Below are 72,089 nucleotides of genomic sequence, written 5' to 3'. Positions count from 1 at the left end.
CGACTGTTCAGTTCAGCAGGAAATATTAACTGCTTAACTCTTATTTCTGAACTGCTTAACTCCTATTTCTGAACTGCTTAACTCCTATTTCTCCTAAGTCTTCTCTTGTGAGGGAAATAGTAATCAATGTGGAAAAAACGTAACACAACATGGGGGATGGGAATGGTGGCCTAGGATCACTGTTGAGGCAGTCCACAAACACCTAGTTTCTTTAAATGAAACAAAATCTTCTGGGCCAGATGAACTGCATCCAAGGGTACTAAAAGAACTTGCAGATGTCATCTCTGAACCTCTGTCCATTATTTTTGACACTTCTTGGAGAACAGGTGAGGTGCCAGACGATTGGAGGTGGGCAAATGTTGTCCCCATCTTCAAGAATGTATTGTTTCATGTATTGTTTATAAGTTTAATGTAAACCGCCCTGAGCCTCTGGGGAGGGCGGTATATAAATATAATAAACAAACAAACAAACAAACAAACAAATAAATAAATAAGAAAGGGAAAAAGGAGGATTCGGGTAATTATCGACCCGTCGGCTTGACATCTGTAGCTGGCAAAATTTTGGAACAAATAATCAAACACTCAGTCCTTGAGCAGCTGGAACTGAGAGCTGTGATTTCTAAGACTCAGCATGGCTTTCACAAGAACAAGTCATGTCAGACCAGCCTTATCTCTTTTTTTGAGAAAGTGACTACCTTGCTGGATCAGGGGAATGCCGTGGACATAGTTTATCTGGAACCTGACCACATTGTTCTTTCAATATGACATCTAATTTTTCATTAGTATCTTTTGCTTTCTGTACATGACTCTTCTAGATTCTAGAGATTATCATTTTCCTCTCCATGCTTCCCAAAGAACCTGGAAAATCTTGATTTTTCTATCAAGAAGAATTTAAGAGTAAGAAGGTCTATTGTGTTTACTAATCTGAGAATTTGCATTCTTCCTCCAGGCACTAAATAACATTGGCCTGTGATGAAGATGAATTGACCCATCTTGTGCCAAGACTAGTTGGCAGCAATATGCCCTCGCTTTGTGTCTTGCCAGATATTGTTCAGCCAGCTCAGTGTGCAAGCCAAATGGCAGGATGGGAGTTAATTAAATGTTAATTAAACATGTGGCTAGGGGTTGTTCTTAATTGGAGCTCAGGGTTAGAGCTTTTCTTCCCTGGACATGAGTGACTGAGATTTTGAATAGTTATTCCATCACATATTTGCCTTAAATATAATCTCTTAGTCCTTCTGTGCACTGTGATAGCAACAAAATATTAATTAGTTAATGAAAATGCAGAATAGGGGCTCCAGCTGGTATATTTCAGTCCATTGAAGCAATTAGCCACTTTCTACATTTTTGGCTATCTCCAGTAACAAAGACTGAAGCAGTCATATTGGGATTTTGTACTAGCTTAGGGCAGCTAATATCTTATTGCTTCCTTACAACCACCAATTAAAATTTACAGAATGTCACAAAATATGTCTTTTTCCAAGATTGAACTGATGCAGAGGTACTAAGCATCTGAAACACTGCACACTGAGTCAGCACATCAGTCTATCCAGCTCAGTATTGTCTGCTCTGACTGGCAACGACTCTCCAGACTCAGGAGGAGGTCTTTCAAATCACTACTACCTGATCATCTTAGCTGGAGATGCCAGGGGATTTCAGCATGCAGAGCAGGTACTCTGTTCCTCTCCTGCCATATTCTTATGGTAAGAAGCTAATTATTATTTACTGGTTGAATTCTTCCAGTGTGGTAAGGGAGGGTTTATTGCACTGACGGGATGTCCTCTGAGCAATATCTCAGGGAATTTCTACACATCAAAAAAAAAAAAGTGTTACGCCAGCATAATGGCATAGTGCTAATATTATCACACCTCTGGCCATTCTTCACCTTGCTGTCTTGCTTTCCTCTGCTGCCTTTTTGCATTTCTTACACTCCACATCTGCTGTTGGAAATGGTGGAAGAGAGCAATGCTGTGGCCATGTCCGCCCATGCAAAATGTAGCTGGACAGTCTCTGAATGTTGGTGGTATATTTAGCCCCCTTCACATGACATTGCCAACATCCTGAGGCTGTCCAGTAGGTGGTTCACAGTTTTCTCATTTTTGAATCGTAATGTGGTAAGTCTAGGAAATTGGGTTTACCACCGTAAAATGTGCAAGCCACTGGTGAGGAACCAGTGATCAAACAGCAAAAAAGATTGCATGGAGGGGTAAATGAGCTATAGTCTGGCCAGCTTTGTCCACTCTTGCACCCACCCTCACCTCTCCTCCACTTCCGCCTCCTCGCTGCCAAAGTGCCTCCTTCCCTCCCTTCTCTTATGTCACACCCCAGTCCTTTCTGCTCTTCTCCCACCACCCATCCTGTTGGTCCACCCATCTGCCACTCAGAAAATAGCAGAAAAGCCTCTCCGTGCCCACATGTAAGAAAATTTGCTTACCAAAGAGAAAGGTCCACCTGATCCCTGCTGCACAAGTTTCCCCATGCAGGGAGTTATGTATGTCAATATCAGTTTAGGGATTTTTTGGAAGCCTTGGTCTCCTGCCCTCTTTCTCCCTGAGCAATTCTGAAAGGGGGGGGCAGCACCACTTGAGCCACTGTCACCGCCTCCCCTGCATGCAAACACACAACGGCTTGCCCACTAGTGAGGAAGGGAGAATAGCATCATTTACTATCCCACAATTGTGGGCAATACACAAAGTGCAATTTGGCACTCTGTGTAAATTGCCAGAGTTATCCATCCAAAAATACCCATCCAGTGAAGTGAAAAAAATTAGTAAAGTCAAACTGGTAACCAGAAATAGCCTACTTAGGAATGCCAGCCTCCAGGTGGGACCGGGGGATTCCCCAGAAATACAGCTCAACTGAAGACTACAGAGATCCGTTCCCCTGGGGAAAATGGCTTTGTAGGGTACACTCGTGGCATTATACCCTGTTGAGATCCCTCCCTGCCCCATGTCCTCCCACTCCTGGCTCCACCTCCAAAGTCTCCAGGTATTTCCCCAGCCAGAGTTGGCAACCCTAAGCCTAGTGCTACAACACCCAAAGCAGGTAACAGAACATCATTTGTTGTCACCTCCAACAATCAGCTCAGTCATTCCAGTGATCTATAGTTCATCTTAGAGCAGGATAATTCTCTTTCCTAAGCCTTATGTGGCAGGCCTTTTCTTGCTTAAGGACAGCCACCTAGCCTCAAGCAGCTTCAACAACAATGGAGCACCTAGTTGAGACACAACATTCGGGGCCACATCCTGTAAGAGGCGATGATGTCAAGTTGTCCTCATATCCTATTACAGGATATTTACACAATATGATACTTATACCAATACTAATACAGGATCTAATAAATCAGCTGTTACCACCTTCAGTTAATCCACTTGCTTATCCATCCTCCATAGCAATATTTACCATCAGGTTTCAACAGTGCCCTTCTGCTTTCTACCAAGCACAAACAGGCCATTTCCTATGCAACAATGGACACAGACTGATATTATGAACTATAGGGCTGCCAGACCTCCTGCTATAGCTGGAGATCTCCTGCCAGTGGTCCTCTTTGTGGTTGTGAGAGAAAAATTAAAAAGAAAACCAGCACCATCTACACCACTACATCACTGCCATAGAAAACCTCAAAGTGAAGTTGCTCTAGGAATCACCAGAATCTGATTTAATCCTACTCCTGCATGAAGTATCAACATATCAAAATGCTTCATCTTTAAAGGGATGGCTTTTTTTTTTAGTTTTTGAAAAGCAGCCAAAACAAAGAAGGTTTACAAAAAGGAGTTGTTACCTGAGGGGCATTATGGGAAATTAGCAAGAGGATGGGTAACTGCAGGATCTTTTTACCAGTGTTTACGGGGTCCTGTTCCCAGGTAGAAGAAACCCTTTTCAATAAAGATGACAATTTAACCTACACCCAAGGGGATTTATTTGGGGAAATTACTGGGGTACATTCAAAACACACACACATATAACAGCAAAACCTTTCCAGAAGAGTTGAGGATTGGAGGGAGACCAGGAGCATGACAGCGGGGGATGGCATCTGGAGCCAATAAGCAGCCCAAAGTGGGCTGATTACGGAACACCCAAATGGGGATGAAAAGGCTATTTTTGTAGCCCTTAGCCATGAACTAGTGCTGGAAGCCTAAACAATAACTTGATGAAATTACTAAAGAAAGGTTAAAAAGTTTGGTGATCTGACCAAGGGCCTTTACGCACGGGGATCTTTGTTGCAAATTGTTTGCGGAATGAAAAATCGCCATTTAAAATAGTGGAATTCGTCGTTATGCATACCTGCCTTTGTAGTGGAATCAGTTGCGTTTTTTAGCGTTTCCCACAGGCTTCCGGTCTCGGCAGAAATCGCTAGAAAGGAAGCGCTATTGCCAAGCTCGTCCCGCCCCTGGCCGTCAAGCAGCCAATGGGCAGCCGTTAGCATGCTCCCAAACAGCCCCTTTCCCTTTAAGAAAGGTTTAAAAAAAAACAGACCCATAGCAACGAATCTAGGTAGATTCGTTGCAACGGAGAGACCCATCCAGCTGCCTAATGTGAGCTGTCGTTTGATCGTATGATCGTTGCCACGCTGCCTCGAGTGATAAAAAAAAAATCCCCCCCCCTCTCACGGGCCCGATTTTCGGCTGAATTAATGTGTAAAAAATAAAATCATCTATTCCTGCTTTCTACAGGAATAGATGATTAATGACAAATGAGTGCTTGACATTCCTGCATTAGGTGTGGATGGGAGTTTGGGCAGGGGGCGTTTGCTTTGGGTGTAGCAGGAAGGAAAAGGCCTTTCAAAGGACAGGCCTTTCAAAGATGGGGTATGAGGGAGGGCAGAGTCCTGTGTAAAGAATGCCTTCCTGCAGTGTTGGGAAAGGGAAGAATTAGCAAGTAGGGGCCCGTCCCCAGGTTGGCTTAAAAATTGCTTGCTGGACAATTGGAGTCTGGCTGGAGTGTACCTTTTTCTATGACTGCTTGTGGGCAGATACAGTGTGTGGTCTCTGGAGCTGAACCTGACACCTTTTAGTACATTTTCAATCCAGAGAGATGATAGTGGGGTACAGGCATGCTGGACAAAAGGTGTTTGTAGGCAAACTTCCTCTCAGAATGGGGGAGGAGTCTGACTACAACAGAGTGACCTTCTCACAGTTTCCTATGTGTGATACAGGAGAGGATCATTAGCAAGTCTTCTGTATCTTGCAGGGCTATTCTAAAGATTACTAAGAATTACTAGAAGTTAAGCACTTTACAAACACTGAGAATGCAGTAGGTAATTAGTAAGCATAGTAAGCATTCTAATACAGATGAAACTTAAACTTCCAGGCCCACTCTCTATGCATGTGTGAAGTGCCATCCAGTCACTTCCAACATGCAGTGACCTTATGAGTTAATGACCTTGGATCCATTTTCATCCAAAAATGACACAGCGATTGGCTGGAAAAGTCAATAATGCTGGGAAAAGTTAAAGGCAGCAGGGAAAGAGGAAGACCTCACATAAAATGGATGTACTCAGCCAAGGAAGCCATGGCCCTCAGTTTGCAAGACCAGAGGGGGGTGGGGAAACAAAAGTGACACCAGTCCTATCTAAGAATTGCTGGAAACTCTAGAGTAAGGAATCACTTGGATTTTCCCTAGAAGTGACACATTGTCAGTATTTTTTTCTCTTTCCTGCCAGCCACTGGAGTGCTAACGGGCAATGGCTGCTAGAATTGCGAGGTCTCCTTGCTCACTGTATTTTCTAACCACAGTAAGATTCATGCTATGTAGCTTAATTATTGAATTACTGAAGATGCGGTGTGCTTTGCCAAATATCCTGGGATAACTATTACTCATTTCATATTTGAATTGATCTGTTTATACATTCAAGGATTAATCACAGGCAGAATAAATTTTTCTGTCAGCTTTCTTAATTGCCCAACTTTCACACCCAGGCATACTATACTCCATTGCTGATGTTGCCCCACATGTCCCAATCTCCTGGAATCTCACTGGTTGCACAGCCTGACAACCCTATTTGTCCTGCTTGGTAAGTTGAAATTCGTAAACTAGAAAAACATTAAAATGAGGAAAAAATAAGTAGTCTCCCCTTATACCCACTATTTTGGAATTAAAGGTCTCAACAGCAATCGAAATAGATTTTGAAAGAAAAACATCTGTGTCAACAATTGTGCTTTGAAAGAGTCTACTCTAAAGCACAATTTAGAGTCTACTCTAAAGCACAATTTTCACACTCAGCTGATTAATGTGCCTGGTATGAGTCATTTGCAATAAGAAAGAAATTAGATACAAGACAGTTTAAAAAGATCATTTAAAAATTATGCCAGATGTTGAAATGAGATTAAAATCCTCCCTGTTGAAAGGCATCTGCAGATATCAACACAGAGAGGTAAACACTTTTACACATCAGGTAAAAGGTATACCACAGCAGATGTATATGTCAAAAAGGGTTTTTTAAAATTATTATGTTAAGGGTTTATTATTCATGGATATAAATATAATAAATGTTTTCCTTCATTTTTGCTGTGCATATCTATCAGGTTTTCTCTGCTATTCTGCATTGATTATCCTTCCTGCAGAGTTCATTTCTGGTTGCTGTTATCCTGGGTTTTCTGAGAGTGCTTTTAGGCTGATTTCATGTTGTTTCACTTCCAAGCCAAAGGTAATTCAAAAGTGTACAAATTCCATCAGATTTCCCCCACATCCTTTTGTTGCCCTTTGAAGTCCTGCCCATTGTATAGTTTCCACAATCCTTCCCCTTTCATTGGTGGAAAAGCTACATTTCCCCCTCATTTTAAAATTTTATTTTTTTTACAAGTTGCATGAGTCTATCAATATGAGACTATTCCTAGTCTTGGATTGATTATTTTAAAAAATTAAAACAAGGTGGGGAGGCATAAGGAGCTGTGCAGGGTTTAGTATTCTGCTGGTATTGACTTGAAAGTGGGAACAGAGAGGAGGCAAATGCCAGCATTTCCAGTGCATAAAGAAAAGATTTCAGTACTACATGCAAACAAAATGGAGGGGGGGGTATCATCAGTACAGAATGAAGTTGGCATGAGATGTAAAGAGAGAGAGAGACATTAGAATGGGAAGTGAACAAAATTTGGGGGGTGGGAACCATTTTAGCAGACTCTGGAAGCCGAATGTTAAAATGGCAACTGAGTCACATGGATCTTCTGCAAACTGCCGAATATAAGAATAATTTGAAATCGATCCATGTGGAGAAAGACTGCAATCCACATAGGACAAGCTTTAGCAACCAGTGTGCAGGGTCAAATTTGAGAATCACAAAGAGAAAACCATTCAGATTTGCAACAAAGGACATGAAATTAGACATACTACCACATATTGTTCTGGAATGTCCTGTCTTCTCTCCAGTCATATTTGATGGATTTAAATTCCAAAGTCAATTCTAAATGCCTCACCATCAAATTAATGCTTTCAGAAAAGGATCCCATTAAACTTGCCAGGGTAGCCGATGCCCTTGGAAACATGCTCCAAATAAATAACTTAGGTTTGTTAGAGTGGGAACATAGTCTTGTCTAACCCATTTTGTTTCCTTGGATTGTGATTGTGTATGTCAATAAAGGTTTTCTGAGTCTGAGTCTGAAATTAACTTTACTGCTCAGCTGCTAGTGCATCGGTTATAATACCCCATCCATTTTTTTTAACGTAGTGGCAAAAAAATAAGCTCACCAGAGGACTCCTTCCCCCATTCAAATTGCAGCCCTGTGCATACTGTTGTGAAGTTGCAGCTGACTTTGCACAGGCATATACTCACACATACATGTCGCCAGCAATCACAGCTTGCAGTGCCAATGTCCGTGGGTTCTACCATTGATTCTGTGTTCTCAGTGTGTTGTCCCATAGTATGAGATCATGTGGCTCTTTCTCATTTTTACAGCAAGAATCCTCTAGTGCTCTGCAGTATGGAAAATGGGGTTATGCAGTTGCTTGTCAGTTTCAAAAAGGCCAGTGAATTTCAACATTGTTTCCCCTTTTGCCTCTGTTCCTTTTAATTCAATGAACTAATGTTAAAATGCAAACACAAAACCTGAACCGCGAGGATTTAAATGGAAAACAGTTGGTGGATGTTACCGCGCAGCTGCATTGGGGCAAGTGATATTCCATCATGACTTAGAGAAGTGGGTTTTAAAAAACTACTTATTTATTCTGTAGATTTCTATTCCAGCCTGTCTTGGCCGATTCATTGTAGCTGCAGTATGAATACACCAGAGCTAAAAAAGCTGCCACGGAATCCAAAGGCAAGATTAAAGCTTTACTGCTCTGAAAATCTGCAGTAAGATGTCTGTGTATAATGGACCACAGAAAGAAAACAGAGCATATTGATAAAAGGAAACTGATCCATATTCAGTGAAGTCAATGTGTCTCTTTCCATTGGCTTCACAGTTTGGGGGATCGTGCCCTTGTATATAGGAAGCTAAGAGCTAATTTGTAAAATAAAACTGGCATAGTGAGAATCCAAAGTGAGTGCGGATGGGCTGAGTGCTACTTGTGGGTGATTGCTGCAACCTCATGATGGCTTCTGTGCCAGAACACGGCCTTGTCACATATCACCAGCAATCTTGGGAATCCTGCAGTGAGGTTGCCCCAAGCCACTTCCTGCAAGCTTTGAAGGAAACCAGTCAGGTGGATGGACCCAGCCATATGGCAATGTCCTGTTCCAGAAGTGCCAACCCTCCCACATTATTGACTTCCTTCTTCCCAGTGGTATCAAGTAGCACAGAAGGTTCTGTACTACTGCCTTTCCTATGCTGTTTGCATAAAGCATTATTGGCCTAGCTTGTAACCTACCTGTATCTAAGGGAGCAGACCTGACTTGCTCACAGTTGCGCAGCAGCTACAGAGAACTTTTTTTTTAAAAGACTACAGGGGTCTACAACATGGAGGGAACAGGGGCTCCTGCCTTCCCCCTGTGCTATTTCCCTTAGTCAAAATAGTATAGGCTGAGTTATTTCTATAGTCTTGGAGCCACCTGTACAGGCCTTAAAAACACCATTCCCCACAGGCTGCTGTGTGGCTGTGAGGGGAGTGAGTTGGGTCCCCTGGTGGAAAAAAACATATTGTGTAGTTTGGTCCTCTGTGTTCACTGCAGACCCACCAAAAGTTAACAGTTCTGGGGCAAGAATTATGGGTCGAACTACGCATTGTGGTGAAGTGGATACCCCATGACTAGTAGTTATAGACCTCATTACAAGCAGAATTTGCTTTTTCATTTACTCAGCCGATGTTCTTATTGTACTACCTTGACAATGGACAGAGCAGCAGACAGTAACCATGGAAATAACAGGGGAAAAACAGATTCAAATGAGTAGCTGTGTTGGTCTGAAGTAGCACAATAAATTCAGAGTGCAGTAGCACCTTTAAGACCAACAAAGATTTATTCAGGGCGTGAGCTTTCGAGTGCAAGTGAGCTTTCGAGTGCATAGTCTTCCTCAGACTATGAACTACCATCATGACAGGGACTCTGATTTTTATAGGGGAAAATCAGTGGGGGGGGGGCAGACCTTGGCCTGGTTGCTTTTTTCCAAATATATTTAATCTTGCAGTGTAGTTCCTTGCAAAGGCATATGAGTGCCTTTTATTTGTCATTCTGGAAGCCAGGTTGATCTTGCCGCAGGATTAATTCAATCTTGAATTTTCTAGCTAGGCTTTCCACTCCTGTAATCTCTTTCAGTATCAGAATTGGTTTTAGTGGATCAGACTTCTGGTCATCTGTTTCAGTTATGCTGTAAATTAAGTTAATGAGCTAGTCCAGGAACAATACACAGGTCACTCTATATCACTTAGCATTCTTTGCATTGCTTTACTTAATCTCTTGCTGATTTCTTATTTTGTTTCCACACCTTTCTACTGCTGAGCACTGTGAATGAAATGAGAACAGGATTTGCCTCACCTGGGCTGAATCTGCACTTACTTTGTTTTTTCCATTGTCGATCCTGCTGAATTCAGATTGATTTGAACCTGGGTCTTCCTCCTTCCTATCCCCTCTCCCCGAATTGAAACAGAAACTGTTCTGCACTTGATTGGGGAAGCTTAGAGCAGGGAGGGGAGCCAAATGCAGCGGGAGGCTCTTTCTTTTCCTGAATGGGATGGGTGAGAGAGGATTGGAGACAGCAGCCTCATAGAGAACAAGGAGGGGGAAATAAATCCGAAAGGCAAATCTCTACTGAGAGAAGTATGGGCTTCTGTAGATCCCAAAATGAGGGCAACAATAAGTCTTGGGAGGAAAGTCTTGCAACAGGGAACCAGGAAGTCTTTGAACTGATGCCCTGGCCAATCAGGGAAGACTGCTTTGCTATTTTAGCATTGCAGGCATTGACAGGAAATTAATCCACAAAACACAGAAGATATACACTTATACTAGGGACGTTAAAAGCTGGGTCTTTTATATCCGCTCCTGGATATTGCAGGGGAAATGTATGGTCACCATGGATCAATCATGTATGTTACAGAAGGAAAAATTCAAAGTGCCCAAAATCAAAATGGAAATCGAATACAGTGCAGAGGGAAGGGGTTTATTCAGGCTGGGAGAGGATAAAAAGCAAAGTGCAGATTCAACCCTGATTGCTGAACTTTTGTATTTTTCTAAAAACATGACTTCCATTTTACATGTGAATTAGACAACTAGGGTAGTTGGTTCCTTCCACAATTGCTTAAGTACAATTTAAGAAAGCAACAGAGGGACAAATTAGATGTGATTAATAATAATACACTTTATTTTTCTAACCCGCCTTTCCCGTGAGGCTCAGAGTAGGTAATATCAGTTTATAGACAATCATAAATAGCATTAAACATATTCTAAAACAGTTAAAACATTCTAGAGTTATCTGTTCATCCACCACTTGACTCAGTCAGATAAGGGATTTCTGTTCTTCAGATGACATTTTTTCTTCTGGTTTTTCCTCTCAATGTTTGAGCAGGAGTTCTATCAGGGAGGTCAGCCAGTCTGATGTTATGGGTGTATATTTCCAGCCTCAACGATATGACTGGCGGATGGTTCTGTCTTATAGGCCCTGTGGAACTGATTAAAGTCCCGCAGGGCCCTGATCTCAGTTAGCAGAGCATTTTGCCAGGCCAGATTGTTTTGCATGGATTATGTCTAGATTTCCTCATCTGACTTTCAGGTGGCCAGTTATATGAATTCCCTGCTGAGAACTGTAAAAGGACATTACAAAGCTGGAAATAGTACAGAAGAGAGCATCCAAGATGTTAAGCAGTTGGAGCATGTTTGCTATGAAGAAAGAAAGGGGGACATGTGGTTTATACATGAGATAAAAAGAGTGGGCAAAAATATTTTCCTCTCTCTTCCGAAATACTAGAATTTGGAGGCATCCAATGATGTTGATGGGTAGTAGATTCAGGCCAATGAAAATGAAATACTTTACACAATGAGTGTGGAATTTGCTGCCAAAGAATGAGGTAATGATCAGAAGCTTAGACAGCTTTAAAAGGGGATTGGATAGATAGTGGACAGCTTTATCAGTGGTCACTAGAAATGGTGATGAAATGGAATTTCCACGTTCAGAGACAATAAAATCTCTTAACAATGCCAAGAAGCAACATCAAGGGAAGGCCTTGGTCTCTATACCCTGTTGTTGGCCCTCCAGAGGAATTGGTTGGCCACTGTGGGAAACAGACTGCTTAACCAAATGGATGGAACCAAATGTTCTTACATTGCGATTCAAGTGCAACCAGTGAGTTTCCATGACAGGTCAGCGATTCAGTTAACGATGCAAATTCATACTCGATTTTTAAAAATTCAGTTCCAGACACATGTTCTTGTAAATCTGGAAACTTTGTATGTTGGCATGTAGTATGCAATGCCAACTTTTAGGGTAGATTCAAGGGGATAGACGTGTTGTTCTGAAGTAGCACAACAACATTTAAGTCCAATGGCACCTTTAAGACCAACAAAGATTTATTCATGGTGTGAACTTTCGTGTGCATGCACACTTCCTCAGACAATGGAATAGGGATCATAAGAGTACAGATACAAGGAGAAAGTAAATTAATAGCAAATAAGTAAACAGCATCATGAGTCCAAATATGCAGTATCATAATTATTTGCTAGAAAAGCAGTCCTTTGGGTTCAATTGTCATTCACAAAAACATTGGGGCAATAAAAATGTAAAGTTAGTGATTAATGGCAGATACTTCCCCAGTTGTGAAGTAATTAAAAGTGAAAATAAGTCTTTGTTGATTTAAAAGGTGCCATTGGACTCAAACTTTTAGGGTAGTTTATTTTCAATTGGCATTCCAGCCACAAATGGCCTCACTTAATAACTTCAGTGAAAATTGCTTTCAGGCCGGAAACAAACAAAGGCCTTAAAGAAACACTTTCTCCTGTTTTATTACTGCATCTTATTTGCATCAGTGACAGAAGCTTCTGTTGCGTCATCCGGCTGTTCTTTTGACAAACCTTCTTATGTAGTTAGGGTGTTTATTTATGAGTTTCCTTTTATTCACAAAATGGAGACTAAGCATGAAAACAGCTCTTTTAATGCCTGCCAATACCAAATTGCTTTCAGCTTTGATTCTGATCACTATTATCCTGTTTCAGTCACGGATCAGTGCAACATGACAATAGGTCCTGCGCAAGCATGCCATGAAAAGACACATCCCCTCTGGGAGTGTTTTCAATTGGTCAGTGGGTGAGCACAGGTGGACTAACTGGATACTTTGGCACTGCAGAGGCAGAAGACTGCAGGGAACAGTGTCAGGAAGGAGAAGCAATAAGTGATAAGCCACATGCCAAAGGGTCACAGCAATCAGGACTTGACAAGAGCTTTTTAAAAAGCAAACTTGTAGCTCCAGGAGGCTGCAAATATGACAAAATAAAATGACCTTTTTCCTGGAGGCCATTTTCCCATTCAGAATTGCCCTACCGGCAGGTTTATTGTTGACAGGAAAAGGTGCAGCACCTTGTCTCCTTTCTCATGTGGGTGGATTCTGCTGGTCAATGGACTGTAAATACATTAAACTAAAACATGTGGGTGGATAAAAAGCTAAGGAAGGATTTTTACAGAAATATGCTAGGACAGATGGTTACAGACTATACCCATATCAGGCTAGTGACAGGATGGTGGCAAAGGTGACTGTCATAGGGTTGCTAGCACTGGATTGTCAAATGTGAAGACATTTTGGGGGTAGTGCTTAGGAAGGGTGGAATTTGGAGAGGATGTAGCATCACTTCTGGAAGAATTCCACCTGGAGCATTGCTATGGAGGCTGTTTTTCTGCCACTCCACAGTATCTCGAGGACAAAGGATTGGGACCTGAGGACGGTTACCTATGATATCTGGACAAATAGCAAGTCTGTACAAGAGAGAGTAGAACAGTTCAGGATCCATTATAGCTTTTTGACATGGCACATGTAGCTCTTCTGAGGATAGTCCCCAAATATAGCACTTACTCTACTCTTCAGGAAAGTGGGGAGGCTATTGCCAAGTGGGGCTTATGGGTAGCAGAGTGAGGTCCTAACTATCCTGTCTGTTGCAACACTTGAGTTCCACGTGGTGGGCACTTTTGGAATAAGGAAACACTTATCTTTTAATATGCAGCCTAAAAAGGAATTCTGGGCAGTTTCAAAGTTGGCACATTGCTTTGTATTATAATGTCTGACTTGGAAGCTCTTCCCCTCACTCCAGATTCCCAGGGGCTGGCTAAGGTCCAGCAGCGGTAGGGAGAGACAAGCCTGCGTGCTCAGAGGTACCCTGGTAATTGAAAAGGTAAATGACCTTTGACATAGCCTTCTGCTGCCTGAGTGACAGACGTTCTGCTATGGGAGTAGGATTATTTTCCACCATTTTTTGTATTATTCTTTGTGGTTTTAATGGGTTTATTGTTGTGGGATTTTCATATTGCAACCCGCCATGAGCCAGTATGCCAAGAGTGGCAGGTAAGAAATATAAATAATAAATAATAATAATCTAGTTGTGCCTTTAGTCCAGATAACAGCTGAGTCACAGAGTTTTCATTCCCCCTACACACACCTTCCAAGATGGGAAACCACTTTATCCCAGGGCCTTGTTTTACAACGACAGACTTCTGCCATACTTCGTATACATTATGAGAGGAAGTCAAATGTTCTTCCTCTATAACTCGTACTTAACAGGCATAATGTTCCATCTCCATCTTTCTTCTGCAGTAACCCAAGCCAGGTAATGAAAATGCATTCACAAGTTCAACAGTGCATTAATTGATACCTCCCTGAGAGGCTGTGCAAATCACTGAAGCAGATTAAAAGAAATTGACTATGGCTCCCAACTGAACATTTCTGATTTTCATACTGCTAGCTCCACAGTTGGTTTGTATCGATCTCTCTTGCACTACTGTTCCTTCATTTTCCTGTCTGCTCATTCAGTATTTTAAACTCTTCTTTAAAGTAATGATTGAGGCATTGGTTTGCTTTGTTTTTAAATTTTCCATTACTTTAATGTATTCTGCTGCAAGCTTTTCCTTTACTTTGTTTAGGACTACCTTGTTTTTTTCCATTTTTTTTCTTCCCCTTCATTTTTATTTTAGCGGAATGCCTAGAACATGCAGCTAGGTTTATTAGGAATGCTTCAGACCCTGTGCCTGATTCTCAACCGTATGCACACCAGGGAAGCAAGGGTCATGATAACACAGGGTTTCCATTACGGAGTTGTTTAAGGCTGCCAGGCAACCGCTTTTCCACATGTTTACAGTGCCATATGGTACATTTCTAGACCACATGTTTAGCGGAAGGTTGTTTCTACCCTGAGGATGGTTTTGCAGTGCCAAAGAGAACAAAACTTGGTCTTGGCATTTCTCAAGGATCAACACAAACCTGTTCCTTAGTATCACTGGCTCCCTCTTTGCCTTCAAAATGCTGTTCCAAAAGCAATGCAAATGTATAAATGACCGTTTGCATTTAGAGCTGGATGTTAATGCCCCCGAATTATTTCTGATGTACTGACTTTGACCAAAAGGCCTAACCTCACCCATCATCTGTTTACAAGAAAAGTGACATAACTGAAATGGTCATTTGTTTGATATTTTTTGGCTTTGCAGTTCTTCGTGTGACATGGATTCTTAGTCATAAGATGAAGGCTGGCACAGTCAAGCCATTCTATATTTTGTTTTTTCTAGCCTACTCAGAATTCTGGAAAATGCTGAAAAGAAATCAAACAGGCTGTGGGGTCTGCTATGCATAGTTTGCTATGAGCAGCACAGAAATAACATATGGGCATAGGAAACTGTGATGGAGAACTGTGGACAGAAAAGCTGCCAGAAGGAGAACTTGTAATTACTTTAATTAAAAAACAACATAGCACAAAAATAGTGTGAACAATCCAATCTACCCTAAACTAAGCTGTGGGTATCTTGCCATTCCTTTAACGACTTCTTGCTAGTTCTGTTAAGAGAAGTTCTCTTAATTCCTCTTTACCCATTTTTTAAACTCTTTTTATGATGTATCTGAAGTCAGTTTCTGAACCATTTTATTTTGGTCAAACTGAAAATTGATGTGGCAAGAGGCAGGAAGGGGTGCTGAACAAATTTCTAAAATCTCACTATGTAAATGCTCAATGGCACACAATGTACTGCTGGAGGCAGAGGACAGGACCTGCAATAATGGGTATAAACTATGTATAGAACAGTACCGGCCAGATATCAGGAAAACGTTGTTTAGTAGTGGAATTGGCTGCCTAGGGAGGTGGTGAGCTCCCCCTTACTGCCAGTCTTTGAGCAGCAGCTGGACAGATACTTATCATGGTTGCTTTAGGCTGATCCTACACGGAGCAGAGGGTTGGACTAGATGACCTGTATGGCCCCTTCCAACTCTACGATTCCATGATTTCTACGATTCTTCCCAAACATGGATGTGCATGAACCAGGAAAATGCAGTTCATGTTTCGTGGTGGCATGGCCTATTTGTGAACCACAAACTTTTAGACGTTTCACAAACCAGTTTGGGTTGAGAGGTTTGTGAAGTCATAGAATGCCCTCCTGACATGCTAGAGACACCAGACTCACCAGGGATCTCTAGCTGAGTCTCCTCTACCAGACTGGATCTATGGGGTTAAAGGTAAAGGTAAAGGTATCCCCTCGGCAAACACCAAGTCATGTCTGACCCTTGGGGTGACGCCCTCCAGCATTTTCATGGCAGACTCAATATGACGTGGTTTGCCAGTGCCTTCCCCAGTCATTACCGTTTACCTCCCAGCAAGCAGGGTACTCATTTTACCGACCTCGGAAGGATGGAAGGCTGAGTCAACCTTGAGCCGGCTGCTGGGATTGAACTCCCAGCCTCATGGGCAGAGTTTTCAGACTGCATGTCTGCTGCTTTACCACTCTGCACCGCAAGAGGCTCTTTCTATGGGGTTACAGCCCATCACAAAAGGTACCCCCAGGAAAATGCTTTCTGTGGTCAATTTGACAGGAGTAGGTTCAGGAGTGTGTAGAATGGACCTTGTGCAAGCTAGATGTACCAAAGTCAAAGGAGACCTTCCCTGGATGCTTGTCTATATATCCTTGAAGTTTTGTATACATCTGCTCACAAACCAACATGAACTTCCACAAACGCATTGAAAATACACAGAAAGTTTGTGATGGTTGACCTGCCATGAATGTGACTTCGTGAACCACAAACCAGCAAAAATTCATCACAGACTTTATTTCATAATCCAGTTTGTGCCCATCCGTATTCCCAAACTTTCCTATACTCCTATTAGAGCACCACCCTGTGGTCTATAACGTAAAATATCTGAAAAACCTGAAATCACAAAAGGGTGCACTGATTTCTCTTTAAAGAGAAATCAAAGAAAAATGAAAGAAAAATCCCTCTTTTCAATGAGGAAAAAAAAAGAGCATAAGTGGAATCTGTGGCTATATCAAAAAAGTGAATTTTGGAAAAAGACAACCATCACTTCCTTTAATGGGACTACTTTTCACTTATCCTATTAAACACCAAGACTTGCCTCACCTTATTGAGACTTCTCCTTAAATATGCCCTCCTCGTGCTAGCAGCACCTTTGCTGACCCTCCCTCTGTGCTGGGTCCCCAGAGCCCAATAACAATTGCACTTCCTCTATTATACCTTGAGAATTTTTGATTAGAACAGCAAGCTATATATACATCTGCTAAATAAAGGAGCAAATACTCACACCTCACAGAGGACTCACAGTACCACAGCTAATAGCTACACAGACCCAGATGTGAGTAGTTATGTGCCCAACATGTTCAGGCCAATGTGTGAGATGGGGGCAGCATTAATTTACCAGTTGCACTCAGGAGGTCTGGTCCTGCCTACTAAATATATTTCTGGAACCCACAGGACTTCTGTAAGTCTGTGTACCTAGGGAGTGGCTTAGGCTTCAAGAAACCCGACCTTACCTATGAATGGACTTGTTTCTGTCCCCTTCTGATAGGCATTTGATAGACCAAAGTTTGCTTTTAGACGATTCATAATGTAGAACCAATAGAAAAGGTGCAAGGAGATACATTTTTGTGAATTCTTCCCAATGCAAACCTATTCCTCTAAGATACAAATTCAAAAAAGGTTGAGCTGACCAGGGTCCTCACCACCTTCTTTCCATTTCTTTTTGCCCCTTTCAACTGATGCTCAACTGTTTTCACCATTCCGTGCCTTCTAGAGCATGCTTAGTCCTCAAATTATGCTTTCCTTTGTTTTTACTAACCAAGTGACATTTCTCCTGCATAGATTGACAGTCCCCCAAATATACAGAAATCCTTACTACATCTGTAGACAGCACTGTTTTCTACCACTCTAATAGCCATTAGAGTGAATTATGATGGTTGGCATATTTCACATTTAGTAGCTACTATTATTTAGTTACCTAGTTCCACACTTATGTCAAGGGTTGATTGACCCCTGTTTTCGGTGCTAGGACCTAGCCCTGGACACCACATTAAATGACCCTGAACAGGTTCAAAGAAGAAGAACGGATCTGTGTCATATATAGTAAGCTGTTTAATGTCCTACAAGAATGAATTCCCAAATTACTTCTGATCAAAGAAAATAAACTGGTCCGAAGAGAATACACATATAATATTTGAATAAGCAGAGAAAGCCTCTGTTAAGGATTACTGGGGGAATCGCTTTCTGGTTGCAATATGCTGTTTTCAAGCCAATTTCAGTACCGGCTCAACCTTAATGATGCTTCAGGCCCGTATTGTCTTTGGCAGAAATGGAAAACTGATCCATGTCTTTAGGAGTGATAAAAAAAGAAGAAAAGTTTTCTGATCAAAGCAAGACAGTTCAGAGATCTAACAGAATACACATACAAAATGTAAACTACTTTTGGCAAAATTCTGTTTCCACACAGATGGCAGCAGAACTGTTACTACCAGTTTTTGTGCCCTAAGCATGTTCCTTCCTTCCTTCCTTCCTTCCTTCCTTCCTTCCTTCCTTCCTTTTCCTGTTTATTCCATCTTATATGTGCTATTTTGCTGAATGTTAATTTTGCCTTTGTGGACACCAGCATTTTAATCTTAGACATTGTCTTTGGTTACAAGGCAAATTTCTTACATGTGCGATCTGTAAGTCCTGCTCTGTTATTTTGTATCAAAATAGATTATCCTGTATATATAGTTCTGATCCTTTAATTTTATTGGGGGATTTGCTTGCTTAAACTACAAAGCCCAGCAAGGCTTTTTTTAAAGCTACCTAGCTGTTTTATTTAGCATCTTGTGGCCTGAATTTCAACAAACATGAAATAGTTGAACAGAAGAAGTTTAAGTGACAGCTTAAGTACGAGAAGATGGTTATCATGTCACCTCTTCGTTGTCTTCTCTCCAGGCTAAACAGGCCAAGATCTTTCAACCTTTCTTTATATGTGTTGGTCTCCAAACCCCTCACCATTTTTGTTGCCTTCCTCTGGACATGCTCCAGTTTGTCTCCATCCTTCTTCTATTGTAGTGCCCAAAACTGAACACAGTATTCTAAGTGAGGTCTAATCAGAGCTGAGTAAAGTGCTACCATCACCTCACACAATCTGGACACAGCCCCAAATCCCACCAAGCCACACTGCTAACTCATATTCAATGTATGATCTATTAGGACTCCTAGACCCTTTTTGCACATACTAATGCCAAGACAGGTCTCTCCCATCCTATAGTGATACATATGATTTTTCCTACCTAAATGCAGAACTTTACATTTTCCCTATTGAAATTAATTTTATTCATTTCAGCCCTGTTTTCCAGCCTGTCAAGATCATCCTGGATCCATATTCTGTTTTCCATGTCAACAAGAATATCATGTGGAACCTTATCAAAAGCTTTACTGAAATCAAGATAAATCATGTCCACATCATTCCCCTGATCCAGCAAGGTAGTAACTTTCTCAAAAAAAAGTGGTAAGGTTAGTCTGACCAGACTTGTGCTTGAGACAGCCGTGTTAAAGGGGAATCATATTTTTCCATATTCCTTGCAACCAAGTACCATAGCAAGGAGTGGGCTGCTGAGCTAGAGCCCCTTTTCAGGCTGTGACAGGTCTTTTTAAAAAACTGCTTGCTGGGCTTTTTTAACACAGGACATTCAGCTGGTCATCACCCACTTGTAGCCTGAAGCCACTCAACCACATCTACACTCCATCACTATATTCTTCTGTATGTGTTCATCAGGTCCTATAGAAAACCTCAGGGTCAGTCTTGCCATCCTGCCTTCTGAAATGCTCCTGCTATTCAGAGGCTAGCGGACTGCTGTGCCAAGTGAGATTGCTTCATTAAAAGACATCATTGGTCCAAAAAAGCAAAATGGATGTCTTTGCTATAACAAAATAGCCTAAAATCCATTTAAAATTTATTAGCAAGCTCCTGGATTTATGATTGATTTTATGAGGCTACATGACCATGAGTATTCTACTCATTGAGAGCAAGAACACGCACTCCTGGAGCTGGTGCAGGAGAGGTGCTATTTTTATTGCAATTGATTTTCATCCATTTCCCTTGCCTCCTCGTCTTCTCCTGTTTCACTGACACTGAAGCTATCTGGGAGGGAGAAAATAATACTCTGGAAAAGATTGTATCAAGCAATAAAATTGCAGATGACTTGCTTCACTACTGAAGAATAGCTTCTGATTGCTCATGGCTATGAGGATTTAAATAGGCCCTCGCATGTCTCATACTCTTCCTACTGGGTCAGTTGATCTTCTGTAGTCTTCCCCACCTCCTTTCAACTCTGATTTTACCCCACATGTCCTCCCTGACAATCTGGCTGCTGCTTTGCCATTTGGCCCCATTGGGCCATTGTCTTGCCCACGGTGTATGGTACCACCAGCAAGCCAGGCTGTGAGTACGATATGTTGTTGCACCGCAAGCGTATGTCTCCACCAGCCAGCTGAGCAGTGGGTGGAGGAGTCAGACTCATTTCACCTGATGGAGGTGTCCCTATCAGTGAGCTGGGATGCGGATAGGATTTCCAGGTCTCTGTAGCCACCAGAAGCGGATGAGGAGGAGAGGTTGCCAGATTCCAGTTGGGAAACTCCTGGCGACATGGAGATGGAGCCTGGGGAGGACAGGGATCTCAGTGGAGTACAATGCCATAGACTCCATTTTCTGAAGCATGTGTTTTCTCCAGATAAACTTATCTTCATGGTCTGGAGCTGTAATTGTGGGGGATTGCCCAGGTCCCACCGGGAGGATGGCATTCCTAGAGACAGAGCTGTAGGTCTTGGCCTGCATATTGGGTTCCCTGAGGATGCTTTATTGGGGCCTTTTCGGGGTGAATATGGGCAGCATTGGATTGGAAAGAGGTACCCTTCCTGATCCTGGATAGTCTGACAGACCCATTCAAAGCTGTATTTAAGACTTTCCTACACATACACATTCATTTTTTGATTATTCTAGCTTCAAATGGTGATAGAGATGCCAGTGTCCAGGTAGGACCTGGGGATGCCCTGCAACTACTTCCTGTCTCCAGACTACAGAGATTCCCCTGGAGAAAACTGATGCTTCAGAGGGTTGCAAGGGTTGCAAGGTCTACTGATCCAGGCAGGGGTACCCCACTTTCTGGACACACTTCACCCCCAAAGCTCCCCTCAGCTCAATCAAACACAGAAGAATGTTGCTTTGTAACCCAATGTGTGATGTCACCCAGAAGTGACATTAGCATGCTGGGGTTTTCAGTGTGTGGTGTTGGTGATGTGGTGTTTTATTGGGCAAGACTGTAATTTACAATTCTAGCAAATCCCCAGGTCCCTACTGGAGTTTGGCATCCTGCAACCTCTCTGGGACACAGTGCCACAGAGGTTCCCCCTCCCAAGCAAGCCCTTTCTGTTACTCAAATTGCTTTCTCACGTGTCCTGGAATACAGGTCTTTGAGCTTGTGGGGGAGTTAGCCAATGAATATGATAAGGGGGCAACTAGTGTTTAGGATCATTACCTATCTATACCAGGGTAATTGCACCCGTAGGAACTCCAGACAGACACCAATGTAAATGGTTAAACAGTAAATATAAGCTTTATTGAAAGAAAATAAAAACACAGAAATAGCTAACACATTTAGCAAACAGTCAGATAGAGAAGAATAGGGTGGGAAAAGAGGGTCCTTTCCTGTAGGGATTATAGGCAAGAGAAAGCAGGCTGCACGGTGAGCGTGCAGGGTGTTCAGATGAATCCCATATCTGAAATACACACAGGGGCTTGCTAAAGCCATTGTTTATATAGGGTTTGGGGGAGCTGGCCTACATGATACAAGCCAGATGGGAGGCTAGTTGGAAATTTCCACTGAGCCTAGTGTTGGGCAACTGCTGGCCCAAGCCAGAGATGGCTGTTAATGGTCTTAGACAAGGGTGTTAATGGACCTTAGAAAAGAAAGCCATCATGTCCCAATGGGTCTAGCTGTAGGGTTTGAGGAAGAGATTTCCCCTTGCAGAGGGGCCAAGTATGGATATGTTGAAAGACAAAGAGGTTTGCCTAGGAGCCCCTGGGCAAACAGGATGGAGCCAGTCCACTCGATAAGCAATACAGTGGGGTGGGGGTAAGCTGGAGAGTAAGATTTGAGCCAGGAGGCACCTGGATTAGGCAGAGGCTGTACTTCAGAACCTAAGGCAGAGAGCAAGATTTCTAAAATGGGGTCTGACCTAGCTTGACAGACTTTAGCAGTGTCATGGCTTTAGCTTAAGCCTAGACTATTGAGGGGTGCCACTGGTTGCAGAAGACAGTGTGCCTGTCTGTGAGGCAGGGGATCCTGCCATACTTAACATTTCATTTCCAGCAGCCTGGAGATGAGTTGTTATTGTAGAGTCCTCCCTCCAAAACAGCCATTTCCCCCTAGGGAGGTGATCTGTGTAGTCCAATTCATGGAGATTTCAGGTATGTTCCTTGAGGTTTGGAGACAGGGCCTCAAGACTCCAGGGGTGGGCAGGAGCTTTTCCCATGTAGCCAGCCCCCAGGAAGACCACAGTACAGGTATGAATCCTTGTGCCCCTTGTTTCCCTGGGTGCAAAAGGCTTTGCCTCTAGTAAATAAGATGAAATGAAAAACATGGGTGCAATGGAGGTTGTCTACAGAAGGGATTTAATTTTTTTAAATAGTGTTTCTAGTGGAACTTTTACACATGCTAAATAATGCAATTTCAATCCATTATAGTGGCTGTTTGCCATTTCACACAGTAAAATCCAGTTATTAGGTACGTTGGAAATGGTTTCAAACCATGTTATTTAGTGTGTGTGTGAAAATACCCCTAGGTCACATGATGGTGTTATCAATCTCAGACTTTTGGATTTCCTGGAAACTTGGAGTAAGTTCTTTTTTCTTCTTAGTTGGTATTTTTAAAATCTTATGCAGCCAGGTAGTTATGAAGGGAGATGGTAACAAAATACTCTGTAAGGGCTGTTACCTGTGCTGTTTTTCTGATTCCTGAAGCAGCCATCTTATCTTCCTGAGGCCCAAGAGTTGCCTGCCTATGGCTCAGCTGCTTCTTTTGCAGCACTTCCGTCTGAGGTTGGTATCCTCTACCTAACAAATGTCAATCTCAAGCCCCCCTGAACTAGTCATCTTGGAAGATCAAAGTGCCGAGTCGTGCCTTTTGAAGAATTTTGTGTATAAGGTCCAAAATGCTATGGCATCAGCTTCCTGCAGTTTACAAACCATGCACATCAATAGTTGATGAGCACACTCCTCTTCTTTGCACTCCAGGAATACGAACCTTATTAAAATTTTAGCGATTCAGTTCACTCAGTATACACTCGCTGTGATGGCTGAATAAGGATTAAAAACAGCCTTCCATGCACTTAATAACACGTGGGAAGGAGCTGGGGAGGTGAAAGTGGGATGTTTACACAGTAATATTGTATTAAACTACGGTTGTTGAGCAGATGGTGGATAAACACCATCTCTTGCCCGCATGCATAAACTCCAAGCTAGAGAAAGAAAGAAAGAAAGAAAGAAAGAAAGAAAGAAAGAAAGAAAGAAAGAAAGAAAGAAAGAAAGAAAGAAAGAAAGAAAGAAAGAAAGAAAGAAAGAAAGACAGACAGACAGACAGACAGACAGACAAATGGGGACCTGCAACACAATGTTAGCAATTTTTTTAGTTTAGCGGCAGAAGCAATGGGAAAAATCCCAACTTCACAGCCAAAGATAAGAGCAATGTCTTCCTCCCTCAGGAGAGCAGGGCTGCTGTGGCTGCTGTGTGGGCAAGCTGGTGTGGGGGGAGTTGATGTGTAGGGGGGACATCCTTTGCAGGAACCTCTCAGACTCTGCAAGGACACCACCGCCTGAGAAAGTGCTAGCAGGGGAGCTTTCAAAGCCCCAAAGGGGAAAGGAGAAGGGGACCTCACAGCCCTTTCCAGGTACTTTTGGAGCTCTGAAGGTGATGCTACCGGGCCAGTCCCCGGAAGCACCGTTTTCCAGCACTTCCTGTTGTCCTGACGTTTGCTCTCCCCCTCCAGGGCTGGTGCTGTGGCTTGCCCAGGATCTTCCCACCATTGTCCCTCTGTCAGGCAAGACCCTGTTGGGCCAACTGCTCCACTGGCTCGTCACTCCAGGAGATCACAATATATCTGGGTCTCTATACATGGTATGGCAAGGAGCTCCATTTCTGCAATATCTACACACATGCAGATATCATCTGTTTAATTTTTAGTGGATGCTACCCCTACATATTAAACTTTTAATTTTTCTGAAAACTTAGAGAATTCCCTGGGCTGCAGAAAATTCTATATCTAGTCCCTTTGAGCATTAAAAAAGAAATCTGTACTCTGGGCCAAGTTCAACTGGATGTAGACAAACTGGAGCATGTCCAGAGGAGGGCAACAAAGATGGTGAGGGGTTTGGAGACCAAGATGTATGAAGAAACGCTGGGGGAGCTTGGTCTGTTTAGCCTAGAGAGGAGACGACTGAGAGGGGATTTGATAACCATCTTCAAGTATTCAAAAGGCTGCCATATAGAGGATGGAGCAGAGTTGTTCTCTCTTGCCCCAGAGGGATGGACCAGAACCAATGGGATGAAATTAATTAAAAAGAAATTCCATCTCAGTGGAACAGGCTTCCACTGGAGGGGCTGGATTCTCCATCTTTGGAAATTTTTAAACAGAGACTGGATAGCCATCTGACAGAGAGGTTGATTCTGTGAAGGCTCAAGGGGGTGGCAGGTTACAGTAGATGAGCGATTGTGAGCGTCCTGCATAGTGCAGGGGATTGGACTAGATGACCCATGAGGTCCCTTCCAACTCTATTATTCTATGATTCTATAGTCAGACACCACACAGATGAGCAGCTGTATTTGTTGTTAATAAATTGTTCTAGACTAGCGCAAGACTTTCTAAAAGCAAAAAATCCATCATATTATTTTATATTGGGCTTTCACTCCTAAGTGTAAAAATACTAGCAAGAAGAGAACTGGGAATATGTCGACATTGAAATATGGCCATTCATCACCTGCATATATTATTGGAAAAAACAAAATGGAATCTTCCAACATCTTTAAGACTAATAGATTTTTTGGTTGCATAACAGATGTATTCTTTGTTTTCAAAATGCCACAAGACTCCTCTTCATCATTACTGAACTAGATCAGCATCTCTGTATCTCTAGACCATGGCATTATATGGATATTGACAGGGAATATAGGTGAAGGTTAGCTACCCAGCAATTATATGCTCATATACATTTGAGGCTGCATAGCCAAATTAATATATAGTGGTGGAAAGCCGAAACTTCTCAGCTTTCCTATGGTTGGGTTTATACAGATGCATGTATACAGAATAGGCTGTTACTACCTTCAGAATGTCAGCTAGACTGCATTCCTAGGGTTGCTTTCCTAGAAGTATGCTATTCTTGGAGGAGATCTGCTTAGTGTTGTTCCCTTGCTTGGCTGAAGATCCTTTGTCAGTAGTCAAATATAATTAAAGAGGGCATCTCTCCCCTTCCCAGACCACATAGAAGAGCAATTCTAACTAGGCTTGGCCATCAGGCACCATGGGCTATTATGGATGATGAAACATGTAAACTGAGCTGATCTGCCTGTTAATGATCCGCATAATATACAGTATGCCTAGAACTGAAGGGCATCTGCTTAGGCTTTGGGACTTACTGCCATAGAATTTAGGTTTGGGTGTTTAAACAGCCATGCCTTGATGAGACAAGTAGCAGTATAGTTTTGACTCAATGAGGCTTACTTCCAATTCAACACTTTGAGGTTTATTCTGAAAATCTATTAAAGAAACGAGCCAAGTCATCTGAAATAATAAATTAGTTTCCTTGCCAGCCTTCGGGATGTATCTTGCAATTGTAATGTGGAGCAGCCCGGGAATATGTTGACATTGAAATATGACCATTCATCTCCTGGGCTAGAATGGACATTAATCTTTGTTCAGTTTCATCAGACCAGAGTGGTCATCTATAACAAAAAGAAAAATGTTGGGTTTCCTTCTTATTACCTAAATCTTCAGCACAAATTATATAATAGGTTTCTCCGTACATTGCCTTGTTTCTTATCATGAGCACATATTCCAATATCCACAGACCAACAACATTGTCAGCTCAGCCTTATGAAAACAAAAACCTCTGCCTACATGCTCACTGTGCAGTCAATTTGAAGTGTTTAGAGTTACAACTGAGAAACCTGGGGGAGATGAGAAGTAGGAATCTGTAGATATTAGAATTGTACTTTCCTCGTGTGACTGGCAGTCTCAACATGGTCTGCAACACAAACTAGATAATAATGTGTCTTCCATTTTTAAAATATAATATGGTACCCTCTGAACATTTTCATTTCCACAAAAGAATCCTGCATTTCATGCCCATCTCTCAGTTGACCCCAATGGATTCTGATGGCAAATATACCCTAAAAAGCAGTCATAGGAAGCCCTGTTATGGATTGGGGTTATGGCATTTGGGGAGGGGAGATTTTAAGACGTCTCCTTGCACTGGTTTCCTAACTGAAAGGCCCCCAATGCTATTTTTAGGCCCAATGGAAAAAGAGGCAAGCCCAGTGTGGACACCCTTTTCTCTTCTTTGATTTAAAACAATGGGAGAGGAATTGACAAGAGAAATGCTTCGGAGGAAGAGCAAAGCTTCCTCCACACACATACCTCAGCACCATGTCCCCAAACCACATGACATCCTTTATAACATCACAGAACTCTAATGTCATCTGTAGTCTGGCCCTGATACGAAAGGATTCCACTCATCTGGAGAAACAAAGAGGGGAGATGAAAGTAAGTTCTACAAATATGCAAAATGCCCAAGAACTGGGCCTTGCAAGCTTGTAAATAATGAGAAGGGTTAGAGGCATCTTAATGATGCTGTCATTATACAGCAGAACATCTCTGAAAAAATGACTACAGGTGGCAGGCAAGAAGTCCAGACTGAAAATAACCCTCAGAGGGTAAAAAAAAAAAGCTTTGTCGCCAAACCAGATAGAGGAAAAAGAGAATGAACCTCACTGGTAAAGCTGAAGTCTCACAGCAACTCCAAGTATCCAAGTTGAACCATCTCATGAAAAATGCAGGTCAAATGTGAAGGCGTGTTATGGCAAAAATTATTTCTACCTCAAGGAGCAAAAACATATCCAGACAAGCAGCTTGCATGATGCCTACTGTATATTGGCTCCCAATCTAGTGGACAATACTGGAGGCGTGGACAACTGCTTATGATTAATGAATGTCAAGCATGGAGTAGCCAAAGAAAAGCAATGTTAAGAGCCAAGATGAAATACAAATACCTTGAATGAGATGACAACAAAATTACAAGAATATGAGGATTCCACCCTCATTGATTTTCAAATTAGAGCAGAAACAATATCATCATTATACCTCTTTACAAAAATATGGTTCTTGATAACGTCAGTTTGAACATTATTGTCCTCTTAGTCACGGCTTTCTCATTAGCAGAGTTCAGGGGGAAAAATTAAAATGTTATTTGTAGTTATGAAACACTGTTCCTTATTCTGCATAAAATCAATAAGTCTTATATAGCGAACAGTTTTAATTTAGCACTAAGCATAATACATTTAAATAAGAACTGGAAAACCTAGGTATGCTGGAGACCTAATAAAGTCAATATCTGCTAAATGGTCAAAACAATAGATGGTCTCTGCCTCGGTATTTATCTGTTCATCTGCCTCGCTGTTAAAGATCCTGAAATGTTTTTCACTGGGCATAGAGGTATGCAAAAGAAGGTACCTTGCAGTGGGATTGCTTATCATTCATAACAACATTCTGCTGCTTTAGATAAAAGGTAACTTGTTTTACTCTTTCATTCCTAAATCTAAACTTCACTGTAGACATACTAGTGGGGGGGGGAGCACCCCCAAGAAACCCTTCGCATCAGTGACAAATGATGGTTGAGGAGGTGAACTCAGGTGAACTCCATTTATTTCCTTAGCAGTGGAGAAGAGGCAGATCTTAAAGATCAATATACAGTGTTAAATTATGATTAGCTTTCAGCCAGGAAGTATTGACTTGATTGCTGGGAGTCAGTGGAACCAAATTAATGGAAACTAAGAATCTAATTACAAACTATGCAGAGGAGGTAATTGACAAATACCTGCAACTTCTGCAGAGAAGCTGCCAGTTGGCACTCTACTCCTCATCCTAAATCAATATCTTATGTTTGATATCAAAGGAGGCGGATAAATGCAATTGCAGAAACAAGTTATACATGTGTATATGCAAGTTTGGTGGTGATTTGGAATAAGTAATTTGGTGGCCCTTATTCCTTTGATTTGTTTTTAGAGACAGGTTTTGTTTATTTTATTTACATTTGTACTTGTTGAACACCACTCCCAGGTCTAGCCGGCTCGTGGCAGTTTACATAAAAATCTAAAAACCTCACATAAAAACAATATACAACAATCCAAGATGGTGGCAAAAATCCCGATCTGCAGGACATCCTCACTCCACCCCCACCTCCATTCCCATAGCCGACAGCCGTCCAGGGGGTGATTTCAAGCGATATCTGGCCAAACAGGCCTTAACATGCCTGTATGGGGAGAGAGCTGCTCTTCCTAGCCCAGCCTCAACCAGCCTGGCAGAAGAGCTCCATTGTGCAGGCCCTGCAGAATGTTGACAGCTCCATCAGGGCCCTCAGCTCTTCTGGGAGCTCATTCCACCAGGTTGGGACCAGGACTGAAAAGGCCCTGGCCCTAGACAAGGCCAGGCGTATCTCCCAGGGACTGGGGGCAACAAGCAGATTCCTACCCACAGAGCAAAGAGCCCTGCAAGGGGCATAAGGAGATGATCCTTCAGATAAGTGGGGCCCAGGCCGCGGATTATTAAAGGTAAGAACCAAAACCTTGAACCGGATCTGGAAGCTGATCAGCTTTGCAGCAGTTGCAGAACTGTGAGCCAGCATGGGGGCACACATCTTTTCACTTTGGGGTTACTAGCCAGGCACAGGCCACCATTGGAAGGCTCAGGGTTGAGTTAGGTGAGAAACTCAGACTGTAACACTGTGACATCAATTTCAGTGTGAACCTGGAAACCATGTAGTTGTGTCAGGAGTGATGCTTACCTCCAACATGATGATGTTACTTCTGGGTTCAACCCACTGGTGGTCACAAGGATGATGACCTGTTTAATTGGGCCTCAAGAACTCTGGGCTTGTAGTGGACAGCTCAATGAAAAGATCAGTGTGGGGCAGCAGTGAAAAAGGCACTGAAAAATAGGGAAAGGGATTAAAAATAACATAGATAATGTAGCAATGTCTTTGCAGAGGACCATGTTATAGCCTTATATGAAATACAGTTCCGGTCTCCACATCTCAAGCAACATAGTGACAAGATGGAAATAATAGAACAGTGGGAAGCCAAGATGGTTAAGGGGTTGGAGTGACTCTCCTATGAGGAAAAGCTAAAGAGCCGGGAGTAGGAGGGTTCATTTTTGCAAAGAAGACAACCAATAGAGGAAATGACAGAAGTTTATATATTTATGTCTGGGGTAGAGAAACCAGACAAAGAAAACTTTCCCCCCCTTTGCTATAATACTAGATCATGGGGCAACCATTCTGATAAGACAGGCAATAGATTTAGGACAGACAAAAGAAAGCAATTAAATTATAGAATTCACTGCCAGAAGACATAGTGATGGCCACAAGCCTAGGTGGCCTTAAAGGGGGATTAGACAGATTTGTTGGAGATAGTTCCATCAATGGCTATTAATCATGGTAACTAAAGTGGACCCTCACATTTGGATACAGTAAACTTCTGAATACCTGTGCAAGCAGACAACATCAGTAGAAGTCCTTAGCTTCTATGACCTGTTTATTGATCCTCCAGAGCAACTATTTGGCAGGATTGTGTGAAACTGGATGCTGAACTAGATGTGCGGATGGTAAGATCCAGTAGGGCTCTTCTTATGTTATTGTCTGTTACATATTTTGTTAATAAAAGTTTTAATTTATGTACAGGAGTGTTATGGTACTCTGTCCCTAATTTTGAGTCTAATGTAATAGAGGAGTCTAATGTAATATCTTTTAAGTCTAATGTAATATTTATTTATTTGTAGGACTGCATTACACCTTATCGTTAAATCAAGGAATTGTGCACGGTTGGTCAATCTTGTTGACAGAGACCAGTAATACCTACCAAAAGACAGCAAAGAGAGACATTTTCAGCAATAAGAGTAGAAATAGCTTCTACAATTGCTACTATACAGTCATAGAAACATGGTATTGTGTGAAGTAAATAAGCTCCAAAGAAGTATAAGGCAAAAGGGGAAATTTCCTTTTATTGTGGTAAATTCAGTTCACTGCCATATTGCAGTCAACGGGAGAGAGAAAAGCTAAACCTAAGGAATACTATTCCTTATCATTTGATCAGGTACTCTGGCAAGATGTGTGTGCAAGTAAATGGCATATCTTCCTCATGAGAGACATGTAGATGTGTCTTGCTCCTTGCAAAGAAAGGAGAGAGGACACAGAAAGACAAGGAGTCAGACCATTTCCGCACTAACAATATCATTTGGATTTGCATTTTTAAAGGGCTGAGTTTTTCTTCTGCTTCTGCATTAAAATCTGCCTTTCCAGGCATAGTCCTGAATTGCCCTCTGACTTACCATGAGCTTTGGAAACTCCCAGTTACAGTGATTTCATCTGTCAAGATGGAATCTTATTCAGGGCTGCCCAATGGGGAAATAGATACATTTGGGATTTTTCCCATGCCTGCCACTTTGAGTTATTTGTACCCACACCCTTCCTCAGTGCCATCCTCCCTATTCTCCCCTTTCCCCCCTCCCTCTCATTTAGAAAAATCTCCCTTTTCTTTAAAAAAAAGGGGTGATCATGTTAGAATGCTGTTTCTAGATATATAAAAAAAACAGTCTTGCATAGCAGTCATGTAATGCAATAGGCTAGGATTTTAAAAATTACATTCAGTACACTTTGGGGGGAAGGGGGAAAACGATTGAGACCGCAGAATGGTGGAATTAAGGGTTGCAATGAAAAGAAAGGTGCAGACACTATTTTATTTAAAAAATTGAAAAGGGGAAGAGAGCAAAGCATGATGGGAGGCTGCCTCCATCGGACATGTGTGAAAAAAGGTAAAAAAGGTAAAGGTATCCCCTGTGCAAGCACTGAGTCATATCTGACCCTTGGGGTGATGCTCTCCAGCGTTTTCATGACAGACTCAATATGGGGTGGTTTGCCAGTACCTTCTCCAGTCATTACTGTTTACCCCCCAGCAAGCTGGGTACTCATTTTACCAACCTCAGCTGGGTACTCATTTTACCAATCTCAGAAGGATGGAAGGCTGAGTCAACCTTGAGCCAGCTGCTGGGATTGAACTCCCAATCTCATGGACAGACAGCTTCAGACAGCATTTCTGCTGCTTACTACTCTGCGCCACAAGAGGCTCTCATGTGTGAAAAGCATATCGCAAATTTCAGCCTGGGAAAAGAGGGGAGGAAAGCCTAGAGTCGACTTGCAATATCCAAAAGAAATTCAAAGCAAAGCTAAAACAAGGTAAATCTCTTAATGTGGAAACAATCAGAGAGAAACTCCCAGGTTAAGAATGAGAGATGGGTCTCATTGACTGAGAATCAAACACACATATACATTTGGAGCAGTGTAGCGCCCCCAGTGTTCAGACATATTGAGTCACTTTATTCCAACAGAACGTTAGACTTCCTGTATTTTGACAAAATGGTCTCACATTCCCCAGACCAGCTTAAGAAGGAAACTGATTAAGTCAATGGAGCCTTCTGCCATGAAACATACTTAGGGTCGCATTGTTCTTACATCCCATTGTATGTATTTTGGACTAGAGAAGAAGGACGCTTTTTTTCTGACTTGTTTTCCATCCCTTTGGCCCATTATTCTTGGGTCCTACCAGATCCCCTTCACTCCAGTCCAGATGGTCCAGGACAGAAGAGAGGAGCCTTCAGTGGATTATATTAATCTTGCTATGTGGCTCTGTCTCACCAATCAAGTGCTAGGTTCAAGAGTCGCTAATAAGTAGCACCCTTAAAAATAAAATGTACTATTTATTTTGTTGTTTTTATTGAAATATAAATATCTCACCATTTCTCCTAGCTCAAGGTGGGTTAAAGCTATTTAATTCATCATATGTTTTACCAACAATAATCATAATTCTTAACACAATACCATGCTCATGTTGAGTTATCATTTAGCAAGTCATTCTCTCTCTCTCTCTCTCTCTCTCTGCTGTTCCAGAATTCCTGATGGCATGTGTCACCAAAGCCTGCCAGCTGATCAACCACTGATGCTTTGCTCACACCGAAGATGTAAGGACGTACAACATGAATATCTTACATTGTTACAGTTAAGAGGCTCTGAGGAAATTCAGCTGTAAAGGAGGGTTTGTTTTCCTTTCTGGCTCTTGACAAAAGACATCTGCAAACAAAACTGTGAGGAAGGAGCTGGGGATATTCAAGAAAAGGCTATCTGTCTCTCATATAAGGTAGCCAATTGAACCATCTCCATCCATCAGAAAGCCCATTTGAGAGAAGGGAATTGCTTGTGCAATGCTATCCAAGGTCAACACAACTTTGATTTATCAGCCATGTCAATGGTAGTCATGAATGTTACAGCTGCAAGGGGAGACACTTTGATATGAATGCACCTGCTCTCCCTTAAATGCCTTTCAGCGCTTGGATTTACACTCTCCTATTTGTCAGGATTTTTACTCTTTTTCTTACTGCTGCAGTAATCCCCCCTTCCCCAAATAAATACAACATCGAGATTTAAACAAATAAAGCTCTGTTCCTCCCTCAGGTGAAGACATCCTTTTGACATGTGTGGACTGAATAGAGACAATGAATATTGTACATAGATGGGAAACAACTTTGGCTTGTCTCCATTAAATTTTAAATAGCTACTTTCCCTCATTCGAAATAAAAACCTGCTTTAAAATGTTTAATGTAGACTGCCAGGTTAAGCAGCTGAAGTGGAGCTCAGCTTTTATTTTCTGCATGGAACATGAACAGATAACAACATTCAAGCTTTAAAAATATTATCAGTGGCATGGGGATCAGAATGCTACACTTGCAGAAATGCCTTTGTTTTTAAAATATCAGAGCTCCTTCTCTGCCTTTCATGACCCCTAAAGCGGCTTCATAACAGGGGATAAAAAGCATATTGAAAAACAAAAACAAAAGCCCAAAGTAAATCAAGAAACCAAATTGCTGCAGTGCAGAAAGGATATTTCAGGAGTGAGAACCTCAAACAGTGTACATCTCCAGCCAGTGTTCACTTGTCACTTCTTACACAGCACTGCTGAAATGAAAGCCAGCGGGATTTCCTTAAGAGGGCATTCAAAAAACTCAGGTGCCATGCTCCAGAACCTGGAAGAACACACAACAACTTCTGACATGAAAGCATGGATGAGAACATGTGGGAGAGATTGTCAAGATAACCTGGTCTCCAGAACAATTAGACCTTTAAAATGTCAAAATCAAGAAGAAACTAAAAACAGGACTCATGGAGTTTATACACTACCAGAACAACATGCTCCATACAGCAAGCTCCAGTTAACTGTCGCATTTTGATTTACTCCTAACAGTCTTCAAGGGCATCCCTACACAGAGTACATTAGAGCAGTAGTCTGCAACCATCTTGAGGCTGTAGACCGGCAGCGGGAGGAAGGGCGATTGCCTGGCCACACACGCCACACACACCACGCACGCGCATTTGCGCAATGCGTGTTTGTGCCAAACGCATTTGCAGCCACGCATGATGCAAACACGCATGCGCGACCCTGCTTCCCTCTCCCCCCCCCCCACAAAAAGAAGCTTGCCGGGCCGCAAGCTAATCGGCTGCTTTTGCGGCCAATTTGCTTGCGGCCTGGGAAGTTTCTTACTGGGGGGGCGGGGAGAGGGAAGCAGGGCGGTTGGGGACCACCGCATTAGAGTAATCTAATAAAGGTATTATACATCCTCTTGTGGCGCAGGGTGGTAAGGCAGCCAACATGCTGTCTGAAGCTCTGACCATGAGGCTGGGAGTTCGATCCCAGCAGCCGGCTCAAGGTTGACTCAGCCTTCAATCCTCCTGAGGTCGGTAAAATGAGTACCCAGCTTGCTGGGGGGTAAAAGGGTAATGACTGGGGAAGGAATGGCAAACCACCCTGTATTGAGTCTGCCAAGAAAACGCTAGAGGGCAACACCCCAAGGGTCTTACTCCCAAGAGCTGTCAGATGCAAAATGCCTTGACATTACATTAGCTTATATCTTTGAAAAAGATCATGATATGAATGTAAGCCTTACATTTTTGATATTATCTATTTTTTCCCTTTTGCTTCCTTCAAAAGTTATACAACAAATCTTTCTAATAACTATGGTACTGTGAAATTCTACTGTGTCACAAACTGTTTTTGGTGTGTCATAGCTGGAGATGTATTTGAAAAGCAGGAAACACATACAGAATTGCTTTTCTTCAAAACAAAACCATACTTCAGACCCCAAAGACAATAAATCATGTTGCTAGTCCAAATGCCTATAAGAGATTGGCAGCTCCTAGTGACTGCATAGAAACCTGTCCTATAGAGTATGAAACTTTCTATCCCAAAAAAATATCTTGTTATATAAAAACTAGTTCCAGGGTATTTTGATCTGTTTCATCCTTCCGACTATCGAAAGGTAAAATTGCCTTCACTTTCTGGGCATGCAGCTTTGCAGGGGTGATTAATCAGTTCACTGCCACTACAGATGGGAAGCTCCTTAGACTCATTCAGCCTAATAGTGGGAAATGTTTTCATTACGGCTATTTAATTGGCAATATCAAGGTAGTACTAGGCTTCTCCATAAATTATATTGACAAAAAAGGGTTGGTAGAGCTATCTGCTTTGAGAGCCATACATGTGAGGACAGAGCATCATGGTAAGGACAGGTGGCAAAAAAGGACTCCAACAAAGAAGGCTGACCATATTCTCTATCTGATCTATGATGCAGACTGGTGAGGCCAGCTTGATACTTACACATATTAGAAGTGTAACTTCCTTCAGTGAGTGCAAGAATGTAGAAAAGGAATCTCTGTCTTTCTCCAAGCACTTCTCTCACTCTCTTAGGGAAGAAATGCAGTTTGTACCAGTGAATGTATGCATTGGACAGTGAGAATGCAAAGAAGAACTGGGATGCAAAGAATGCAGAGAAGAACTGTCTGCAGATGCTCCCACATCCATTATTTCCTGCAATTAGGCCTCTTCCATTCCAAGAATATAAATTGGGGGGTGAGGTGGGGTGGGGACAATGCTATGAGTTATATGATTGGTGCTAGTAACAGAAATTACATGGTTCTTGTTCTGGATTTTTCCTGAGCCAATCCACTTTGCAGCTTTTCCCTCTAAGTTTCTTTCCTTTGAGTGTGCTCAGTTCTTTGGGACAGAAGTCTATGAACCAATAAAATTCAATAAGCACACACACACAAAAAAACTCCAAATCACATTGGGTGTGAACCCAACCAGTTTGCTTCTCATAAGGAAATTCAACATATTTTTTTCCTATATCACAGATATATCAGTAGCAGCTTATACAATGGCTTAAACACAGTTGGCCACATTCCTTTCCTAAGTTCACCTTTATCTCCTTCCAGGAAACTAACTGGCAAGGTGCAGGGGAGAACATAAGAACAGCCCCGCTGGATCAGAGCAGTGGTCCATCTAGCCCAGCATTCCATGTCACACAGTGGCCAAATGCTTCCTCTGGAGGCCCAACAACAGAGCATAAAGGCAGAGGTCTTCCCCTGATGTTGCCTCTTGAAACTGGCATCAGTGGAAGGGGGAGAACAGAACACAGGAAGGCTTGACTTTGATCTCTACCTACCTTCCCTCCTTATAGATTTTACAAGCAAAATTGGAGGGGCGAGATTGAAGAAATTCAACATCTCTTCCTCTTTCTTTCTTGAACCAAGCTGTTTCCTGCCAACTTGGCAACTGGTGGGATTTCACTGGAAGTGATGTCATCATGGCAATAAGTTAAATTCCCTACACACACTTAGAGCAACAGTGGGCTATGAAAAGTCAGGGTGTTGGATCCTTCATTCCAAATGGGTGCTTGGAAGCCTTATCCACAGCTGAAAACAAGGCTATGGCCCAATCCTACCACCAGACAAATGGCAAACAGCCAGAATAGCTCAGAAAAGCAGCATTCCTGCTTACAGAAAGAAACCTTCCCAAATTCGTGAGCTAGCTAAGGGACTGGGGAAAATGCTGTACATAGAACTGTCAATAAAGGACACTACTAAGTGGCACAACTTGGGTTAATTGTGATATTTGGACAGTTTGCCTGACAGGCATGTATCTGCTGGGTCATTCTCTCAATTGGCCCTCCCATCTCTCGCCATCCTCCAGAATGGAAACTCAAATAGGTCTCTGGAAATGGAAACTGTAGTAGGAAACAGCTGCTAACATTGTGGTGTTGCCAGGGAAACAACCAGGTCTGGCTTAGTCTGTGTTTATCTGAAAGTGAGAAGGAGCATCACTTGGATGAGTTATGCTTCCAAGGCTAATGCAGAACATTTCATTTTATTGGATTTTCATTGGTTACCTTCTAAATGAAGATCTCTTTATGCAACCATTACCTTTTTCATTTCCATAATAGTCCCTTGAGGAAGGCATTATCGTACTCCCTTTAACACATGGGCAACTGAGTGGGAAGACAATCACTTGCTTAGACCCAAAGAGGAAAAGGCAACTGAGCAGGAATTGCTTCCTAGGTTCCCCAAATGCAAGTTCAGCAGGTTGCCCTGTTGAAACACATCACCTTGAATTTTGCAAAATGGGTATGTGCAAACAAAAGAAGTTCATGGATTTAGCTTCTCATTTTGTTAAATGTCGTATTCAATGTGCAGGAGGGGATAACAAATGGCATCACCAGAAGACAGATGCATTTATGCTACACCATAAGAAAGGTTCCATCTAAACAACTGCATTGTAATACATAGTTAAAAGCAGAAGCTGTAAAATACTGCCTTCCGGACAAGACGGAGGCATCGTGACTCATACTGAGTGGGACACAGCAGATCGCTGTCAAGATGAAGAAAATTGTGGAGGAGGAGTTCTACAAGCTGGCAAGAAGGAACCACGGAAGGGTGGGAAATAATGGGTGTCTACAGACTTATAGTTGTTGCTGACTTGGCAGTAAGTCCCAGTGAAAGCGGCAGACTTATTTCTAAGCAAACGGTTCATCCAATCTGGCTGTTATGGGGATAAATGCAGTGCCTTGAGGCAGAAGCAGAACAGCTGCAGGCATTTCCTCTTATTGCTGCCAAGGAGAGCTATGGTGTTTTCTGGCATCATCTCTGAAGGAAGGGAGAAGAGATGATTCCTTGTTCCTTCTTCATTGGAATGCACAATAGGCGCTTCTCTCTGCTTATATATTTCTCGTTAGAAACCCTTTTGAACACTGAACGATCCTGTATATCAGGGACATGGTTTATGATCAGAGTACAATCAGCAAAACTCACCAATAGCAACCACTGTTTATGCCTAAATTTCTTCTGATTAGTGACAATATACAGATCTACAGCCACAGTTATGGGATAATGTATGTTATTCTTATTATAACTTAGTTCAAGATATGTCTGACTGCTAGGAGATTTGGTTTGGGGCATTTGAGAGCAATTTCAGTGCTGGAGCTAAGAATGAAGCTTAAGAATTTAATACTAAGTGAACTGTCCTTAATTCAAACTCAATTGTTATTGTTGTTTGGTGCGAAGTCGTGTCCGACCCATCGCGACCCCATGGACAATGATCCTCCTCCAGGCCTTCCTGTCCTCTACCATTCCCCGGAGTCCATTTAAGTTTGCACCTACTGCTTCAGTGACTCCATCCAGCCATCTCATTCTCTGTCGTCCCCTTCTTCTTTGGCCCTCGATCGCTCCCAGCATTAGGCTCTTCTCCAGGGAGTCCCTCCTTCTCATGAGGTGGCCAAAGTATTTGAGTTTCATCTTCAGGATCTGGCCTTCTAAGGAGCAGTCAGGGCTGATCTCCTCTAGGACTGACCGGTTTGTTCACCTTGCAGTCCAAGGGACTCACAAGAGTCTTCTCCAGCACCAGAGTTCAAAAGCCTCAATTCTTTGATGCTCGGCCTTCCTTATGGTCCAACTTTCGCAGCCATACATTGCAACTGGGAATACCATAGCCTTGACTAAACGCATTTTTGTTGGCAGGGTGATGTCTCTGCTTTTTAGGATGCTGTCTATGTTTGCCATAGCTTTCCTCCCCAGGAGCAAGCGTCTTTTAATTTCTTTGCTGCAGTCCCCATCTGCAGTGATCTTGGAGCCCAGGAAAATAAAATCTGTCACTATCTCCATTTCTTCCCCATCTATTTGCCAGGAATTGAGAGGGCCGGATTCCATGATCTTCGTTTTCTTGATGTTGAGTTTCAAGCCAACTTTTGCACTCTCCTCCTTCACCTGCATCAACAGGCTCTTTAGTTCCTCTTCACTTTCTGCCATTAGAGTGGTATCATCTGCATATCTGAGGTTGTTCATATTTCTCCCTGCAATCTTGATCCCAATTTGTGACTCCTATAATCCCGCCTTTCTCATGATGTGCTCCGCATACAAGTTAAATAAACAAGGCAACAGTATACAGCCTTGCCGAACTCCTTTCTCTATTTTGAACCAATCAGTGATTCCATGTTCAGTTCTCACTGTTGCTTCTTGACCTGCATATAAGTTTCTCAACAGACAAATAAGATGCTCTGGTATTCCCATCTCTTTAAGAATTTGCCACAATTTGTTGTGCTCCACACAAACAAAGGCTTTAGCATAGTCAATGAAGCAGAAGGAACTCCCTAGCTTTCTCCATGATCCAGCGTATGTTGGATGTCAATTTGATCTCTAGTTCCTCTGCCTCTTCGAAATCCTGCCTGTACTTCTGGAAGTTCTCGGTCCACATATTGCTGGAGCCTAGCTTGTAAAATTTTGAGCATAACTTTGCTAGCAGGAGAAATGAGTGCAATGGTGCGGTAGTTTGAACATTCTCAAACTCAATGAGGAACCTCAAAACAAATCCTTCAATTAAAGAATACAGTTCTCTTCTTTAGACAGTGTGATCGAACCTAATGATACTCATAGTTGTAAAGATAACAGCAAGCAAATTTCAGATCCCTTCTTCTTTCCCTCTCCCACATGTAATACTGAAATGACAATAGAACAATGTAAAAAATCAAGCCTGTTGAGATCAAGCAGACCCGAGGTCCTACAGTCTCTTCTGATATTAATGTTCCATTGTTGATGGTTAAATTCTATTTTGATATACGTTTCCTTTTGTTTAAAATTTTGTATTTCAAATCAATTGTAATATAATTGCTGAGACAGCTGCACTGGTTGCTCGTTTGCTTCTGGATCACGTTCAAGATATTGTTTTTGACCTTTAAGGCTATACGCGGCTTGGGTCCTACCTACCTGTGGGACCACTTACCTGCTTATGCCCCCTGCAGAGCACTTTGCTCTGTAGGTATGAATCTGCAGGTTATTCTGGGTCAGCCGAGACCGCACCCCAATGTGGCTGGTCCTGTCTGGCCAGGGATGGAGGTGGGGGAGGATTCCAGCCACAGGGGTCTATCCAAGACACCCTCAGACCCCCCATCCTCCAGGACAACCATGTGCACAACCATGTGCACAACCATGTGCACAACCATGTGCACAGCCCAAAGGCTGGCTGGCTGCAGCTGCATCGAGGGGCCCACCTCTAGTGCCCATTGCAATCCTAGCTCCAATGGGCTTTCTGACTAGTATAACATAATACATATATAGATACATATATACATAAAGCTACATTGACTTTAATGAATCTCTGCTGTGGTATCTTGTTTGTAGTTTACAGACAGACTGGAGTCCTCCTGAAGCAAGCTGACTGCTACTTCAGGCTCTCCAGTCACCCAAAGAACAGTGCTCCCCAACCTTTTTGAGCCTGCGGTACCTTGGGAACTTTGAGAGTGGGTGGTGTACCAACCCAAAATGGCTGCCACAGGAAGCAGAGCCAACTGCAATACTTCTGCCTTAACTCTGGGAAGGGTGGTGTATAAGTATACAAATAAAACCAATAAATAAGTTACAGAAGGGGAATAAACTCCTTCTGACAGGGGACACCATGCAGCCTTAAACAAGATCCAATAAAAGCTATCAAATTTAAAGAACTTTAAAAGAGCTTTGAGTGTAGACCCCATTTTCCAAAGACATATACCAAAGAATAACAGCAGAGAGGATTCTCGCCTCCATGTCCTTCTGATTGGCTACTTGAGGACAGCTGGCTAGCCACTATGAAAAACTGGATGCTGCTGGACTAGAGGGACCATTGATCCGATCCTGTAGGGATCTTCTCACACTATTAAATTTAGTTAAGATGCATTTGTGTTGGTCAAATCTCAGAGGCCCATTCTTTACAATGACATCAGCATGTAAAACACAGCTAGACATTATGTCCATTAGGAAAGCCCTTATTCAGTGCACAAAGCAGGAAAGTTCTAGTTGGAAGGAAAATTATTATCAACTTCTCCTAAGAACTAATATTACATTACTCAAGGACATAATTATGTCTAGCATTTGGTGTTCTTTCCAAAAGCAAATATAATAGTGACTCTGTTTTACTGGGATCCATCTCTGATTTTCCAAACCACGTTGCCATACTGATAACCTTTTAGCCTTGTGGTGGTACTTAGAGGCTCCAGTGGAGGTTGAGATCTTGCTGTGCTAAGTACTGAGCATGTAAATGCACACCAACAATCAGCTCTGTTACAAAAAGTTAGCTATTTATGTAGACAAGGCAAATAAAAGGAATATTATGTCCACAGAACGGGCAGGAAACACCAAGCAGACAAATCAAAGGACTTGTCCAAGGTCAAATAAAACATTGTGCTGGAGCAAGGCTTTCCAGTATCACTTCATACTAGTATTTAATATGTGTTTACAGTGTGGCTGAAAATAGTGTCAAGCTGAAAATGGTACTGCTAGGTGTGTGTTTATAGGACTAATCTGAGGTCAGTAGAGGCCCAAGATGTAAAAGTTAAGGCAGAAGGGCATTCAGGATATCATTCTTGATCTGAATGGTCCAGAAGGCACAGAGAATGCTTGGGTCATTTGGACTTTGGATAAAGGGAAGTATTATTTTTGTGAGTTTTGGTATAGAAGACAACGCATATGCTCTTTGTCAATCTGGAGAAGATCTGTAGACTTCAGTGAGATTATGCTGCTATGAATCCTTTGTGACTTGCAGCTGTGTATTCAAGTCAAGGTTTTCATACATTATATTGGAGTCCAGTAGCACCTTAGAAACAGCAAGAGTTTCAGGATATAAGCTTCTGAGAATCAAAGCTCCCTCCCCCTCTCTCTTTCTTTCCTTCCCCCTCTCCCCTCAGTTTCAGTTGGTACAAGAATGATGATTACTAATAACAGCAGCAGCAACAACAGCAGCAGCAATGTGGTCATTTAACTAAAAAGACAAAAAGGCTCAAAGCAAGAGCCTTGAGGATTAGGCAATGGCATCAGTCACAATGCCATTCTAAGTGGGTCTTTCAAGTCTAACACCAGGTTAAAAAAGAAATCCTAAAGACTTGAGTGGGTGACCACATAGTAAACAAAGTTCAGTTTAAATTTGTGTAAAGTGGTGGGGGGGAAAGGGGGGTCTTTAAATTGAAATGTACATGGATGGGTTCTGAACTGACAGACTGACCAGGATAGCTAGAGAACGTTGGGTTGCTGTGGTTGGTTAAATGAAAATGTTGCATCTCTGGAAAGCAGCAGTGAAAACAATCGAATTTCCTTTATTGAAGCACTTAGGCTGTATGGGCCTTTAGTTCAGAGAAACAATGAATATGGAGGGTGGTATGACTGAGGTTATATCATGATAAATGGGGAGGAGAAAATATATAGAAGGAACTTTTCCTCAGTCTAGTAGAATTTGCGGTTGCCCATACAGTTGATAAGCAGTGGATTCAGGACTGATCAAAGGTATCACCTTTCACTTGAAGAATAATTGCGTAACTTCTGGGATTCACTGCTCCATGGTGTAGAGATAACCACCACTTTAGTTGGCTTTAAAATGTGATCAGAAATTGATATCACGTAGGTCCATCAGTGAATACTGCCCATACTAGAATAGGCAATGTCTAGTGCACAAAGAAAAAAGAAGACCCTGCAGTAAACATTTACTGTTTAATCAGGCTGTGCAGCTTTGCTGCATTGATTACTCTGCCCACAACCCACAATGGTTAAATGCATCCTCCATGTTCAGAGGAAGTATCCATCTGGAAACCAGTCTGGAACGGTGATGGCAACAGCTCGGGGAGACCTTGATCTCTATTCCCTGCTTTTAGATTTTCCAAGCATTTCTAGTGGGGCATTGTGTGAAACAGAATTCTGGACTAGCTGGACCACTGATCCAATCCAGCAAACTGATCTTATGTTTGTTTAAAGACACATCAGCATTCCAGGTGATTATCCCAACAAATCTGATAAGAAAAAGAAGCCCAATTTTGTGCATAATTTACTTTTATTTCAGAATTCAGGTCTCACTGCATTTTTTGTTATTTTATTCAGCATACATGCAATGCTGAACCGACATGTACATCAGGCAGCATTGAAAGCTGTCTTCTCTAAGCCTTTCTGAATTAGTGGCTGTAACCCTAGACTGTATTTACAGTGCATGATTCAGCGAAAGAGCTTGAGACCTATTTGGCAAGGAGAGGCAAAGATAAAAATAATGCTGAGCATGAAACAGTGAGTGCAGTAGGGTTTTCACAAGGTACCATATGAATCATATTAGCATTTCCTTGTAGACATTCCAGATTGGGTAGGTTGTTCTCCGTCCTCCATAAAGATGCCAGAAACTATTGCATCACTATCCATCTAATCTTCCATCCTTCTGCTTGATTTCAATTGCACAAAGGCATTCTAGCAGGTGGAGGGAATGATTCGTATTGTCAGTCAGTCAGTCAGTCAGTAACTTTTTATTGGCATAAAATATGTATTAAGACATATAAAAATAGGGTTTAAAATTTCAACAAAATAATAAAATAGGCCATGGGGTTACATAACCAAACAGATTTTAAATGATTAAATAAACTATAAAAGATAAAATACAAGGTAGGCAGCATATTATAAAAGCATCTTAGTTAAAACTCTGGCAACTAAAATGGTTACCTCTGGGTCTTTGTCAGAGAGCAGAAATTGCAAGGTCATAGATTTACTTACAGAAGGCTTGTTTCCCAGCAAAGCAACAAGGCTGTCATCCTGACACTGCTCATATAAGGGGAAATCTAACAAAATGTGTGAGAACCACACGGACAGAGTCTCGCATGGTATGGGATACGGTGGAATCTTCCCTCTAAGACCTTTGAGGAGAAAACATTCATTCGTGCCAGGAGAAAAGCTCTTCTCAGGGGTGGGACATCAAGAAGATGCAAATATGTAGGCATAATATTTCTCTGCATAGTGATGCCAAAGAATGCTGGTGAGCAGACTCGAGGCTGGGTAGGTATGAGTTCCTGCTGTTCATGGTCTAGTATTCACTGTTTAATAATCTGGAAGATACATTTTTCTTCCAGAGGTAGTAGGGAGTTCAGATCGATGCCAATGGAGACTAATTTTTGTTCAATAGCCTGGAACCATTGAAATTTTTATTGCAAACCGCACCTCCAGATTCCAATTAATTCTTCAGCAATGTTAGATCCTAATCAGAAAAACACAGGCTCGTTTAAAAAGCTCTCTTCGTGCATACAGCCAAGAGAAATTTTTAGGATATCCATTTCTTTATTGTCTCCACTGGAAAAGGAGCTGATATGGCTTTACATCCGTTGGGAAGAAACCATTGGTTTAGTCAAAACTGTCCGCATGTTCCAGAAAATCATTCTGTGCTGTACTTGGATATGCAGAAATGCAATTATAAAGAATTAAATGAGGCGGGGAGTCTGACTCAACAACAAACCAGGGTTTGTCATTACATGAATAAGCATCGAGTGTGATTCTTGGACTCATGCACACCCTTCACTCACCTCCATACATATGAAACTACAAGAAGTCCTGCAAGATCTTTAGCACATTCGTTTCCAAATTCCCTGTAATGACTTCTTTATTATTTAAATTTTTTAGTGCGGCAACTCAACTGATCCTGGAGGAGCTGGTAGGAACCCTGGGAGATTTCTCTAATTTAGCTTTCAAGTTCCCTGCTAGATGACTCTATGACAGGGTGCCCAATGTGCATCCATGGTTGCCATGGCACCTGCCAATGCCATTTCCTTGTGGTCACCAAATGTTTTTAGAAAGTGACCAGGGCCAGATGGGCCTCAACACATTACTGTGCTATGCCAATCATTCCCAAGTGGATTTTCTTGCACATTCTTGCACATACAAGACAGTTACGGCTGCTACTATAATGGAATGGTATTGCAGTGTACAACAATGTGCAGGTGCACACTGTGGGGGCAATCCTATACTCAATATAAATCCCATTTTAGTCATATAACCATGGCTGTGTAAACTGCAGCTCTTCCTTTCCCCTTCCATCGTTGCTCCACTTGTCACATACTTCATGCCTCCACAGATGTCAAGTATAAAGTGGCGTGAGGCATCTGGGCTGTAGAGATAGCATACTCTCACTTCCGGAAGAAGATCTGGTCCTTGAAGGCTGGCCATCTAAAATTATCACAGTTTAATTATTGAATGAGTGGGGAAACACTGATGAGTTGGCATTGTGCCATTCAAACAGATCAGTCAACAAGCCATTTTAGGAATACCAAGTGTATCTGTTAAAAGATAAGAATCCCAGCCACAAATATGCGGAGGTTATGAGCTCTTGGCTGGTGTAAATTCCAAAGATAAAAATAACTTTCAGAGTTGTTTGTTTGTTTGTTTGAGCTTGGTAGGACAGGAGGGAGTACTGAGTTGTCATCTTCCCCTTCTTTGGCTGCTCCTGGTTGGGCTTCCCCACAGTGCTTCTATTCTATCCCCCCCTCCCCCCCCCAAATGTCACCTGAGCTTTACAAAATATATAGCCATCAAGTTAGTAGTGGGAAGAATCTGGCTAAATCACACTTACCCACCGAGGTAAGCATGCTGTTACCTGCAGATCCAGGAAGCCTTCACGTGGACAAGAAATTCCTGCCTACTCACATATTATAGATCTCACATACCTGAAATTCACAGGTCTGCTACTTCTGGATTATTAACCACTGAAAAACAAATCATTCATTAATTTTTAAAACTTTTAAAAAGCCATCCAAGATATTATCTCTCACTACATTAAAGGACAGTAAATTCCATAGATTAGAGATTGGAGACAGCAGAGGAAGGGGAATAAATCCAAGATGCAAATCTCTGCTGAGAGAAGTTAGGGCTTCTGGAGTTTCTGCCAAGAGAGGTTAGGGCTTCCCCTTTAAGGGAAGCCTTGCAACACAGGGACGAGGAAGTCTTTGAACTGATGTCCTGACCAATCAGGGCTTTTCTACAGTGTTGGAAGCTCCAGGCAGCAAGTTAGTTCAGGACAAGCAGAGAGCTGCCCCTTTACTCATTCTGATTTTTCAAATATCAAGGTTTCGATCCACTCCAGGATATCACGGGGAAAAGGTAGGGTCACTTTGGATCAAATATGCTTGTTGCAGAGGGAAAATTTAAATCAGCCAAAATCAAAGTGGACATCACATTCAGTGTAGATGGCAGGGACTGAATCGACCTGGGATTAGAATAAAAGTTCTGTGCATATTCAGCCCAGATTTTTTATGGTGCTAATTTATATAGTACCTTTCATCAGGCAAAATCTTATACAACACTTAAAACATTTAGCATAGTTAGATCAGGAACTTTCTGGTGTTTTCCAAATAATCTCCTCCTATGTCCTGGTCAATTGGATATTTTCTGTTTGGATACACTTCCTCCCTGTTTGCCTTCAGATGAAGAACAGCTAGTTAGTTTAGACTGCTAGGACCCGCTCCTCTCTCTCTTTGTTTCAATTCTCACAAAAGCTATTTATTCTTTAAGCAGACAGTGCACTGCTCCTTTGTGTATTTAAACTCTGCAAACAGAGAGTTACTTCTATACAGGAAATAATGAAATCCCATTTTTAAATTATTATTATTAATAATAAGTACATTAAGAAGCAGCCAATTGTTGCTTCTCAGAATGTACACACATGATTTATACTGCTAACAGACCTGTAGAAAATGCCCTGTTCATTTAAATAAGGTTTAATGTGTAGAAATGGGCAGCTAAAGTTTTTAATAACCTGGCGGTAGATTATATCACCTGGTAGATAGCATCCCATTCTGACTCTTTTAGAATGACATGTCTCTTATTTCCCTCCAGGCAGCTGACAAACCTGCACTCAGGTAGGATCACCCCTTGCATGAAACCTGAGCCATTCTCCCCAGTGGTTCTTTCCATGTAGAGATCTGGCGCTATGTGAAACCAGTCTAAGCCCTGCAGTTGAGCAGAGATGTGAACCTGAATTGACTACACCCAAGCCCACTGCAGCTGTGGCCACGGCATGACTCCCTGTGTTATTGCAAGGCAACAAGTAATATCCCGTTTCTAGGGCTCTTTTAAGCAGTGAGGCATGCTGTCCTGCTTCTACTTAGAAGGAAAGCTGGCCAGCATCAGAAAACACCTGTGTAGAACTAAGCACCTTCCACCAAGCAGATGCCTATAGAATATGATTCTACAATGTTTATGAGCCTATTGGGCTATCAAAGAGGCGGTGTTAAGAGAAACGGATTATGTTTCTACCAAAATATTGTAGGGATAAAGAAACAACCTTACTGAAACACACTACAAGTCCATTCTTATCTATTTAAAGCATGGGTAGTCAAATTGTCCATGGATTACAATTCCCATGAGCTGGGAATGCTGGCAGGGGCTCATAGGAATTGTAGTCCATGGACATCTGGAGGGCCACAATTTGACTACCCCTGATTTAAAGCATGTATAAAAGGAATTTCTATCCTATAGAAGGTGCAGCCTGAAATGATGTGATAAGCATATTTTAATGGAATGCATTGAGAGAGCAATGGCTTGTAATTATGGTAAATGACTGAAAGGGGAGGAATCATTTGCTTTTCAGTTCACAGAAAGCATACTCTGTGAAAGAAGCAGCGTAATGCTTGTTGATTTTTATTAACATGCCATGGATTCGTTCCAAATCTCTTCAGAGAATCTTAGAGCTGTAGGACTTGAAGTATTCCCTGAGATCCTCTGAAACAAATTCTGAACAGATGTAGAACCATTCTTATCCAAATCTTCCTAACCATTCTACATTTTGAAATGCCATTACATTTAGAAAACTGTCCCTGATCACGAGAACAAGGCGGCTAGTTCATTTTCTTTAAAGCAGACACAGAGATTCTAAGGACAAGTTTAGACTGACACGACAGATGTACTTTGGGAGGAGAGTTGCTCATAGCCTACAGTTTGCTTGTCCTGGTTATGTTCATCCTCAAAGCACAGGAGGGAGTCGGGCACCTTTTAAAGTCCTATTGGTTGAGAATTCTCCATATCTACCATTATTTTCCTTACACACGTACAACACAGAGGACTGATGTTTTAAATATCTATGTGCTTTCAGAAAATGAAAACCTTCACTGTTTTGAAGAAGACTAAAGTGCTCGAATAGCAAATTATTCTATGGGGAACCTCTAGGTTGAGAAATACCTGGAGATTTTGGGGTGAAGCTTGGAGATAATAGGGACCTCATCAGGGTACAGTAACATGGAATCCACCATCCAAAGCAGCCATTTTCTCCAGGGAACTGATCACCACTGTCCAGAAACCAGGTACAATAGCAGATCTCCAGGCCCCCTTCTACTGACTGACAACCCTCTTCATCTTCCGAGCACAAGGTTGGAGTACCAGGGGTCTTCACTTAAAGAACTGGAAAAAAGATCTGGAAAGGAGAAGTAGTCAGTTTGCACAGCAGGCTTCCCCAGGAGAGAGGATTTAAAAAAAATCTGATGAACTGCCACACAGGAAGTGCTGGCTTTATTTATATCCTATCCAAAAATATATGAGGTGCTTCCCAAACTGATTAGCATTAGTTGCTCCTACAGAGCAGGCAGGAATGTGCAGCTGTGCTCAGCAGTCTGATCCTTCAGGAACCATAATATTAAGAGAAAGGAAGCCTAAAAGGGTATACTTCCTTGCAAACAGACAGATAAAAGGGCCAATTCTAGCATTCCATCACCTGCTCAAGTAATGAATTTGGAAGACATTTCTTATGCACATTAGTCACAGGAAAATTATGCTAGAATGAGTTGTTGGCACAGGCTTCTGAAATGTTTAGCTGCTGAAAATATACTGCTACATCACAGCGTGGTGTAATGCTTAGAGTGACGGATGAATACTGGGAAGACCTGAATTCAAATATGTGCTCTATCAAAGGGTGACATTGCTCCAATCTCTTTCTTTATCTCTCATCAACGATAGCAGCAAAAAAAATGTTCACAGATTACGGAATACTTTCTCCCATATGAAATCCTTAGCAATGAGTGCTTAGATGGGTAACAACAAGGAACAGGACTTTTTCTGTGGAATTCTGTCCCCCAAGAAACCCACTAACCTTTGTCTGCTTTTGCTTTTTGAAGCCTGGTGAAAACCTTTTCCCAGCAATGTGGGGCAGCAGGGGGGATGAATTTATACACTGATTGTGAACTAGACACACCATCATTTTAAATGCAGAGTGTAAAGAATATGTAAAAACAAATGCATCACTAAGTTCAAGTGAACAGGAACTGGAACAATTATGAGTTGAAAACAGAGATATTATCACAGAAAAATGCACAAAGACCATACCTGTAGTCAAAATAAACAAATATCCTGTGGATTATTGAAATTCTAAAAATTGCTGAAGACAGAGGAGAAGCAAAAGTAAAAAGTGACAGAAATACTGTCTGTGTTCTAGAGACTTGCATGTAAATATTAAATGAGCTAGTATAATAATCAGTGTGAAGGACTAGAAGGGAACAACAAGAAGTTTGTTCCACAAGATCCAAGAAATCAAGGATAAATTTAAAGTATGGCTAGTCATGCTGAAAGGCCAAGATAGAAATACTTTTACAGAGCAGGACAAAATAAAGAAAAGTTGGGGGGGGGGGGAATACACAGGAAAACCACACAGAAGATAGGAAAGATGACAGATTTCTTCAAAGAAGGATCTTTTGAAAAAAAGAAGTGAAGTGAAAACTGCAAAGTATCTGTTTGATACACAACCTAAACTCTAGACAAGAGGCTGCTGTTAGGACAGAATATGGAGAAACTTCCAGTTGGCAAAGGGGTCAGACAAGGACCATTTATGCACTGAGTACTTCGGGGGCAGATGAGGTGTACCAGGCTAAATCCTCCCTTGTGTGGGTCCAGGAAGAGGTGGGGCAACCTGCCATGACTAAAACTTCAGCCTGCAGTCCAGTATGAAACCTCCAGTGCATAAACGGTCAAGGATGTATTTTCTCGCCCCATTTGTTCAATCTATACGTAGAACATATCACAAAGAAAGCTTTCGATTTAGATGAAATTTTGAGTGAAAACTAGTGGAAGGAACATAAAAAATTTGAGACATGCAGATGATACTACACTGGTGGTAGAAAATATTGAAGTCTTGAAATGACTACTGATGAAGATTAAAGCAGAAAGTGTGGATGCAGGATACATCTGAACATCGATAAGACAAAAGTAATGACTACTGGGGCATTATACAACTTTGAGATTATGGATGAAGAAATTGAAATTGTTCAAGATTTTCAATTCCTTGGCTTCAACATCAACTCAAAGGGAGACTGCACCCAAAAAACCAGAAGGAAATTGAGACTGGGAAGGTCAGCCATAAAGTAGTAGAAAAGATTCTTAAGTGTAAAGATGTGTCACTGGCAATCAAAATAATCCATAGCACAATATTCCCCATTACTATGTATGAGTGAGAAAGCTGGATAATGAAGAAAGCTGAGAGGAAAATGGTTGAAATGCGATGTTGGAAGAGAGCTTTATGGATATCATGGACTGACAGAAAAGATAGGTTTGAGATCATACCAATCCTAAACTCTCCCTAAAAGTTAAAATGACCAAGCTTAGGCTATTGTACTTTGGTCACATTATGACAAGACAAGAGTCAGTGGAAAAGACAATAATGCTAGGAACATGTAAAGACAGAAGGGAAACAGGAAGACCCAACATGAAATGGGATGACTCAATTAGAGAAACCACAGCTCTCTGTTTGCAAGCCCTGAATAAGGCTGTTGACAACATAAAGTTTTGGAAGTTCATATGGTCACCATACATCAGAAGCAACCTCACAGCAACTAACACATGCACATATGAGACTGAATCTCAGGAATGAATCTAGGATGTTATCCATGCAAAGCATATGCCCTGCCCTTAAGACAGCAGAAGCTCATTCTAGGCACAATTATCTCCTTTTTCTAAGTATGTGAAATATCCCATTGATTTAACGGGGAGTACTCACCAGCTTAACAGTAAGTACTTACTTTAAATACTTTGGATTTGAGATTGCAGTGGAGCTTCAGAGTCTGAAAGGCAACAGAAGTTCAAGTGATTATCCACCAAGCTGTAAATACCACCTGTTGATTATTCTCCATTCTTTGCTATCTCAGGTTACAGTTATGTTCACTGACAACAGCTGTGTTGTTGAGCATGTGGCTTTATTGGGACCGGATCTCCTATTCATAAGCTTGTGAAAATTCTAGACTGCATTCTAGAGAGCATTTTGTAAGATGCCTTCCCTGTCTGGTAACTAAGGAAGAAGGCCACTTATTTTAATGTCTGCTTCTGTGGATCACCTTCTGATCTGGCTCTTTAGAAACCCTCAAATGAGCTGTGCTGCACCGCTGACTGATCTCTCTTTCCTCTTGCCCAATATTCCAGGTCTGCACTGGAATAATTTACAGCCAATAAATCAAAGGCTTGGCCTAATAAAAAGGTATGGTTTCCCATTCAATTTACAGCACATGGGCAAGGACAAGCCTGTACACACACCACCCCTGGAGCAAGTGTCTGTCAGCATAATGAGAAATGGGACATCTCAAGCAGTTGCCAGAAGGTAATCTATTGGCACAGCCCTTTCTTTAGCATTTCTCTGAAGTGCCTCTTGTATTAGACATCCTTTTCTAATAAAATTAAAACTTCCCTCAACAGATTGTAAAGCTGTGCAGAGAAAACATCTTTTCAGAGATGCCATATGTACATGGCTACGTTGGGGAAAACATCATGCCTGATTAGGGGTATAGGGTTCCCATTACTAGGTTGGGAAACGCCTGGAGATTTTAGTGTTGGAGTCTGAGGAAGGAGGGGAGAGAGCTTGGTGGGTTATTATTCCATAGAGCAATGGTCCCCAACCTTTTTCACCGGGGACCGATCAACGCTTGACAATTTTACTGAGGCCTGGGGGGGGGGGTAGTCTTTTGCCAAGGGACATCACCGCCTGAGCCCCTGCTCCACTTGCTTTCCTGATGGCGTCCCTGATTTCCTGCTGCCTACTGGGAGGCACTGCCAGCAGCAGCTGCGCAGTGCCACACTGAGGGGGAGTCCCAGCCATGGCGGCTGCTGGAGAGCACCAAAGGTGAGCCGGCAGCAGAGTGGCAGGGCAACCCTCTGAGGCAGCAGCTGAGGAGGAGGAGGAGCTGCGGCCCGGTACCGACTGATGCACAGACCGGTACCAGGGGTTGGGGACCGCTGCCATAGAGTCTACCCTCCAAAGCAGCCATTTTCTCTAGGAGAACTGATATCTGTAATCTGGAGATCAGCTGTAATTTTGACAGATCTCCAGGCACTACCTGGATGATGGCAACCCTAGGTCTAAAAATGCCATGAAGTTTTATTTACAGAAGCAGTTCTTGGACCAAAGAATAGCCCAAGATATTCCAGGTCAAATGATACATCTGGATATGAAAAGGCAAGCCAAGGCTGGGGCAAGCTATCAGATCAAAGTTATGAGAAATCAGCACCAATTTCTTTCACCATTTATCATCTTTACCTTGAACAAGTGGCAGCTCATGTGACCTTGCATAACCAGTGCAGGACAGGAGGAAGAAACATCCCTATTGAACGACAGATGTTCCAGAATAGGAATATCCTTGGCAGCTACTGTGGTTTTACACAAGTACCTTCCTTGTATATTGTCCAATCTATGCAAGTAAAGCCCATGAGATGTTAAATGCACAAGTTATCTATACATTTACAACTTTTTAATGCTGCCTTTAGATCCCATTTAGGCCCTCAAAGTAGCAGTTTAAAAACATTAAAAAGCAATTTTAAAATAATTCATATAACAGTGATTAAAAACAGCAACAGGAAGGAGGGTCACTAAGAAACACAAAAGTCTTCACTCTCTCTACACAGGTTGTCGCCCCTGGGGGGAGAGTTGCCAACTTCCATGTGGGGTCTGAAGATCTCCCAGAAGTACAGCTGTTCTCCAGGTGGCAGAGACCAATTCCCTAGAAGAAAGTGTTTTCTATTCAGCAAGGCTTGTCCTTCCATATGCTTGACAATTTTTGATCTTTAATCTCGCTTTCCATCAATTTACCATTAAGATAACAGGCCTGTAGTTCCTTGGATCCCCTACTGGGTCTTTTTTTAAAAATGAGAATGCTGTTGGCCCCTTTCCAATCTCCCTGTCCAGAGGCTGATTTTAGGGCTGTGTAGCATATCTTAGTTAGAAGTTTGGCAATTTCACAAGAAGAGCTGGGTTTTGAACCCTTCTTTCCACTACCCAAAGGACTCCCAAAGAAGCTGACAAAGACCTTTCCCTTCCTCTCTTCACAACAGATTGTGATTAGCCCAAGGTCACCCAGCTGACTGCTTGGGATTACAGTAGGGAATCAAACCCCATTCTCCAGATTAGAATCCACCACCCTTAACTACTACACCAGGCTGGATACAACCTGGTCCTGGTGATTTCTTAGTTTGCAATTTGTTTATAAATTCTAGAACTTCCTTCTTTGTCACTGCTATTTATCAAAGCTCCCCATTCGCCCTGTTGGAAAACAGCCATTCAGGAACAGGCATTTGCCTTATACCTTTAGTAGCAGAGACAGATGGAAAGAATGTGTTTAGCTTCTCAGCAATCATCGGATCATCCTTCAATGCTCCTTTAATTCCACTGGTCCAGCTGCTTCCCTAGCTAGTTTCCTGCTCCTAATATAGTTAAAGAATTCTTTATTGTTGGCCTTCATACTTTTAGCAAGAAAGTCCTCAAAACTCTTTTTTGCATTCCTAATTGCCTCCTTGCATTTCCTTTGTATGAGTCTGCGGTTTTTGTTTACCTTGTTTAAGGACGCCTTCCAGTTTCTGAAGAAAGACTTTCTCTCTCTAATAGATTCCGTTCATCCTGTTTCTTAGCTACCTCTTGGACCTGTACCTGACCTGTTTTCTGATCTGTGGTATACATTCTAACTGAGCCCCAAGAATAAGAAGAAGAGTTGGTTCTTATATGCCACCTTTTTCTACCTGAAGGAGGCTCAAAGCGGCTTACATTCACCTTCCCTTTCCTTTCTCCACAACAAACACTCTGTGGGGTGGGTGAGACTGAGAGAGCCCTGATATCACTGCTTGGTCAGAACAGTTTTATCAGTGCCGTGGCGAGCCCAAGGTCACCCAGCTGGATGCATGTGGGGGAGTGCAGAACCCTGCATGCCAGATTAGAAGTCCGCACTCCTAACCACTACACCAAATTGGCTCTCCTAGTACTGATTAGAAGTCCGCACTCCTAACCACTATACCAAACTGGCTCTCCTGGTACTGAGGTTGTGAGCAACCACCCAAGGAAGGAGGGAGAATGTCTATTAGCAAGGGGAATGAGAGTTTGGCTGAGCCTCTGTACATAGCCTGGGCATGGCTCAAGGAATGATCTTATGGTAAAAGCCAAAGGCTCCTGGGATATAGTCGACGGCCCTGAGTGAACCTAACTAACAATACCAGAGCCAGCCTGTTGTGTTTGTAGTTCTGCCGAGGACCAAGCTTGGGGTCTGAGGCTGGATTGAAGCTGGCAATGTAATTGACTGATACACCGCTAGATCCCGTCTGACCAATAGCGTGCACTGGCAGGAAGATCCATTGCTGGCAATTGCATATAAGTTGTAGGATTTCAGCGGGTTCTCAATTCAGTCTTCCCTCTTGTACCAACATACTGAGATCCCAATAAAGAGCTGGGAATTCCCAGTGGTCTTGACTTCCTTGAACCCATGGATTTTACACAGCCCACAATGCTGGAGTACTGTAGATATGTGCTTGTTTGTTTAAACTGGGTTTATTTTCTGAGCTATTTTAAACCTCCTGAAGAGGTAGTAAAGCAAAGCATAAATGCTTCAATAAATAACAAATAACAATAAAGTAAATAAAAATGTTTGTTTCATCTGCCATTGCTAGTAGATTTTCACTTCATAGCCGACATACTAGAGTGGCCAGATACAAAGGAGGACAGGGTTTCTGTAACATTAACAGTGCTGCAGAGGAGAAAATTTCTTCAGGTCCCCTTCTACACAATAATAGAGTGTACAGGTACTATATAAAGTCTGTATGAACAGAGGAGGAGATGCATTCCTTACAGTTTTCTTGACCAAAATGTCTTTAAAATGTCTATAAAACAATCTGGCAAAAGTAATTTGGTATCCAAATCCTTTGAAGAGGTGACTTGCTGGCTACTTAGAAGAACATAACAGAGATACTTTGAAACTGTCCTCTGTTTAATGAACAGCTGTTATTTACTTGGCTCCTTGAAATCAAAGAATGAGCTCAGCTGCCAAATGTTTTCAACCAGCAGTGAAGCTGGAAGTTTGAACATTGCAAAATATATTTTAAATTACAAATTATTTCTTTCTATTTGAATTACATTAATCGCAAAAGCGGGGACAAAAAATTAAAGATTGTGTTTCTGAAGCACCCCATCCTATCAGCTTGAAGGAGTTAATAACAGTATATAATTCTTACCATAAGCAGCTCTTATATTGTGGAAAAAGCCATGTAGGCGGCCCTGTCCGGGTGGTGTCCGGGTCCACCAGGTCCCCCGCTGTCTGGGTGGTGTCCGGGTCAGCAGCCCAATTCAGATGCGCCCAGCAAAGCTGGGCGTGTCAGGATAGGGCTGGCCCCTGGAGCGCCCACCTCCATGAGATGACTGAGTGGGCCAATCTGGACAAGGCCAGTGCCCGCTCCTTTGGGGCCTGCTCCTCCTTGTCGACACTGTCCCTTTGCCAGGTCTGCGACAGCTAGAGGCCTTCCTGGACCCAGGGGCAGCTTTCCACCGGTGCACCCGATAGGGAGGGCCCTCTCCGCTGCCCCTGGGTCTGGAATGGCCTTTCATGATTGTTAAAGGCCTTCCCAGGCCCAAGGGCAGCTTTCTGCTGGTGCGCCCAGTGGGTAGGCCCTTTCCACTGCCCCTGGGTCCAGAAAGGCCTTTCGCCATGGCTAGAGGAATTCCCAGGCCCAGGGGCAGCTCTCCGCTGGTGCACACAGCAGGGAGAGGCCTCTCCGCTGCTCCTGGGTCTGGAAAGGCCTTTTGCCGTGGTGAGAGACCTTCCCAGACCCAAGGGCAGCTCTCCACCGGCCCGCCAGGCAGGAAGGGCCCTCCCCACTGCTCCTCAGTCCTGGAAGGTCTTTTGCCACGAGAGGCCTTCCAGGACCCAGGGGTGCCTCTCCAAGGCCTTCTCCGCTGCCCCTCTCGCCAAGGGGCTGCTCTCCGCCAGCCCAGCTTTCCAGCTGCTAAAGCCAATGACGCCAGGATTAGGTAAGCTGCAGGGGGGTGGGAGCTTCTCCTTCCCGTTCTCTTACCCCTTTCTCAAGCCCAATTTTCTAAAATGGGCTTTGAAGCTAGTAATAATCCAAAATAAAATCATACACTTTTACAATTCAAAACCTGCCTCTGAGAATTGAATTTCCTATGGGTTTCTCAGAGTTTAGAGGCATCTCTATTGGTGGAGGTTTCATGTGTAGGCCAGTATTTCTTAGTGTTATTGCCTGGTCTCAACTATAAACCTGGTGGAACAGCTTGGTTTGGCAGGCCCTCCAGTATTGTGCAAGATCCTGGAGGGCCCGCATTTCCTCAGGTAGAACATTCTACCAGGCCAGGACTAAGGCTGAGAAAGCCCTATTCAAGGCCAGTTATATATCTTCCTAAGGCTGTGTGCCCTGAGAAGATTTAGATAGTCCAATCTTAATACTCTTTGGGGGGGTCTCCCCATGAATCTGCATGAATCTACAGAAGTTTTTGCTGGTGTTTTTGCTACAGAAGTTTTTGCTGGTGTTCATACAACTTCAATCCTCAAAAAGACAAAAGTGCATATATGGGAGAAGAGACAATAAATGCATTTTTAAAATAATATATTAGACTGTGATTGTGTGATTGGATTTTTAGTCCCTCATTGAAAGTACACATTGTCTATCATCTAGTTCACATAATGATTTATCTTTATCCTGTGATTGAATGTTTCATTTAACTCAACATACATTTTTATTGATTGTATAGAACAGTGGTCCCCAACCTTTTTATCACCGGTGACCGGTCAACGCTTGGCAATTTTACTGAGGCCTGGGGGGGGGGTATTCTTTGCTGAGGGACATCGCCGAGGGACGGGAGGAGGACGAGGAGGAGCCAGTGCTGTGGCGAGCCCAAGGTCACCCAGCTGGTTGTATGTGGGGGAGCACAGAATCAAACCCGGCTCACCAGACTAGAAGTCCACACTCCTAACCACTACACCAAGCTGGCTCTCCTGATGAGTAAGGGCTGATGAGTAAAGGCTTCAGGAGTCAAAGCTTGTGTTGCAATGGGGTTGTTCTCCTGTAAGCTTAGCCTAACACCTTCCTTCTACAAAAGACTCCAATTACTTAAAGACTGAATTCGAAGATAACATACTATCCAAGCATCAATAAATGGACTTGAACAATGACTGCCACCTAGTGGTAGAAAAAGCCCCACAAGAAGTAGAGAGGGGATTTCTTCCTTACCCTCTCTTTCTTCCACACCAGGGATTACCTGGCAGAAGGCAGTTGGACCAGTTCCCATTTGCAGCAACTTTATGCTGTACTTTCAGTTCCCAAGGCTTAGTCTTCCCTTAACACATCGCAGTTTTGCCTTTAATGTTTAATCTGTCTGGAGTACACTCACTTACTTCTGAACAGGCAGGCACTGGACTAGGCGGTATTATTAATGGTTTCACCCTTGTAAAACTATCAAGGACTTCAACCAGGGATGGCTTCAACACCTGGTAACTTTGGGCACCTCCAATAAGCTGTCTCTACCATTCCTAGACAATGACGAGGATTTGAGTTGGGCTCCTCTCCCCTTCCCAACAACCACCAATGAGGAGAGGATAGGGGTGGGTTTACTTGCCTGCAGCCTCTTCCTGCTGCCGGCCAATAACCGTCCTGAGCGACATAACTGCTCTTCTCTGTCTGCCATCCACAGAGGATAGCAGCTGGGAAATGCAGCAGCAAGTGCTCTTACTTGCCATCCTGAGGGCAACACTCTTCTCTTTGCTCTGCTGCCTGAGGCAACTCACAGCAGCAGCCTCCCTCTGTGGGCAGGCAAACATCACTGCTACAACCACTGTTCACTTAGTCACTCACCCCCAGCTATCGCTAGGCCCTGGCCTGAATAGCTGGGACAAGCCCAATCTCAAAAGTTAAGCAGGATGGGAGACCTTCAAGGAACACTAGGGGTCTTATGTCCTAGGAACACTAGTAGTCATGATGCAGAGGCAGGTAATGGCAAACCACTTCCAAACATCCCTTGCCTGGCTGCCAGACAGAATCTCCTGGCTATACTACATGCACAAAACAATACATGAGTAAATAAAGAGCTATTGCTAGCTTCCACCCTTGCTCATGGTTGGAATCGGAGCCAAAGGCATTAAGGAGGGAACTGTAGCTGATTAAGTAAGAGGGACTGTATTTCTTGACAAAAACTTCCATGTGTATAAAACGGTATGTCTGAAGGATACAAGCGTACTTTATTTGTAGACTATGGATATGGATGTGTGTGACTACAGCTGCTGCTTTAGAAAAAGTCTGTGATAGGTGCCTCCTAAGAAGGTCCCTGTGATGTTCTGTTTTTAGACATCTGCCCAGTTAATTGTAAGCAGCTTTTTTGAACTGATTAATCAACTATACACTCCTAAGAGAATGTTTATGAAGTCACCATGAGTCGGAAACGACTTTGCAGCAACAACACAAAGAATGTTATACTTTATCCTGGATTGATGGCTGAATATTTGCAGTCTGCATTGTCATGAAAGGTACTCTACCCACCATTTCAAGAGATTAATGTTACTGATAGGCTTTTCAACCATGTTCAGGAAGTCTTCCTGTTCTGCCTGAAAATAAAAGAAGACTGAAAATCTGCTTAGGATGCACACAAGAACTAGCCACCAAACCATCAGCAACATCAGCAGATTTGGCACATCAGAGACCAAATTGAATATTCATGTGTGTTCTTTCAAAGCCCTCCAGGTTAGAGTTGAATCTAATATACTGCAGTTGTAACCTTTTCTCAATTACAAGGATATGCAAGCTTCTATATGATTCATTGGGCACTAGGAAATTATAATGGAGAAGATTGTCTGTATAGCTCGCATAACCGAATCATGCAAGAAAAGAGTCTCGTGGTGCCCCAAGTAATTGAATTTTAAAGGACAATATAACCTACAAAAGCAATGTGATCATCTGGTGCATTAAATAGCCCATTTCCAACAAACTGGCTATGTGTGAAATAATCATAACCTTCATAGCAGGAAGAGAAATGTAAATTTCTCAGGGATATATAATAATCTGAATAGTAAAGTACCACACAGAAGGGAAATATACATAGCAAGATACTGCCTTCATTGTAGTGTCTCCAACAGATTAATCTCCCTACTACTGAGTTACAAGAAAGGGAAAAAGTTGCAATGATCAACACTACGTAATGCTTGCCCTGTACAATGTACTATTGTGGGGCTGCCTTTCATAATTGTTCTCTTTAAAGATGGTTCCCAACCTTAGAGTGGGACCTGGAGTCCTACTAGAATGACAATTGATCTCCAGGCTACAGAGATCTTCTCCCCTGCAGGAAATGGCAGCTTTGAAGGGCGGCCTGCATGCTTGCAAAGATCCTCAAGGTTAAAGACCACCGGAGGATTGAGAGGAGGAGGGGACAGCAGTTAGCTTGCATTCATTTACATGTCATGAAAATGTTTCTTCTTAATGTTGGAAAAAGAACCTGAAGAGGATATGGGGGATGGAGCTTGACTGGAGCCTTCGAGAGCAACCAGTTATACCACCATAAATACTTAGGATCAAAGGGTTAGTATGTCATACAGAACATACACATAAGGAAGCCATGGTATCACAGGATATCACGTCCCCAAGCACCACACCTAAATTTTCAGTAGTTTTGAAAAAGTAGTAGCTAGATTGCTGACTGGCATTTCTTACATAAATGACACTGAGGGCAATGCTGGCTTCCAGTTCACTCTCAGGCTTAACTGAAGACCATAGCTGAGACAAGGCTATTTAAGGAATGGTTGACTCCTTTCCGAACCTGCCCATCAACTGTAATCTGTAGGGGAGGTCATTTGTCCTTTTCCATGTGCCAACACCACAGGGCTGGAGAAGCTGCCAAAGCCCAGATCTTCTGGGGGGGACCACAGCAACTGCCCCCCACCCACTCACGTACCCTGCTGCCCTTCCACTTGTTGTGAATCTTCCCACTCACCCATGTTTCCAGTTCACAGCACTGTCAGGGAAGAGGGCATGAGTGCTGGAAGATGAGGAAAGGGGCAAGGGGGGGGGGGACAGAGGATAAATTGGTAGGCATGGGGCAGGAGAATGCAAGCAGGTGGGCAGGGAGGTATCAGTGGGGTGCACAATGGTAATCAGAGGGGTCTCCATGAACTCTTTGCCCAGAGCCCAATGAAACTTGGAACTGGGCATGCCTATTAGAAACAAACCTCCACTGTTGGCTGGGGAACTTCTTCCCTCTTGTCACTCACTTACCAGCAAGCAGCAACTTTTACCTTTGTGCAGACTTCAGGGAAGTGATTTCATATAATTAATATTATATAATTAATATAATTAATATTTCACCTTCCTTTGATTTGCTGTCTAAGGTTTATATGCTGGACTTTGCTTAGAGATTTAAATCCTATTTTTGAACTGTTGTTTCAGGATGACTTAGATGGCTGTCATTGTTTTATTCTGTGTGTTGGAAGGAATGGACTATGCAATGTTGCTTAATGCTAGCACAGGCATTGGAGCTTTAGGGGAGGGCAATAGAAAATTAGCACTGGAGTAGAAAGGATGCTGTCAAAGAGCCAGCATAGTATCATGGTTAAAAGCAGCAGCCTTTAATCTGGAGAGTCGGATTAGATTGCCCACTCCTCCACATGCAGCCAGCTGGGTGACCTTGGGCTAGTCACAGTTCTCTTAGGGCTTTTCTCACAAAGCTCTCTCAGCCCCACCTACTTCACAGGGTGTCTGTTGCAGGGAGAGGCAGGGAAGGCAATTGTAAGGCGCTTTTAGACTCCTTCAGGTTAGTGAAACTGGGGTAAAAAAAACAATTATTCTTCTCCAGTTTTTTCTTTTTCCACTGCTACTGCTGTCCCTTGGTTACTCAGAATCCTGTTCTCAGCATTTCTTTCCTTCAGATTACTTCTTTTTCTGTGCCCAGGGTTCAGTAAATGATCAACTCTGTGCATACGTAACTGACAATGAAATCCTAAACAGAATTACACAGTTCTAAGTATGTGGCACCCCTTCCAAAAAGCTGCCTCACAACATTCAGGGAAGCTTCAGAAGCTTTGCAAAATTATCTTACACTTTGATCATGGAAGTTTTGAAGTAGCATAATGGTTTCTGAACTTCAGTGGGTATACACATGTACAAATAAGTATTTTTTTTAGCTCTTCTCCAGCAAACAAATGGCCATGAAAAACTTCTGGTTTAGTGTTCTGTAGTGGTTGGATTAGGTTCTGGGGAGCCAGGTTTGAATCCCCACTTTCCATGGAAGCTTGCTGAGTGATCTTGTGTCATTCATATACTCTCAGCCCAACCTATCTCACAGGGTAGTTGTAGGGATACAATGGAGAATGATGTAAGCCATTCTGGGTCCCCATTGTGGAGAAAGGTGGGATACAAAATAACAAAAACAGCCTGAAGGAGTAAGGTTTGGATACGCATAATGAACAGCAAGTATTTTGGGTATTGTTTTTATTTGATGAAAATTAAATAAATTATCTGAAGACATGTAAAGTCCCAAACTTCTTCCTAGGCCTAGAAAGAGATTCTGTCAAATATACAGCTTGATGTGAAATATGCTTTGAAAAAACTGTAAAATGAAGGAATTTTTGCATGTGATTTCTAACATCAACATGAATTGCAAATAAAGGGCAACCCATGCAAATACATGCCAACTGGATTTTCCTTTCTTCTTTTGTGTAGCAGATTTTCTACCCAAGCATCAACAGTTCTTAATAAATGGACTGCATAATGAGGACAATCCTATGGGGTTAGCCTTACAAAAAAGGCACATATTAATGATCTCTGAACTTTACATAGTGAAGTTTACATATATACACAATAGCATATTACAAAACCATTCCAGAATAATGTTAATGCAGAAGTAAGCATCAGGGCAGTTTATGATTCTGGAGCAAGTGCCTAAAATTGCCGTCTTGTGTTGAATTATGAATAAACATATAGATAATTTTTGTGTGGTGTACATTTTATTGCAGTGTGTGTGTATGTGTACACTAACACACCTTATGTAAAGGTATCCCCTGTGCAAGCACCAGGTCATGTCTGACCCTTGGGGTGATGCCCTCCAGCGTTTTCATGGCAGACTCAATACGGGGTGGTTTGCCAGTGCCTTCCCCAGTCATTACCGTTTACCCCCCAGCAAGCTGGGTACTCATTTTACCGAGCTCGGAAAGATGGAAGGCTGAGTCAACCTTGAGCCAGCTGCTGGGACTGAACTCCCAGCCTCATGGGCAGACAGCTTCAGACAGCATTTCTGCTGCCTTAACACCCTGCGCCACAAGAGGCTCTTAACACACCTTACTGGATTGAATTTGTTGTAGACAGTATGCAAGATTTTGCAGTGGCCTTTTTAGTCTGTCTGAAAATGTAAATGAAACCCACATTCAGAACACAATTTTTAAGGAAGTCCAAATCCCACTTTTTTGAGGAAACAAGCAAACTCCCCCATTATGAAACTGGCTATTATAGTCAGAAAGAAAGAGAGAGCGAGAGAGCTCTTAAATGAAGAGTGCTTACAGCACTCAGCAGATCGAGACCAGGATGACATCACAGGATCAACACAGGCAGAACCACATCTCAAGCAGTTACTTTTCTATTAGGTTAGAGATTCAAATGGGTGGCGGTGTTGGTCAAGTAGCACGACAAAAATAGAGTCCAGTAGCACCTCTAAGACCAACAGATTTATTCAAGGCATGAGCTTTCGAGTGGATGAACTCTTCCTCAGACTAAGTGAACAACCATTGTACGTGTAAAGATATAAGGCAAAAGTAAATTGTGGCAAATCAGCAAACTATTTCATAATATCCTAATTAAGCCATATGATGCTATGTGAAATACATATCCCACAATGCAACACTTCACAACACCCGCCTACCTTATCACGGAGGAAAAATCTCAGTTCTCAGAAGTGCTTCCGGTCTAATTGACCATGGCGTTTCACGATAGAGGTGCCAGAAGACAGAGCGGCATCACGCCTCACCAATAGAGAATCGAGGCGGACCGGTGGTGTTCAGTTTCAGCCGGAAGTCCGGCTGCGTGTTTGAACGCCTCCTCATCTCGAGCTTGACCGCAGCGTTACCGCCAAGAGAAGACTTCGTTTCCCAGTGTGCTTTGCGTGCCGTAGCCCAGCACCGGCGTCTCCGGGCATTGCTTGGAGGGGAGGTTCCGCGGCGGGCTGAAGGGAGAGCAGCATGGCTGATCCCGAGGAGGTTGAGGTTCCCAAGGGGTTCAAGACCCCCCGGAACAAGAAAGCTCGAAAAGGTAAATAGCTGGCGCCCCTGCCCCGCCTGTGATCTGAGCCTGCCTGCGTGTTGTTCCGTCCGTTCCTCTCAGGAGTTCAGGGTTGCACGTGCGGTTCACCTTTTCCCTTGGAATCCTTGCAACAGCCCTCTGAATAAAGCGTAGAGCTCTGGGTTGGGAAACTTCTGCAGGCTTGGGGACAAGCCAGGGAAGAGTGGGGCTTGGTGAGTGGAAGCCGCTCAACAGCGATGTGATATTATCGACTCCACACAAACTTATCCTGAAGCTACTGTTGTCTCCAGGGGAAACGGATCTCTGTACCTTCTGGGTCATTTTAAACCTGGAGAAATTCCAGGACACACCCGGAAATTGGCAACCCTACCTGTTAGACTAAGATAGTGGTTGGTGCATAGTTGAGGAGGGGTCTGAGGAGTGCCTGCTTTTGATACTCTGCTCAGGGCATCACGCTTCTTTGGGGCAGCTAGTATTCTGGGCTATGCTCCTGCATGTTGATAGTTGGTCTGTTTGTAGTTCCTGAATTCACTCCTGGACCTTCCAATGCCTGTTTGAACAATTCTTTTATAGACATGTCTGCTCAGGAAGTTGATGGTTTCACAATTGAGCAGAATGTATTCACTTTGCTAAATTGCTATTTTTGCATTCTGTTTTCCCTCAGAAGTAAACCCCACTGATTTTAGGAACACACATCCTTGTTTTTGTTCAAGTAGGAAATAGTATTATGGTTTTTTTAAAAGCTGTGTGTTCATAACAGATGAATCGGAACTTCTCACTGTTCCTGATGGTTGGAAAGAGCCACCCTTCACAAGGGAAGATAATCCTAGATGTCTTCTGGAAGAAAGCAGCTTTGCCACACTCTTTCCAAAATACAGAGAAGCTTACTTGAAAGAATGTTGGCCATTGGTCCAGAAAGCATTGAATGAACATGTAAGTATATCTCTAGAGGTTCATAAAGAATAAGGGTAAAATTTCCAGATTGCTGCGGGAAGGATGAAGTATGCTGCAGTTGGTTTATATCTTGGAAGAGAATTCTGAAACTATATATTCACTAGTAGAAAGGTCAGTTTTAAAAACAGACTGAGAGCCTGTTGAGGGACCTCCCCACCCAACCCCCACAGCTAGGAAGAGCAGTGTGGATGCCATGGAGGTCATTCAAGAGTCTTTCCCCACCTTGGCCTGGCAGCTAGGAAAGCAGGAAGAGCTGCATGGGCACCAGGGAGGAATGGCCAGCTGGGCTTCCCCTCCCTCTGCTAGCAATGAGGAGGCGAGGAAAAGCAGAGAAACCAGAGCATACAAGGCCAGCCTTCTCCTGACAGCCATGAGGCTGGGGAAGGGGGGGGGGTTGGCTGTGGAACACAGGTGAAGGGCCTCACTACCCTACCTCAGCAGTCAGGAAGAACAGCGTGGTAGTGGCAGAGCACAGTGCTGGCCATCCTCAGGCTCCCCTCGGTGGTCAGGAGGGTGGCATGGCCAACATAGAGGGGGTGAACAGCCAACCAGAGCTGGGCACCTACCTCCTGTATTCAAGATGTATTCTGCCTGTAAAAAATTGTCTAGTGCATAATGGTTATGTCTGTTTAGAGGCCATTCTTGTTTCTGAGTAAACCATTAATTGCTCTCTCTCACTCTTTGTCTCTTTTTGTTACAGCATATAAATGCAGCTTTAGACTTAATTGAAGGAAGCATGACTGTCAGCACAACAAAGAAAACCTTTGACCCATATATAATCATCAGAGCCAGAGACTTAATAAAACTTTTAGCAAGAAGTGTTCCATTTGAGCAGGTTTGTTTAGTTACTATTCTGTGCCTTCTTACATTGCTTGGGTTTTATTTTCTTGTTTTAAGTCTGACATGTAAATTAAAGAAGATCAGAAATACATACCTGCATTTATTACCTGTATATATAAAAACAATGCTACTGGCAGATTTATTTGATTTAGAATATATTTCACAGAATAGTTTCTTATTGCTATAAAAATCATTTCAGTATTTGTCTTGCCTATATTTCCAGTTGTTTTAAACTGACTGATTTTTCACAGGCTGTACGTATTCTTGAGGATAACACTGCATGTGACATCATTAAAATAGGAACCCTGGTGAGAAACAGAGATAGATTTATAAAAAGAAGACAAAGACTTATTGGTCCCAATGGTTCTACTCTCAAGGTGGGCACTTCATAAATTTAGTAATCCTCAAGGCCTCACTTTCAAGAATTAGAAATTGAAATATCTACTATATTTTGTTCTGATGTAGGCTCTGGAACTCTTAACAGACTGCTACATCATGGTTCAAGGAAATACTGTCTCAGCTCTTGGTCCTTTTAGTGGCTTAAAAGAGGTAAGATCTCTTTTCCAGAAGAGAACAGTTTCTGGAAATTCAGCCACATTGTCATATTAGTTTGCCTGTTGCTCTTTTTTTTTTCTTTTTTCAAGATTTATCTTTCCTCAAAATTCCAAAAAAGCCCACAAGCTCAACCAAGCTTAGGTCTCCTGACCTGAGCAACTATTTAGCATGCCATTTAGGAACAGAGTGCTCTGGCTTAGATTCTTACACATATGCAACCCTTTGCACCAAGCTATGACACACAACTATGCACACCAAGGTATGGCTCACAGTTCCTGTTCATTCCAAAATAATGTTTGATTCTAGTCCATTATTTTGGACTACCATCTTGTTCTGGAGGCTTTAAAATAAGGATTGCAAATTGCTGTTCAACTTTTATCAGGAATAAATTGTTTTGTGTTTACATTTAGGTTAGGAAAGTTGTTCTGGATACAATGAAGAATATTCACCCTATATATAATATTAAGGTGAGTCCAGTTTCTTTTGATAGCAATATATTTCTCTTAAGACTTTATTTGGCAACTTTTTATTTTTAACCTCATAAATTCATCTCAGGAGCCACTGGTTACTCTTTTAAACCATTTTCTTGCAATGATTTAAATTGTTAGAAGGTCAGTTTGGAAACAGATTTCAATCAATATAAAAACAGTTTAATGCTTTTTGACATATCACTAATTGTATTGAAAGGCATCCAAAGCATTGTTATGACTTAATCATTTTACAGTAATGACTACAGTAGAACTACAGTAATTTTACAGTTGTCTTCCCAAAGCCTTCTGATTTCCCTATGACTTGAGTAGATGGGACAAGAAGATTTTGTCCTTTGACTGTATCTTTGGTATTTTACCTGGCTGAAGACCCTGATGATTAAGAGAGAGTTGTTGAAAGATCCTGAATTAAGAAAGCAGAACTGGGACCGGTTTTTGCCTAAATTCAAACACAAGAATTTGAACAAACGTAAGGAACCAAAGAAGAAGACTGTCAAGAAAGAATACACTCCTTTCCCACCTCCACAACCAGAGAGTCAGGTGTGTGAAAACTTCTTGGTATTGCAAAGAATAAAAAGGTTTGAAATAAATTAATTGCCCATTAGTTAGTGGGAGGTATGGAAAATGAATGTCTTCCGTGGGAAGCCAGTATTTCAAAAGCTTATATATTTAAAATAAGTATTTATTATGACCCAAAAGATGACTGTTTCCTAAACAGGAGTGAGAATTAAAACAGTTGCACCAGCGGATGTCTCCATGGAGTTAGAGCAGGGTTTCATGAGACCCCGGAGTTTCTTGATGACCCTAGAAGGGTTTCTCAAATGGGAGTTAATTATTTTATATATTTTTAAAAACTTTGTTAATGGTCATTTTAACCATCCCCACCCCCTCCCAAAATGGCCAATGCCTGGCCTGGAGGGGGTGGGAAGAGGAGGGGCCCTGGTGAGTGTGTACATAGCTCTGCTTTCCAACCATATTCTGCACAGTTGTACCATTCCTTGGGTTTCCTGAAGCCTGAAGAATGTTTCAGGGGTTTCTGAATGGTAAAAAAGTTGAGAAAGGCTGATTTAGAGTCTCTATCATCTGTTTAATTAGAATGCCATCTGGAACTCTGCAGTTCGTTATTTCCTAGTCCATCTCATGTATTGTGAGGCTGCAGTATTCCACTATTTCTAAAGTTAGCCTTCCCAAAGGTGTAGGTTGCCCAATCAGAAATCTTATCTTTCATTCTTTATTATAAAAACTAGGGGCAAAGCCCGTTGTCTCCAAGAATACAACGGGCGCTAGAGCTTGGCAGTGGGAAGAGGAAGGGGAGGAGTTGTCCAGTCTGTAAGGGCATGGGGTTGTCATGTGTGTTGTGTGGGAGGTTGTGGTGGCATGGTGGCAAATGAGGCCATGGGTGTGGAGATATGGGTGTCAAGAACCTGTGGTGTGGAATGTTCGTTGATTGTGGGAGAGGACTGACCTTTGGGAATTGTGGCATAGTGGTTACAGATGAGCTTTCCAGAGCCATGTCCTCAGATATGTGAAGGGAAAATCAGACTGGAGACTCTTCTTAGGGGAAGATTACATGGCAACCAATTCCCCCCAGTTCTGCGTCATTTCCCTTCTTGTGTGAATTAGGCCACATTCACCGAAATGCCCCTCTGCCCTAATACACATAGGGTAGTCACAGTACACAGGTGTCCACCCTGTTCCTTCTGTCTCCCATATTTTCACTGTTGGTAAAATGTTATGTGCCCACATGCTTCTTTCATGGTTGCTCCTTAGAAGAACGGATTTTTGTACCCTATTGCTTACTACCCAAAGGAGTCTCAAAGCGGTTTACAAACACCTTTTCCATTTGTCTCTCCACAATAGTCAACCTGTGAGATATGTAGGGTTGTGAGAGATCTGAGAGAACTGGGAATGGGCCGCAGTGACCCAGCATGCCTCAGGTGTCTCAAAGCATTTTCCAGTTGTCTTCCCCTTCTCTCCCCATAGCAGACTCCCCATGAGGGAGGTGGGGTAGAGAGCCTCACCGGGAAGCTGGCAACCCTAAGAGGAAGACTGTCTGTGTACAGCAGTCTTGACCTTAGTAAGGTTATTAATACTGTTTTTTTATTTGCCAGGCCAAGGTTATTTGCCAGTTACTATTTCAGTTACGATGTGTCTCCAGACATTTACTTATTCTAAGGCTGTAAATATTTATTTAGATCTTCCTGCACTTTCCAGACTCACAGGACTGATGCTGGTCTGCCTGTCTGCGCCCCAGAATACAAACAGTTGCTGATAAGGGCTGGTCAAAACCCATAGGCCAGGAGAGACACTCCTGCACCACTCCCTACCAACTGCAGCAAAAATGGCTCATTTAAAGGCTGGACTCTGAGGCATTGTACGATTTTGAAGTCCCATCTCCAAACCTCCAGGAATATTTCCAACCCAGGGGTAGCCAACCTACAGGTGTGGCCTGGAGAGCTCCTGGAATTCCAGCTCACCTGCAGAGTATAAGGATCAGCTCCCCAGTCAGAAAGGGCTACTTTGGACAGGGTTGTGGTAGAGAAGAAACATTTAAGGCTTCCCACACAGGTTGTTGTTGAATTGAAAGACTTGAGGCCTACTGCACAGGGTTGTTGTGCAGATGAAACAGGAGACAAAAGAGCCAGCTTCCTCTGCAGAATAACGCTGTGCAGTGGCCTCAAATCTGCAGAGAGTTGCAAAGAAGAAAGACACATGGCTTGGCTGTGTCTAACCCCCGGCCAGAGCAGTATTTTAAGTGAAAAGGGGCTTTTCTGTGGCCTCCCTGTCAGCCAACTGTTTGGCAGAAGGGGAAAGTCCCCCCCCCCTCAAAAGGAAGGCCCTCAGTCTCCCCTGCATTGCTCTTGGAAAGGCCTCCTTCCCTCAGTCAGGGCCTGTCAGAGGCTCCTTCGCAGCAGGCGTGGAGGGGGGCGGGGGAGCACTCTGCAGCCTCCTGCCAGCTCTGTCAGGGCTCTAAGGCAAAGTGACAGTTGGACTTGATAGGACAGCCTTGGGGCGAAAAGGGCTGGCACAGCCTCTGTTCTCATCCCCCTTGGCAGCCCTACTGACCTCCTCTCCCTTTGGTGGTCAGGAGCAGACTGGCAGCCAGACTTGGCTGGGTGAATGGAATTTTGGTCTGTCCTGGTGAGGGGCCAATAGGAAGGCACTTTGCGTGCCTTCCCATTGGCTGCTTGGCCCTGGATGGACACTCAGAGGGCCCAATCAGGAGCCGCTTCGCGGCTCCTGATTGGGCCCTCTGAGTTTTTATCCTGGACAGGGCCCGCCCTAACTCCTCCCCAGGTGGCCTTACTCTTTTATTTAATAGGACCGTCCTATACTCTTTTATTTAATAGGACCCTGTCCTATTTAAAGATGGGTATAATCTGAGGTATGCCTTTAGCTGTTTGCCTTCAATGACAGCACTGCTAATGGTCTCTTTGATATTTCTTGAATGGTTTATATTCCGTGTCATAGGACTCTTACTGGTGCTTACAATCTTTTCCGTTCTCAAGGCCACAAAAGTAAATTAGCTTGTTCTAGACAGGATGTTTAAATGACTGGACAGTCACATTCTTCAACTTAAAAATTAGGTGTCAAAGCATTTTCCTTTTCTGTTTTCCTAAATTAAAAAAGGTGTGAAACTTTAAAAATATTTTTTCAAAACAAGGTGTACATGGTTGTGAATTTTTTTTTGCTACTCCATTAAAATCACAATCTCCCAAATATTAGTTTAACACAAATGGTTTATTTAATTCACATTGTTGATTGCTGTGTGTTGAATTGGTTCTGACTGGAAGTGTTTAAAAACCCACAAATTCTGGTACTTGCCTTCTAGTTGTTTTTTTCAGTGGAAGATCAGACAGTATTTCTCAGCATGATGAAATACATTATCATGATTTTTACAGATCGATAAAGAGCTGGCAAGTGGTGAATATTTCTTGAAAGAAAGTCAAAAGAAGCGTAAGAGGGTAGAGGAGATAAAGGTAAGTTTGTGCTCATTTCTCCCCCCAAAATTTAAAATTTGTATCTATAATTTTTGTGTATTTATTAAATGAAATGTTGGGCTCCTTTTTTCTAAAACTTAGGCAAAACAAGCAGAAGCAGTTAGCAGGAAACAAGAAGAAAGAAACAAAGCTTTTATTCCACCTAAGGAAAAGCCAGTGGTAAAACCAAAGAAGGGTAAGGTTGATTTCTATGAACTTTTCCAACATCTGGCAGTTCCTTTCAGGGATACAGGGTATTTTTTTTCTTCTGGATTTATCATACAGAGGTGCTGGCAGAGGGGAAAGTATTGCCACTTGCTGTTTGTGGAATGAATTAAGACTTTAGGCTCTTGCATTGAGAGGCTGTGATACTATCTCATCCTTTGTTCAATGAGCTAAATGCAGCATTCAGGTCAGTTCCTTCCCTATTGCAGCCACAGAACAGCCATTGGTTATAATGTGACTGGCCTAGGGTCACCCAGTGATTTTCATAGCACTGTGGAGAAAACAGATCTCTCAGTTCCTAGCCAGACACTTCAACCATTACACTATACTGGCTTTTTAATCACTCAAAAACTGAACAGAGAAAAGCAAAGGGAATGATTTATGTAGCTTGTGTAGTCGTTCTGTTACTCAGGAAAAAGTTCAGAATGATAAACTGGATTTTTTTTTAAGACTTGAGTTTTAATATCAAAGGGGTTAGTTGTGCTTTAAAAAAAACAAAAAACTTCTAAATACTGAAATGTTCAGTTTCCTTGGTTACAGAACAGGTTGCTGGTACTAGTAAACCCGCCTCATACAAAAGATGCAAAACATGAATTTCCTTGGTTTTTTATTCAGCCCTCCATCTTAGCACTTCAGGGTGGCATTCCTGTTCTTTCTTTCCTCCTGCATTTTATCTTTGTAGCAACTCTGAAAGATGGTTTAGCATGAGGGTGAGACAGGCCCCAGATCACACAGCAGACTTTATGCCAGAAAGGGAATATGAATGCAGATCTTCATCATCTTAGTCTGACATTCTGACCATTGCAGTGTATGATGTCCTCAGACTGATAAATACTGAAGTATATTGGCACTTATCGATCCTAAACTGCATGCTGCCCAAGCATTACATCTCTCAGTGCAGATAGCAGTGCAAGTTGAACTCTTTTGTAAAGCAGTTTCAGTGACTGTAAGTGAGGCTGTTCGTATTCCACCAGGTGTCCTTTGCTAGCCAACTAACAATCCCCATCTGGATGCACATGTAGAAGAAAATAAAACTAGACTAAGTCTGAGAAAGCTGTGCAGTTTAGAATGTATGAAGATTAATTTTTGATTTACATTAGCCCAGGGCTGTTTCAAATGTCAGGCTGCATATTTTTATAACCTTGATGTATCAGGGTCTGTGGTCTCAAAGGATGTGGGTCTAGTGCACTGATATTGCGGACACAGGCGCTGAAAAATAACGCCAAGCTGATCTGTTTTCCTAGTAAGCCTGGCATCATTTTTAAACTAGCTGACCAAGTGTAATGTGTTGTAGAAATATAACCTGTAATTTCTCCCCCATCGTTTAGCTTCTGCTGAAACAAAAATCGATCTTGAGGCTATTAAGGAGAAGGTGAAAAGGGCAAAGAAGAAGAAATTGGGAGCACTTCCTGTTGAAGAAGTTAAATTAAAAATTGCAATGGGTGAAAAGAAAAAGAAATGATTTTTAAAGAACTGGAGCATTTCCTTTTCCATGGTCCAGATTTATGACTGTCCTTCCTTGCATCATCATACTGCCGCTGGAACTAAAATCTGAAAAACGTGAATCTCACCTTCTTATACGGGGAAAATCTAGCAATTGAAGGCGTACAGAATCTTCCGTTGCATACTGGAGATTATGGGGAGCAAAAGTTTGTAGATTTGCAATATCCATGAGAATATGTTCACAGTGTAAGTTTTTGGATGAAGACTTCTGCTTCCATAATGCCGTCAGTGAATAGGATTCTATTCCATTTGTGAGTATTCTAACCAACACCACATCATTTGTATCATTGTTTTGACTTTGGTAAATGGAGTTTCTGTGAAACTGTAAGAAAAAATAGTTTTATATAGATGTTAAATCTGTTTTCCATGTATAAAAGTAAACTGGCATGTATATATATTTTAGGATACTAACGTAATTTCTACAACCCTAGTAAATTATGTTGATATATGTACGATCTCTCTCTTTTGTATCACTCTTCATCAGGTCCAAAAAGTCCCTCAAATGCCTTTTGACTGTTGAATGTTAAGCTAAAAAAGGAGGGGTTTAATTATCATATCACCAAGCTCCTTCAGAACACTCACAAGTTGTTCTTTAAATTTTAATCCGTTAAAGCCAAATCTTCTAGCTGGTTATACCTACTTATTTGTCTTTGAGACTTTTATTCCATAATGAAGATGTTTATTTTC

At 42.4% G+C, this 72,089-nt stretch overlaps 1 protein-coding gene and 1 long non-coding RNA gene across 3 annotated transcripts; one reads left to right on the top strand and one right to left on the bottom strand.

The window, feature by feature from the left end:
- Nucleotides 1-42,364: 42,364 nt before the first annotated feature.
- Nucleotides 42,365-62,573, bottom strand: LOC143838082 (uncharacterized). Its single transcript, XR_013231216.1, has 5 exons — nucleotides 62,481-62,573; nucleotides 50,353-50,394; nucleotides 47,531-47,762; nucleotides 45,022-45,060; nucleotides 42,365-44,524 (listed from the first exon to the last, which is right to left on the bottom strand). It is a non-coding gene; the product is annotated as an uncharacterized LOC143838082 (long non-coding RNA).
- Nucleotides 62,574-62,631: 58 nt separating this feature from the next.
- Nucleotides 62,632-71,854, top strand: KRR1 (KRR1 small subunit processome component). 2 transcript variants are annotated; one of them, XM_077338851.1, is made up of 10 exons: nucleotides 62,632-62,866; nucleotides 63,618-63,790; nucleotides 64,512-64,646; nucleotides 64,903-65,028; nucleotides 65,117-65,200; nucleotides 65,617-65,673; nucleotides 66,064-66,234; nucleotides 69,597-69,674; nucleotides 69,777-69,870; nucleotides 71,228-71,854. In XM_077338851.1, exons 1-10 carry the CDS (start codon nucleotides 62,797-62,799, stop codon nucleotides 71,359-71,361), a joined length of 1,122 nt encoding a protein of 373 aa, XP_077194966.1. In that variant the 5' UTR covers nucleotides 62,632-62,796; the 3' UTR covers nucleotides 71,362-71,854. The 2 variants fall into 2 exon arrangements, with proteins under 2 accessions (XP_077194966.1, XP_077194967.1); XM_077338852.1 differs by lacking the exons at nucleotides 64,903-65,028; nucleotides 65,117-65,200.
- Nucleotides 71,855-72,089: the final 235 nt, after the last annotated feature.

The sequence above is a fragment of the Paroedura picta genome, chromosome 5, assembly GCF_049243985.1.
Source record: "Paroedura picta isolate Pp20150507F chromosome 5, Ppicta_v3.0, whole genome shotgun sequence".
In the NCBI taxonomy this organism is placed as follows: domain Eukaryota; kingdom Metazoa; phylum Chordata; class Lepidosauria; order Squamata; family Gekkonidae; genus Paroedura; species Paroedura picta.
Note: the sequence above shows the minus strand (reverse complement) of the source record. Positions and strands in the feature narration are given on the sequence as shown.

Coding starts and splice junctions, on each gene's coding strand:
- KRR1 (XM_077338851.1), top strand. CDS start 62,797: ATGGCTGATCCCGAGGAGGTTGAGGTTCCCAAGGGGTTCAAGACCCCC. Junction 62,867..63,617: donor GAACAAGAAAGCTCGAAAAG/GTAAATAGCTGG, acceptor TGTTCATAACAG/ATGAATCGGAACTTCTCACT. Junction 69,675..69,776: donor AGAGGGTAGAGGAGATAAAG/GTAAGTTTGTGC, acceptor TCTAAAACTTAG/GCAAAACAAGCAGAAGCAGT.